General features: G+C 45.3%; 3 protein-coding genes and 1 pseudogene across 10 annotated transcripts in view; all 4 read left to right on the top strand.

Moving 5' to 3' along the window:
- The window catches only part of BCL6 (BCL6 transcription repressor), a 23,767-nt gene extending 3,032 nt beyond the window's left edge, over nucleotides 1-20,735 (top strand). For 2 of the 7 annotated variants that reach the window (XM_082460924.1, XM_082460925.1), the window contains exons 2-10: nucleotides 7,615-7,653; nucleotides 8,472-8,645; nucleotides 10,208-10,429; nucleotides 12,064-13,035; nucleotides 13,581-13,765; nucleotides 15,153-15,320; nucleotides 16,422-16,552; nucleotides 16,667-16,804; nucleotides 19,523-20,735. In XM_082460924.1, the coding sequence (XP_082317050.1) occupies nucleotides 8,485-8,645; nucleotides 10,208-10,429; nucleotides 12,064-13,035; nucleotides 13,581-13,765; nucleotides 15,153-15,320; nucleotides 16,422-16,552; nucleotides 16,667-16,804; nucleotides 19,523-19,666 (2,121 nt within the window). In that variant the 5' untranslated portion in view covers nucleotides 7,615-7,653; nucleotides 8,472-8,484 and the 3' untranslated portion in view covers nucleotides 19,667-20,735. Of the gene's footprint in view, nucleotides 6,456-7,614; nucleotides 7,654-8,471; nucleotides 8,646-8,764; nucleotides 8,977-10,207; nucleotides 10,430-12,063; nucleotides 13,036-13,580; nucleotides 13,766-15,152; nucleotides 15,321-16,421; nucleotides 16,553-16,666; nucleotides 16,805-19,522 lie in introns of those variants that run through there. The other 5 variants (XM_082460923.1, XM_082460922.1, XM_082460926.1 and 2 more) reach the window with 5 other exon arrangements.
- A 1,787-nt stretch (nucleotides 20,736-22,522) lies between these two features.
- LOC309660362 (ATP synthase subunit g, mitochondrial pseudogene) lies at nucleotides 22,523-22,974 on the top strand (annotated as a pseudogene). The gene has a single exon. The product of its transcript is annotated as an ATP synthase subunit g, mitochondrial pseudogene (transcript).
- A 17,679-nt stretch (nucleotides 22,975-40,653) lies between these two features.
- On the top strand, nucleotides 40,654-50,794 carry RTP2 (receptor transporter protein 2). The gene is made up of 2 exons (XM_082460921.1): nucleotides 40,654-42,415; nucleotides 45,265-50,794. Exons 1-2 carry the CDS (start codon nucleotides 42,252-42,254, stop codon nucleotides 45,770-45,772), a joined length of 672 nt encoding a protein of 223 aa, XP_082317047.1. The 5' UTR covers nucleotides 40,654-42,251; the 3' UTR covers nucleotides 45,773-50,794.
- An 11,144-nt stretch (nucleotides 50,795-61,938) lies between these two features.
- Nucleotides 61,939-63,560, top strand: SST (somatostatin). Its single transcript, XM_082461600.1, has 2 exons — nucleotides 61,939-62,190; nucleotides 63,034-63,560. Exons 1-2 carry the CDS (start codon nucleotides 62,053-62,055, stop codon nucleotides 63,244-63,246), a joined length of 351 nt encoding a protein of 116 aa, XP_082317726.1. The 5' UTR covers nucleotides 61,939-62,052; the 3' UTR covers nucleotides 63,247-63,560.
- Nucleotides 63,561-70,674: the final 7,114 nt, after the last annotated feature.

The following is a 70,674-nucleotide window of genomic DNA, read 5'->3' as shown; positions in this document are numbered from 1 at the left end:
GACGATAAGGCTAGTAGCTGTTTGTAAAAACCAGGCAACTTGAAGAAGGCAGCTAGAAGTGGGAATTCTCCAATTGGCCATTTCCTCTATGCTCAGTTTTGAAGGGTTCTACCCCTTGCTTTCTTGAAAAGCCTGTCCCATTTTTATTGTGGGTTTGGTTGACAGGAATGGGACTCTAAACTCTTAAGCTGTCGTTTGCTGAGCCTTAAAGAGTTCCAGTTATTGGTTGAGTAAATGGTAGCCATGGCTAGATGTCAAAATTCTTCCTTCCCTCTCTCCTTTGCCTGGTAGCCACACTCACAACCCACTTTGTTGTGAAAAATTTAGCGATTCAGAGGAGGTGGTGCGGCAGCGCCACCCCTCGGTGGGTGAAACTATCTATTTGCAAAAGTCAAATATTTGAAAAATGTTGTGAAATGACCTTATGAGGATTTTTTTTTTCTTTAGGAAGGGGAGATAAAACTAGCTTTTTAAACAAGGACTTTGTAGTTGATCTCTCAAAAGGAGGGAGAAAAGATAGGATGGTGTCATAATAGGCGAAGTAGTTCGAGTGTGTGTGTGTGTGTGTGTGTGTGTGTGTGTGTGTGCGCGCGCGCGCTCTCTCGGGGAGGGTTGCCTGGTTGGCTTTAAGTAGGCGAGTTCTCCTGGCGGAGGTAGCCCCCCTTCCCTCTTGGACTTGACCTCTCAGGGCACCCGAATAATGCTGTCTGTCTGATATTGAGACAAGGAGGAACGTTTTGGTGTAAAAAACCATAGCGACTGGAAGTCCTGTAGTTTTGCTGGCGGTGAAGATGGTGTATGTGGGGGTGGGTCGGGGAGGGAGGTTTGTGGATGGACTGGGGCAATGGTAGGCTGATCCGTAGCCGGGTTTGGAGTCCTCTGGGAGTCAAAGTAGTGTGGCGCGTGCCAGTTGCCTGCACTGCGCAACAAGTGGGAAAGCCGCCGCAGTGATCCGAGCGAGGGTGCTGTGTTGTGGGAAAGCTGGCCGGTTTCTCTTCGCCCCACTGGAAGCCAGGAACGGCTCCTCCCAGCCCTCCCCGCCTCCCACTCTGAGAAGAGAGCCCCACCAAAAGACCAACTCGTCCCCACTCCCCCATCCCCGGCTTAGCCGAGCGCTGTTAAGCCTGCCCTTGGCCTCCAGGACCCCTTTTCTACGTGGGAATCAGTTTATTCCCCACTTTTTTGCTGGTCGACCAGTGTTTGGCAGAAAGCTCTGGTAATGCCGTCGAGTGCCTTCTGCTTTTTGAAGACATGTGCACCTTTTCTTTCTCTTCCCAATACATTCAGCCTTTCGGGCTGGAAGAATCAAGGTATATATAATACATGAACGCAGCTCCAGATACCGCGTTTCTGTTGCTAGAGGCCTGAGCATCGGGAATAAGGAATTACATCTAGTAAATTCAGTGTTTTCCAGCTTTGCCCTATAGAGGCACCCCCCCCCCCCTCCCTTAAGAGACAACAGCAGCCAAAAGGTGGGGGGCAGTCGGGTGTGAAAGGCTGTGGTCGCGCGGCGATTTTCTCACGGACTGAGTCCGCCACCTAGTGGTAGGTCCTGGCTGAGTTCCCCGCCTAGGGCAGTGGACCGACCGCGTCACCTACGGGTCCCCAAGTATCCCAACCAGGTGCTAGGACTGACAGAGGGAGGGTACCCTCCAATGAGGATGACACCCAACCTCCAAAGTTTCGGTACGATGGATGAAAATTAGAAAGGCTGCGGATGCTTGCTCCATCCACAGCCACTCAGCGACTGGCATCTGCCTCCGCTAAGAGAACCAAGAAGTACCGGGTTCTGAAAACACGATTTCCCAGTCGCTGTGGCCTCTCCCCCGGAAAAGTCAATAGTGGAGGGATGCCACAGGGGCTCTAGGACATATATCGTTTTACAATTGAGGAAACAGGCCTGATGAGAGGGTTAATGGTGAGTTAGTGACCTAACCGGAACCAGATTTTAAGCTTCTGAATTCCAGGTTAGTGACTTAAAAGTCAAAGGCGAGTTTATCTCCGCCCCTTTGAGTTATCTAAGAGAAAGGAGCAGAAGTCAGAGGGAGCCATGATTTTAACCTCTTAGGTAACCATTGTTGGAAAGGGTTCCCCAGCTGTCTCCGAGGAATTTGTTTAGAAAGCATGGCCCAAGATTTTCAGTAACAGACATGAAAAGCCTACGGTAGTGCTCAGGGGTGGGGGGTCTCAGTTCTTGGGAGGGGGCTGTGTGTGTGTTAGGGCGTGATTAAAGCCCAGTCCCTAGACTTGCAGAGATGCACCTCGCTGCTCCCGAGGCTCGCATTTGGATCCTGAAATAGCTCTCTTCCCCTTCTTTCCAAACTTTGCTTAGTGGCTTGGCGAGAAATCAATTGTATGTGTGGGTCCTATGGACAGGCAGAGTGAAATCCACAACAGCTTCTCAGCAAAGTTTTCTTTCTCGGAGCTCAAAATTTAAGATGGCAAACGCGCGACCGTGTGCTGGCGACCCCTAGCGACCGCAGGCGCGCACACCCGCGGGAGAAGCCGTTGTTTCCACCGCCCTGGTCCGCCGGAATCGAGTTCCGCCTCTCCCGCTGCGGGAGCTGTTGGAGGCCGCGTCGGAGAAACGCGCCTCTGTTCGGGTTGGAAACGAATCTGGGGACGTGTTTGAAGAGCGGTCAAGTTTGACTCATCGCTTTCCAAGGACAGTTAGTGCCTTCCATCTTCATTAACGTGAATAAAGACCTTGGCTGACTTCTGTCCAGATCGGATTTTTAAAGGCATTGTTTGCCTGGGGAGATCATGCCTCTCCTCTCTCCCGCCAGACCTTTTGCAAAGGCCGAGCCCAGTCCAGCCAGGATGGCCAAAATATCTTTGCTCGTGGTCTGCTGGCATCGACTGCCGGCCCTTTCTGGAAGGCCGTCACGAGCTGGGCGCCTGGGGAGCGTCCCTTCTGCAGCTCCTCTTCAGATCTTGATGATAAAACACATCCCTCTATTTTATTGCATTTCCTAGAAGCTTGCAGGCTTGCAAGAGCGCTGTTGGCAGGAAGTGTGATAGAAATGAAAGTCAGGACATAATGTCCCTGAACACCTCCTCGGTCACCCAAAGCGGCTGCCGAGGCCACCGCGTTATCAAATTCACTTTCATCTACTGTCTTCCTACCCTCCCGCCCCCCAGCCAAGAGCGCGAGGAGTGTTTCTCCCCCAAAACAAAAACAACTCGGCGGTTTGACCCTACCCCGCCACCTCCAGATCACCATGGCTAGACCCGAGCAGCTCATTAGCTGAGACGCTGCGGAGAAAGGGAGCGCTCAGGAAGGAGCCCTGATGCTGGTTCCACTGCGGCAGCTCCAGCCTTATTAAAATCCCCCGTCCCTGCCCCTAAAGAGTGCTTTGCACTTCCAGATTCTCCTTTGGATTTCTCAACGAGTTATTGGAGTTATTAGATTACCAATAATCCAAAACCCGAACGGGATATTGAAGGGGGAAGCGCGGAAGGCATTCTCCAAATCGGGAGACTGTGTCTAAACTAGGTCAATGGGAAGGAGGGGCGGGGCGACAAGGAGTTGTCGGTTTTAAGCCTTGATGGAGGGCTCCCTCTAGTGTTAGGCAGCAGTAAAACATGATTAGGTTTGAGCTAGTCCCGGAACCACGGGACTCCTAATTTCCAATAAGTGCATTTACTTAATTTTAGCTTCCCTTCCTAGATTCTCATCCCATCCCATATTAAATTTCAGCCTTCGCTTTCACCTTTATCCCACCGGACGAAGGGATGAGAAAGTGGGATTTTATGAAGCCAAAGAGGCCCAGTCTTTACTGACCCCGCCTCCGCTGCTGATGCGATGCGCGGCGCACTGTGACGCTACCCGCTAGTTTTAGGAGTGGACTGCGGCCTTACAGGTTGCATCTTTCGCGCCCCCTACTCCCCACCTCCCGGCCCCCACAAGTGCCTCTCGGAGCCCGATACTGAGACCGATTAGGCGATGGCGCCCAGGGATTATAATTCCGAGGAAGGCCACGGGAAGGCCAGGCCACCTTGGAGCGCGCCCATGAACGCGATAGGGTTTGAGCCCAGGCCCCTGCCGAATCCCGACCTTTTCTCCATGGTTTCGGAGAAATCGGATTCGGGAATTCCGAAATCTGGCCAGGTTCGGCCTGACAGCTCCTATTCTAAAGATCTTAGGCGGAAACCGAGCCGAGCTGGGTTCGCCTTCTTGCCAACGTAGGCGGAAGGGGCTTTCGGTTTAGTTTTCCTCCAACTCGGCTGGGGCGCGCTGGATGGAGACCCTCAGTCCTCGGGACTCCGTCTTTTTGACCTTGAGGCCTCGCCTAACCACTCCCTTTAAAACAGGGGGAGGGGCGGGGGGCAAGCAAAATGAGAGAAAGAGAGAGAAAAAAAGACACACCAGGCAAACAAACACCGGAATTCGGCAACTTGAAGTCATGAAATAAGCCTGGGATTGGACTCGAAATCCTGGGTTCTAGACCAGCTGTGCCTGACTGTCCCTATTTATAAAATTGTTATGGGGAAGGGGTTGAACTAGTGAACTATAGGAGTCCAGGACCGGGAGCGGACGAGGTATTTAGGGGAAAGTGTGCCGTTTTCCTCGCAAGCCTCCTCCCCGGGCGCCCACCCCCTCCGCCAACCTCGCCGGGTGAATCCCCGGCGGCCCGCGCGGCGCAGGCTGCGATCCTGGCGGCCGTCCGGGCCGGCAGCTTCCTGGAAAGTTACTTCTCGTTGGAGCCGGCGATAGGCAGAGAGTGTTCTTTGAAATCCGCTGAGTTGAGATCGACTACGTTCCGGGAATGAGAGGGTTGTGCCATTCCCCTCACTGCCCCCTGCCTTGACGGCGTAACAGGAAAAAAAAAAAGAAAGAAAGAAAAAAGGCACACATAATGTTCGTTACCGAGGTGCACGAAAAGTTTTTTTTGAATGTAACCAAATTAAGGGCTGCCACCGGGGTACCGCCGGGCCTCCGCCGCGCCTGCGGGGGATTCGAGGTGGACGGGCCGCGGTGCGGGCAGCACGCCCGGGGGTGGGCGGTCCCTGGCAGACAGGTACGGTGTGATGGGGGTGGGCGAATCTGCGGATCTGCGCGGGCTTGCCCTGGCCGCAGGGCTCGAGTTTGTGCCCTTGTGTGTGAGCAAGAGACGGGGGCTGCCTCTGGAGGCGGGAGGAAAAGGCTGGGGTCTTTCATATTGGCTGGCTTCGCTCTCCTCACCTCTTGTCTCTCTCCCTCTCCTTTCTGCTGTCTTTTTTCTCTTTGACTTTTTTTTTTTTTGGAGGGGGAGTTCCCTCTTTTTTTCTTCTTCAAACCCTTTAAAGGATCTGCCTTCTCAAGGTGCCTCACTGAAAATACACAGGGAAAGCGCCAAAGGAGAGAACGTGTGTGGGGTGGAAAAGACCATGTTTAACTCTCACTTGGTGGTTTCCGCGACTGGGGCTGGCTGGGGTGGGGAGAGTCCACGTCTGGGCCCTTGCAGATGTCAGTTTCTCCTTGACAGCTCTGCTGTCTTGGTTGTTTCTGTGGAATGAGTCTTGTGTTTGGCATTGGTGGGATGGCCGAAGCTAGGAGACGGGGTTTGTCCCGGGCTTTGCTTGGAATTAGTTCTGAGATCTTGGGCAAGACATCCCCTGGAGCCTCAGTGTCGTCCCAGGAAATGGGGGCTGTTATTGTTATCAGCCACAATAATGGATGGGAAAGAGCTGAGTGGTCCCGAAAAACAAACCAGATGCTGTAGTGCTCCCACACCTGCAGCATCTAGAGGGCGGCAGCGTTGCCCACACCCACTGTAACCCACATACTCACTAGTTGTGGGGCTCCGAAGACAACGCTAGCTGAGAAAGGAGTGGACTTAATAAGGACAGGGGCCTTAGTGTATGCGCATTGTTTTTGGTCAAGCCAGGCTGAGAGGTTTACAGTGGAAAGTGCCCAGCCTAGGGCCTGGCTGACAGTGAACCCAGGGGAATTGTTTTGTTTGTTTGTTTCATTCCGCATCTGGAGTGAGTCATTGCCACTTGTCAAGGTGAAATGGCAAATCTGGGCTTCCTGTGGTTCCAAAAGTCTGTGACTGGAAATCCACAGGCAAGATGGTGTTTGAAGCTTGTTCCAGGGCAGCCTTAGGTATTCCAGAAGGGTTGAGGGATCTCTTCCATGGGGGAAGAGGGGAAGGTTTATAAATAAACCTCACATGTGTCTTCAGCATTTGTTTTCCAAGGAGACCATCGTCGGACTTTGGTTAGGACCCATTCAGTGTATCTCTCTTTGCCCATCTTGAGTTAGAATGGGGAGAGGAGGAAATAAATAGGTTCTTTTGTCTTTTTCTATCCTCTCCCTTCCCCCATTTCCTTCCCCTGTCCCCACTCACTCACATGCACACATTAACCTTGAAGCCGATGAGATTGAGTGACTGGCACTTGGGACCACAGAGAGATGTCAGAGTGTTTGGTTACAGACTCAAGGAAACCTCTCATTTTAGAGTGCTCATTTGGTAAGACTCAGCAGCCTGGAATGGGGGCAAAGTGCTTGTGTGAGGGAAGGAACTTAAAAATGAGATTCACCCACATCAGGGTGCTGTCTTGCATGTTCTACAGCACGTAGGCTGATTTGGAAAGGGAACAGGAATTTAAGCCAGAAGACCTAGGGCCAGGTCACTCACCATTTATGTGGCCCAATATGACCTCCCTGGCCTCGGGCCCCCTTTCCCGGAAGATAACTCTAAAGGGCTACACTTTAAAAGAAGTCGTGCATGGGGGGGGGGGGGGTGTGGTTTCAAATATTGTTTTGTTTTGAAGCCCACATGTGATCATAAATGAGAGTCTTTCACCTATGCTTTAAATTATTTTGTTTTAGAGAAACCAATTTGGAGAGGGTCCATATTTCCTAAGCGCTTCCTGGCCAGGTCTCAGTCAAACCACACAGTTAAATCTTTCACCAGCAGGGGGAAGCACAAACTTGGAAGTTTGTAGCCCTGTATCTGGTCTTAGACCCAAGAGGGATGGGAGGGGAAATTTCAAAAAAGGAGAGAAGAGTAGATATACCATCTCAGGTTGTATTCTGCAGATTCCTTATTCTGTCTTAAGTGTTTCAGCTAGTCAGGAAATACTGCCTAGCTGTTTGTCCGGAGCAAGCCACTTGAACCCAAGTCTCAGTTTTGTCATCAGTGAAATAGGGATAAAGATGTTGACCCTGTTGGCCTTGTGGAATCATTCTAGGCCTTGAAAGATAATATTTTAGCAGTTTTTGAAAAGCATCCAGAGTTTTTAGGCCCCTGAAGGATCATTCTCATTAGTAGTGAAAGAATCACTTTTATTAATTTTTTCTTTCCCATAAACTCAAGGGCCTTTGGATGGCATACATTTTTTACTCTGAGAGAGGAAATAAATGTGTCTATGTATATGTAATTAATGTATGAAATTGTATTCCCAGTACTCAGGGTAAAAACATTATTATCGCATGGCTTTGGATGCCCGTTGTTTCCGTAAGAGCCGAGCTGGAAAAAATGTTTGCTAGCTTGTGGTAAAACCGCACCAGCTGGCAGGCTGCAGCTATCAAAGTAAAACTAAATATGTGTGTCCTAAAATAAGACTATAGTGGACAATCTTACATTCATTAAATCAATTTCTGTTTGCTTTTTCTCTTCCCTGCAGGTTTTAAGCAAAATTTTGGACTGTGAATCAAGGCATTGGGTAAGTAAATTAAATTATATGCTTTACAATTTTGTGGACAAACTTTTTTTTAATTTGCCAATGCATGTGTCTCTGTGAGTGGTGCCACTTTTCATTAGATGAGATAAAAGAGAGCCAATTGCCTGTCCGTCACACCCAGCCCCCACCCCTTTGCCCCTGCATTCAACTGTCTTAACACTGTGTGCGATCACTCATCCCCTTACTCGTTTCTTGGTTCACATTAATTTAGCCACCTACGATACACCAGCAAGGCGCTAGGTGCTCAGGATACAGTCAGACAATCCTGAAGCCTAGCAGGGGAGAGACAGATGGTGGCTGGGATAATGAAATGAGATGCCGATGAGAATAGCTACGATTTTTGAGAATCTACTGTGGACCAGGCACGTATCTCTAAGTTTTACAACCGCATAGGAATTACTACTCCCATTTTGGGAAACTGAAGCCCAGAAACCGTAAAACAACTTGCTCCAAGTCACACAGCCTGCAAAAGGTATGGCCCATGCGCTAACCTTCAAAGCATGCTTTCTCTCCCCTGTCACACACTCACTGCCTCTCAATGCTGGCAGCGTGTTTGGTATGTGGACAAAACATTCAACAAATATTCATTCCCTTCCTCTTTCCCCAATAGGGTTTTCTGTTAACAAGTTGGTTAAAGATTATTAGCTCATTGTACAGACATGAAGAGTAATGCCCAGAGATGGGCCATGAATTGTTCAAAAGCAAACACAAGGGAGCAGGCTAAGCCGCCTGCTCTCACACTCCTGGTAAGAAAGAAACAGGTTCTGGAGGACTAACAGGATTCTGACCTTTTCTTTCAGGTGAAGAAAAAAAATGGCCTCGCCGGCTGACAGCTGTATCCAGTTCACCCGCCATGCCAGTGACGTTCTTCTCAACCTTAATCGCCTCCGGAGCCGCGACATCTTGACGGATGTTGTCATAGTGGTGAGCCGGGAGCAGTTCCGAGCCCATAAGACGGTCCTCATGGCCTGCAGGTGAGGGGTCTGGAAGCGGAAGGCGGACGCTGGATATAAGGGGAGCGATGGTGCCGGCTGCCAGTGTGGAGCGCGGAGGCCTCTGGCTGTGTTTGGGATCACATCTCATTTTTCTCCAGATCTCCAGCACATGGCCTGGCAGAGTGGGTTCCCAGGAAGCAAACGAATGAGCACACTTTCAGAAAAGAAAGAGTTTCCGTTCTGTGGGGATAGAGGGAGAAGAAATCATATACTGTGTCCAGAAGAGATGTGTTTTGGGCAAACATGGAGACTAACTTCAGTGAACCAGTGAAAAAAATGAAAAGTGAAAGCGAGTTTTAAAATATTTTAAGCAAGTTAATTTGAGATCTTTTGCTCTTTTTTTCTGTGACTGTATTTATTTATACCATGACTATATTTCTATGGGTGTTTCAGAGCATATGTAAGTTGGTGAAAGTGAGCTGGCTAATTCTTCATACTTGTCAAGTATTTCAAGTGTTCAGAGCAATTTATGTTACAGCACCTCCCTGGATCTCCATAGTGGCCTGTGTTATGGATGGCACGATTAGCTTCATTTCATAGATCATAAAATGAAGACATTCATAGGTGAACTGATGTAGAGCCAGGGATTTTGATTGCTAGTAGGGGACTTATTCAACATCTACAACAAGCATCTTTGTTTTAAATAGTGGAGAGGTTTATATAGAGAGAAAAATAATAGCTAACGCTAACCGAATGCTAACTACGTGCCAGGCATCAATCTGTCCCCTTTACATTCTCATTCTTGCCACAGGCCTGTAAGGGAGACACTCTTGTTTCTGCTTTGCAGAGAAGGAAACCAAGGTGCAGAGAACTGAAGTCTCTTACCCAAGGTTGCCTAGCTACCTACTGGGTGAAGTCTAGCTCACTTCTGGCAACACGCTCAGAAAGAGTAGAATCCAGATAACAGTCCAGAATTCTGGCCTCTCACTGAGTGCTCTTTCCTCTACCAGATATCATGGTACCTGGAGGCATGGCTTGACACTGACTTGGCTCTCCTAGGAGTATTGACCTTGTGATAGTCTATGGACTTTTAGAAAATCAGTAAACTGTAGATGTAGGCATCGTTTTATTTGTCATCAATACCTAATTTGCTTCTAAAAAAATACAATAAGATTTTAAAAATAAGGATAATTTGGTGGAACAAGAAAAGAAATGCTTATCCCAAAGATATAGACTCAAAATAGTTACTGCAAATAAGTGCTAAATTTAGTTCTGGTAAGCTGTGCAGTTAAGACCAAAAGAATACAGGTTCTGTGACTTTGTGAAAATCACTTGACCTCTTTGATCTTAGTTCCCCCGTTTGTAAAGGGAGAGAAGGATAGAATCTGCCTTGCAAGGCTGTGAGGAGCACGGGATAGCGTATGTAAAGTGTGTAATGACTCTCTGGAATTTAGTAAATTCTCCATAAATGGCAGCTATTATTAATTGCCATGGAAGCTCTGAAGCTAGGTCCAGGGGAGAGGGGCTGAGCGTCCGCGCTGACTGTAATTGATAACAGTTTCTATGTGTCTGTTATAGTGAGACATTTCTTTGTTTTACAGTGGCCTGTTCTACAGCATCTTCACAGACCAGCTGAAGTGCAACCTCAGTGTGATCAACCTGGATCCTGAGATCAACCCGGAGGGGTTCTGCATCCTCCTGGACTTCATGTACACGTCTCGGCTCAATCTGCGGGAGGGCAACATCATGGCCGTGATGGCCACAGCTATGTACCTGCAGATGGAGCATGTTGTGGACACTTGCCGGAAGTTCATCAAGGCCAGGTGAGCTGCCGCCCAGATGGAAGCCTTGGAGACGGAAGGGATCAGACAGGGTCAGAAATGCTTGATAATGCTTGCATGCAGAAAAGATAACCCACTATGATACGCCACAGCCTACCTTTCCACTGCTTTTGCACACTCCTGCTACCTAGGTATGCCACGTGCATCCCCACTTCTTGCTTCCTTCCATTCACTTGATAGACCCTTTCCTCCCACCCATCCTGCAAGACCACGCCTGGATGCCAGCTTCTTCATAGACGTTTGTGCAGTTATCACTTTGCTGTTTCCTCAGCTCTTCAGCTGTGTCTGAAAGCCTTTTGCCTGTCTTTTAGGCTTTGCCTCTGTTTTCACTATTTGCATACATGTTTTAGTTCTCCTTTAGGCTTCCACTGTAACTATTTACATATGCCCCTTAGTTCCGCCACCAGACTGTGGGCTGCTTTACTCATCTTTTATGTCACCCTGCTCCTACTAGAGAGAACATTTATTGAATGAAATTGGGTTCACTGGGTCTAGCCCCCTACCTGAGGGCTGGTAAGACATGACTGTCACGGAAAGATGAGGAACCTGAGAGCCAAAGAAGGGAAGAGCTTTGCTAAGTGGGACAGCGACTTGGGCCTTGACTTCTGTAGAACCATTTGATTCAGCTACTCCAGGGTAATTGCATCCCTTCTCAGACAGAAAGGTTTCCGGCCTCTCTTCGAACATCTCCAGGAGCCAGGAACTCAGTGTTCCCAGAGCCATGCCATGCAGTTCTCCCTTGGATAGTTCGAAAGCTCTTCTTTACGGCGAGTTGAAATCTGGCTCCCTTCACCTTCACTCCTTGGTTCTAGCTCTGTTAACTGCGGTCAGACTGAGCTGGCCTATTTTTCACCCACATAATGTCCCTTCAAGTATACGCAGCTTGAGCTCTTTGTCTCCTGTGGGTGATAATGGTGGCAAGATCATCATTATGAATGCTTTCTCTGGGTCAGGCCTTGCGCTTGGAGCGTTCAGTAACTTGCTCCAGGTCACAGAGCTGCTAAGTGGCACAGCGGAGACTGGAAACCAGGTCTGGCGGCTGCAGAGCCAGGGCTTCCTACGCTGGCACGTGCTGCCTGTTCTCCAAAGTAAACTTCCCCACGGCTCCAGGCAGTATGTAGAGCGAGTCCCTTCTTCACAGGGCACCAGTATGACAATGACCCTCCAAACACGTGGCATCAACATCGTATAAATTCTTCCCTCCCTGAAGCTCAGTTTCCAGGTGTGTAGAATGGAGACAGTAATTCCTGATCTACATCCCTTCTGTAAGGATGAAATAAGATAAGGACTCTGACAGCTTTATATTCTATAACATTTGAATAATTATAGATTCATGCATATTGTATACATATGGGACTTAAACATACAAAATCACGTCTAAACAGGCACTGATTGTGTGGGTAACTCACTTCCCTTCTCTGGGTTTTGTTTCCCCAGCTGTGGGCTAGATTGCTAGACTTTTAGCGGAACTGCCTTGTAACTGCAAGTGTTTCCCTACTCCAGGGCCACATCGCCCATGTCTGGCTGACTCAAGTGCAAATGTGGTTTCATAGACCAGTGTCACTTGGAAGGTTCTGATTTGGAGGCCGGGGTCTTCTCTCTTTTTGCTCCTGCAGTGAAGCAGAGATGGTCCCTGCCATTAAGCCTCCCCGTGAAGACTTCCTGAACAGCCGGATGCTGATGCCCCAAGACATCATGGCCTATCGGGGCCGGGAGGTGGTGGAGAACAGCCTGCCCCTGAGGGGCGCCCCTGGCTGTGAGAGCAGAGCCTTCGCCCCCAGCCTGTACAACGGCCTGTCCACGCCGCCAGCCTCGTACCCCGTGTATGGCCACCTTCCGGTCAGCAGCTTCCTCTTCTCCGACGAGGAGCTGCGGGACGCCCGGATGCCTGTGGCCAACCCCTTCCCCAAGGAGCGGACCCTCCCCTGCGACAGCGCCAGGCCAGTCCCCAGTGAGTACAGTCGGCCGGCCATGGAGCTGTCCCCCACTGTGGGCCACAACAACGTGTACTCACCCAAGGAGGCAGCCCTGGAGGAGGCACGGAGTGACATGCACTACAGTGTGGCCGAGGGCCCCAAGCCTGCCGCCCCCTCGGCCCGGAGCGCCCCATACTTCGCCTGTGACAAGGCCGGCAAAGAGGAAGAGAGGCCCTCGTCGGAGGATGAGATTGCCCTGCATTTCGAGCCGCCCAATGCACCCCTGAACCGGAAGGGTCTGGTTAGCCCGCAGAGCCCCCAGAAGTCCGACTGCCAGCCCAACTCGCCCACGGAGTCCTGCAGCAGCAAGAACGCCTGCATCCTCCAGACCTCCGGGTCCCCTCCGGCCAAAAGCCCCACTGACCCCAAAGCCTGCAACTGGAAGAAGTACAAGTTCATCGTGCTCAACAGCCTCAACCAGAATGCCAAACCAGAGGGGCCCGAGCAGGCCGAGCTGGGCCGCCTTTCCCCTCGAGCCTACACTGCCCCGCCAGCCTGCCAGCCGCCCATGGAGCCCGAGACCCTTGACCTCCAGTCCCCAACTAAGCTCAGCACCAATGGGGAGGACTCCACCATCCCACAGGCCAGCAGGCTCAATAACATCGTCAACAGGTGATTTCAGAGGCAGTCCGGACCTGGGGTCGGGGCTTACCTGGGCAGGGTTCTGGGGTCACTTCTGATGGATGCAGGGGGCTGTGTTCTGCTCTTGCCTGAAATGCTGAGCACATTGGAGCTATGGGCCAAGGCCTATTGATTGAACTGGCCTAAGTAAGGAAGGACCTTAAGCTTCGGTATATTTTCACAGAGAGAGAGAATTCCCCTCCATGGTAGATGAGCATTCCAAGAATCCCAAGCTCCTGCAATCTCTGTGGCAGGGGGGAGTCCTCTTACTTGCCTTGGACCGCGGGAGGCTGTGGACTGTGGCACTGCGGGGAGGAAACTGGGCCCGGGAGTGGAGTTCGGGCTCAGTGTGGCCCCCGTCCATGATCTCGATGTGTCTGCTATTTGGAGGGAGGCTTGGGGACAAATAACTCTGTGGCTCCAGATTCCAAGTGGCCTCTGGGTTGCCCTGAGCACAGGGAGGAGGGGATGCACAAAGGCCAGGCAGAGCGCCCTGCCCTGCTCCAGCTGCTGAGGCCCTTTCCTCCTCCCCACAGGTCCCTGACCGGCTCCCCACGCAGCAGCAGTGAGAGCCACTCTCCGCTCTACCTGCACGCCCCCAAGTGCACGTCCTGTGGCTCTCAGTCCCCGCAGCACGCAGAGATGTGCCTCCACGCCACTGGCCCCACGTTCCCCGAGGAGCTGGGAGAGACCCAGTCCGAGTACTCAGATTCCAGCTGTGGTGAGTTCCTCCCCCTCCCTCCCCTGGCCTCTGCCTCTGCTCCACAGGCCTTGTGTTTCCATTTTATTTACGCTGTTGTCATTGATTGGGAGAAGCCCCTGGTTGGAAGTCCGTTGGCATTTAAATCACCAACCCATAGTCCCACTCTTGACCTCGTAGGGAACTAGGCTGACCAAAGCAAGGGATGGGGAATTTGAGTTAATCTGGGGGACTACTGAAGGACCACACAGCCCTTTCAGCTTCCTTCCAGCAAAGTTGGCTGTGGGGCTGGCCATAACTAGCTCCCGGAGCCTTCTCAGGCCCTCTGGACCCAAACTGATTGGTGTGCATGTTGGTTCACCCTGCTAGGCTGTACATTCTAGAAGGAGAAGCATCCGGCCTTATTCATGCCAGCATTTCCCATCGGGCCTAGTGAGTCTAGCACAGAGTAGGCACTCAGTTTTTGTCAGCTGAATTCGATTAGTTGAACTGATTATTAACTGACGTTTCTGGCTAGTGTGTGACCGGCCTCCCCAGGTTTTACCTCTTCCTCCAGCTCTGTCTGTAGCAGGATAGCCCAGTGATACCTCTTCAGGGGTAAACACACCATGATGTGTCATTTCCAAATTGTTAAAACAAAAGAGAAAATTAGTTATTTACACTGAGAGGCTTGGCACAGGGTCATGGACCGATAGTTGGGAGAGCAGGGACTGTCCCCTCCTGGCCCCGTGGCCATTTGCCTTTGCTCTACACTCCAGTTCCTTCTCTCTGGGCCTCTGTTTCTACTTCCACCATCATCTTTGGTCTCCCTATCTCAGAACTGTTTGGGAGACATGAAGTCCAGATAGGTGCAAGGGTGACCATGGTCATTGTTAATTCCTCCTTCGATGACCTCAAAGTATCTTTGACTTTGATTCATATCTTACATTCCTATGATGCTTTATGTTATACAACGTGCTCCTGCGAGGTAGGCAGGACAGGGGTTTATTATCCTGATTTTGGAGATAGAGACACAGACAGAGGCTGTCTTACCCAAGGGCTTCTGGGTATGAATGTAAGTAGAACTATGACCTGATAAGGAAAGTCAGTCCTCAGAGCTCTCGAGAGAAGGAAGTGCCAAGCTTTCCTCAAGCTGGCGCAGGCCATGTGGGTACCTGTGGGTTTGAGTTTCCCTCCTATACCTTAATATTCAAATCTGTCTCCTTTCTCCTCCACGATCGAGACTCTAAACGCTAAGAAAAAGAGAATCCGCACAGGCCCTTTGCTCTGGGCTCCCGTGAACCCTGGGCAGACAGGGCACTGGGGGCTCAGTTTGGCCCTGGGGGTAGCTCCGGAGGAGGGAGGCCTCGGAGCCCTACCTCCCTTCCTTGTGGTTCTGACGCTGGTGCCCCCTCCCACCCTCCAACAGAGAATGGGGCCTTCTTCTGCAATGAGTGTGACTGCCGCTTTTCTGAGGAGGCCTCCCTCAAGAGGCATATGCTGCAGACCCACAGTGACAAACCCTACAAGTGTGACCGCTGCCAGGCCTCCTTTCGCTACAAGGGCAACCTCGCCAGCCACAAGACCGTCCACACGGGTATGGCCCTGTACACCCTGCCCCCACCCCCCGAGCTCACCAGGGTTCCCCAGGGGCAGGACGGGGAGAGCGTTCTCGAGAAAGCAGTGTAGGGCCTTGGCGCCCGGTGGGGTGAGGCAGGGAGCAGGTGCTGTCCTGGCCTGAGTGCGGGCCTAGCCCTGTCACGCCTTTGCTTAGTGACCCAGCCACTCCCTGCATCCTTTGTCTTTCCTCTGACATGCTCTGTCTTGCTTCTCCACCTTTGCTGGGGTCAGAAGTGTTAATCCCACTGTACAGGGGAAGAAACTTTGGCTGAGAGGGGCAAAGTCGATTCGGTTTTTATAAATCAGAAAAATGCTACAGGCCTCTTGATTCCCTCTGAGGGCTTGTTCCTTATCAACTCACATTCCTTTCCCAGGTAGCGCCTAATAACCTGATTGTTGTCCAAAGTTGACTCTCTCCTGGTATTTTAAATGGGTCTGTTATCCCAGAAACTTTCCATGAAGGAAGGCTTGGCCCTCCTATTGGTTTCCTCTGTCTGAGCAGCTACTCCAACTCAGGCCCCAGCCCTCTTGCAAATGGAATCCAGCTGTAGTTGCCACAAGTGGAAAAGCATGTTTGTTCTCAAAGAGAGAAACTAGAGCGGCCTGATTGTGTCTCTCTGGGGAGTGGGTTGATGACTGAATCAGTCTTACCCGAGGGAAGAGCTGGAAGAGCCTTCCCAGGTCATCTAAACTCACCCCTCGGGTTCCAGAGAGGGAAACTGAGGCCCAGAGAAGGAGAGTGACATGTCCACATCCCACAGTTATATAATCCCAATGAAAAGGCTGGTTCTTGGAACCTTGCTCCTTCCTCGTCCCACGCCCTGCATCGTTTCCCTCCCTCCACGTCACCACCTGCTTCTTGACCCTGGTCGTGGGCAGGCGAGGTGTGCTGGTGCGTGTGTAGAAGAGGGCTGGCAGGCGGGGGTGGCCAACCCCTGACGCCTCTCTCTGACATCTTCCAAGGGAAAGAAAGCCAAAGTGGCCCCAGGAAGGGCAGCTTGCTTTGAAATCCAGGGCCCGGGGACTGTGGAGACGTCTGCTGAGTGTGGCTTGCCTTTTCCCCTTCTCTCGGTGACAGGTGAGAAACCCTATCGCTGTAACATCTGCGGGGCCCAGTTCAACCGGCCAGCCAACCTGAAAACCCACACCCGAATTCACTCCGGAGAGAAGCCCTACAAGTGCGAAACGTGCGGAGCCAGATTTGTCCAGGTGAGTAGAGGGCGTGGGGAAGGACCCTAACCCCGGATGCCGCTGAGAGGCTGCGGGGTGTCTGTAGCCCACCCCGGCAGAGCCTCTCAGTTTGCTCTTTGCTCTTCTGCGCAGGTGGCCCACCTCCGTGCCCACGTGCTCATCCACACTGGCGAGAAGCCCTATCCCTGTGAAATCTGTGGCACCCGTTTCCGGCACCTTCAGACTCTGAAGAGCCACCTGCGAATCCACACGGGAGAGAAACCTTACCATGTACGTTAGCCTCTCGTGGCTGCTGGCTGGCCTGGGACGGGTGGGGAGGTGGAGGGCTGAGGCCGCAGGACTGTCTGCTCTAATCTCAGGCACGCAGTGGGATGACCACTGAACTCTAACGGTCCTAAGACCTGGATTTAGGCCTGATTTTCAAAGACAACCAGCTTGACCTTGGCCTGAGTCTTAGTTTGCTCATCTTTAAAGTGGAGGTGTTGGGCGAGGTGATCTGGGCCTTAGGAAGGAGGTCTAGATTGTGAAGACATAGATATCGGAGTCATTCATTCATTCCACAATTGCTTATTGAGTGCTTCCAACATGGCCCTAAACTGGGCTAGATGTCTACTTCAGGGGAGCTAAGGTGTTTGAGAAGGAGCAGTCAATAGAGTAGGAGGAGACCCAGAAGAATGTGGTGATACAAGGGAAAAAAACAGAGAAAAGGCAATTGCAGGTGACCAGCAGCAAAAGGCCATGATCAGGCCATAGGAATCACAGTGTTCTAGGGCAGGGTCTCAGCCAACTATGGCTTGTGGGCTAATTTTTGAAATTCCATGAGCTAAGAATGGTTTTTATACTTTCAAATGGCTAAAAAAAAAAATCAAAAGAATAATATTTTGTGACATACAAATTATATAAAATTTAAATTTCAACGTCCACAAATAAGGTTTTGTTGGCACACAGCCAGGCTCACTTGTTTACGTATGTCTCTGGCCTCTTTCACACTACAGTGCAGAGCTGAGTAGTTGTGTCAGAGAATATCAGGCCCACAAAGTGTAAAATACTTACTGTCTGGCTCTTTACAGAAACAGTTTGCCGATCTCTGCTGTAAAGGGGAAAGATCCTGGCCAGGTAGCTGAGATATCTGGGTTCTTATTCCAGCTTTGACAATGACCCTTTTTAGGGCTGTGGGCAAACCCTGACCCTCTCATTGGGCCACAGTTTTCTTTCTCTGTGAAATAGTTGAAGATGCTGTAGATGAGCAGTTTTCAAACTGTGCTCTTTTCAATCGTTGAGGTTCTGCAACCCCGCAGGGCAGGACTGGAATGAGACAGCAGCAGTCTCTTTCCCTTTCCAGTTTCCATTTAATTTGAAAAAAAGAGTCCCATGGTTTACAGGTGTGGAAACTACTGTTATAGATGAGGCTGGCTTTGCTGAGCTTATGGCATCGCTGTAGGTCGTGATGGGCACAAGGACGAATGAATGAATCGTTAACCCGTATCGCAAATGTTAACCTGCAAAAGTGGTTATTTTCATTCAGTTGTTTATCAATCCTTGAGTGAATATCTCCTTACTTGCTTTTGTTCTTGGGCAAATGAATCATCTTCTCAGTACCTTAATTTCCTCATCTGTAAAATTAGCCTGATAATAACACCTACCTCATGGAGTTGTATTAAATTAAAGGATTCCCTGAAGCGTTCAGAACAGTGCTTGGCCCATAGTGAGAGTCCAATACATATTTGCTGTTTCAATTATTCTCTGGATGTTTAGATGCACAGGAATGTCAGAGTTAAGAGTGACCTTCAAGTATATTGACTCGGTCCCTTACAGAAGGAAAAGCCAAGGCTCAGAGAGAAATGCCGCACTCAGGACGCACAGCAGTGGGTGCCATAGATATGAGGGGCCCTTGTCTCCCAAGACCGGGGCTCTTTCTACTCACTGCCTGCCCATTTAATTTGTTTATTTTTCTAAATTTATTTCCATTTTCATTTTAAAACATATTCTCTATATGAACATATTTTATTACACTTTTATTAGGGGATAGTTTTAGATCTATAGAAAAGTTGCAAAAATAGTATGGAGAGTTCCCATATGCACCCAGTTTCCCCTGTTGCTAACGTCTTATTACTAGGGTACATTCATCACAACTAATGAACCCATTCTGGTATGTTATTTTTAACTGAAGTCTATACTTTATTTGGGTTTTCTTAGTTTTTACCCAAAATGTTTTTCTGTTCCAGGATTGCATCAGGTTACCCCATTACATTTAGTCATCCATTTTACTTTTAAAGAACTTTCCCACTAAAACCATTATCATCCATTCATTGAATCAAAGCAAGAAACAGCTGTACTTGCTAATGCCTTGTTAGCTGATCCGAGGTATACACACTAACTTAAAGGAATATAACTGCATTTTAAAAGCATCTCCTAGATTCCAGAATTTTCATGAATTCAGACGGTTCTAATCCATTTATCCAAATATGTTCAGATTTATTGCATAATTGTCTGAGGTATATTCTATTAGGAACTGGGAAGATTACAAGGTTTAGTAAGAAGTGATCACCACCATCAAAGGATTCCCTACCTGAGAAGGATGCTAATGCATGGGATGGCATTACATGGCAAGGCTAGAAATCTTACAGAAGTCAAAGGAAAGAGGGATTATTTTCATCCTTGAGGGATTCAGGAAAGCCTTAAAAATTTGGGGAGTCTGCATCGGAACTGCATTTTTGGTTTAGACTTGAACTTGTGGAGCTGAAGCAGGGAAATGCATCTCAAGCAGGGTAAAAGCATGACCAACACTTTGGAAAGCAAGGAAGGGACATTTGTACACAACTTACTTGTCCCTTAGCAGAAGCCAGAATTCATGTGGGTTCTCAAACTGGCCTTCCAGAGGGAAGAGCTGCCCCATCCCTTGAAGGGAGAATCTCCTTCTCAAGGTCCTTGAGTAATCACATGTTTCTTGAGTTGATGACTAACAGTTTGCCTCTGGTTCTCTTCCAGTGTGAGAAATGTAACCTGCATTTCCGTCACAAAAGCCAGCTGCGTCTTCACTTGCGCCAGAAGCACGGTGCCATTACCAACACCAAGGTGCAATACCGTGTGTCCGCCACTGACCTGCCCCCGGAGCTCCCCAAAGCCTGCTGAAGCATGGAGTGTTGATGCTTTCCATTCGAGCCCCTTCTCAGAATCTACCCAAAGGATACTGTAACACTTTACCATGTTCATCCCATGATGTAGTGCCTCTTTCATCCACTAGTGCAAATCATAGCTGGGGGAGTGGGGGGGGTGGGGGAGGGGCGGGGGGAGGGGGAGCCAAGGCCGCTCCCCTCCCCCACTGCCGTAAAACATTAAGAAAATAATACTGCTTCTTCTCCTATGTGTAAGGCGAACCATGTCAGCAAAAAGCAAAATCATTTTATATATCAAAGCTGGGGGAGTATGCAAAAGTTCTGACTTGACTTAGTCTGCAAAATGAGGAATGTATATGTTTTGTGGGATCAGATGTTTCTTTTGTATGTAAATGTGCATTCTTTTAAAAGAAGAGACTTCGGTATGTTATCAAAGAGAGGGCTTTAATTTTTTTAACCAAAGGTGAAGGAATATATGGCAGAGTTGTAAATATATAAATATATATATATATAAAATAAATATATATAAACCTAAAAAAGATATATTAAAAATATAAAACTGCGTTAAAGGCTCGATTTTGTATCTGCAGGCAGACACGGATCTGAGAATCTTTATTGAGAAAGAGCACTTAAGAGAATATTTTAAGTATTGCATCTGTATAAGTAAGAAAATATTTTGTCTAAAATGCCTCAGTGTATTTGTATTTTTTTGCAAGTGAAGGTTTACAATTTACAAAGTGTGTATTAAAAAAAAAAAGAACAAAAAAAGCTGCGGAAGGAAAAATGTGTAGTTTTGTTCTAGTTTTCGGTTTGTATATACCTGTACAACGTGTCCTACGGTGCCTTTTTTTCATGGAAGTTTTCAACGGGGAACGACCGCACCATCCCTTTTGGAAGTGTAGGCAGACACAGGGACTTGGAGTTATCACTAACTAAGCTCTCTTTGGGAATGTTTGTCTCATCCCATTCTGCGTCATGCTTGTGTTATAACTACTCCGGAGACAGGGTTTGGCTGTGTCTAAACTGCATTACTGAGTTGTAAAATATAGCTGTACAAATACAAGAATAAAATGTTGAAAAGTCAATTCGGTTTGTTCTGGGATTTTTTTCCTTGTGCCGGAATTGAGACTTGGATATCCGAGTCTGTTTCCCCAGCTCTTCACCTGGTGGGAGGTGCTCACGGAGGGCAGCCGCTGCTGGCCGCGGGGCTCGGAAAGGCAGAGGCCGGGGCTTGCTCCTGCTGGCTGGGCGGGGACCTACACCTTTGGCCCCTGGCAACAGGCTGGACCAAAGACTTCAGATTCTGGTCATGAAGCGCTCAGGTGGGGGGTTTTGGATGGACCTCTCGCCTCTATCTCTGGCCGGTTCCCTCCTCTTTCTGTTTTTTTTTTTTTTTTTTGGTTGTTGTTTTAACCAGCTTCATTCACTTTATTTCTCACTCAGAGCTCTAGGCTGAGCTTTAGATGAATGACCTCGGTTATAGCCCTTCTGCCACCAATGTATGTGTCCTTTCCTCCCCTGGGCCTTGGAGATTTTGCCCTTTTTGTGAAGTGAGAAGGCTCAGCACCTCCTGGCTTCATAAACAATTTCTCTCTGCTGGGGTCCAAGGACAGTACGGAGGCATCTGCCTCAACTCACGCATTCCTCAGCCTTGGTGTCTTTGGAGACTTTCTGCTGTCTGCTGTGTGATGGACAGACATCTACAGTCTCAGAAACTTTATGCATTGATACGAGCCAAGCCAGTCTCCATCCCTGCAGAAGTGTTCTTTGTCCCAAGAACTCTGTGTTGGAAGTCAGCCACCTCCTCCTGTGTGACCTGGGACAACCATGACCTCTCTGGGTCCCCTTCCCAACCACCCCTGAGGGGATTGGATTAACTAGATTGTTTATGATTCCATAATTCAGACATAAGTTCACCCTAGCTTACTTTGACACCCCGTTTCATTTTACCTCAGAAAACCTCAAGAGCCAAGTTTGATTGATGAGAACTAAGAATGGTGAGGACAAATGTGGTCCTGGCCACCGGGGCAGAGGAGAAAGTCCTCACTCCTCTGTCCCCATGCCTGGGTAGCAGTGGGGTGGGGACATGAAGCAGAGCCTTTGCTGCGCCCTCGGGCCTCTGGCTGGACAGTGGTGTCCCTTGGCAGTGCCTCTGCAGCAGGCTCCGAGCACGTGCTGGGAAGCCTGCAGGAGCTGACCACCCAAAGCCCCAGAGAGAGCCTCAGAAAGTCACACCGCCCTCTGCCAGCCACATGGCCTTGCAACTCAGGTTTCCTTTGAAAATGACTTTAAAGGACTTGCCAGCTCGAGGCCTCAGCTCACCCTGCTCTTTGAAAAGGGAGAAAATGATCCCTCTGATCCCACAGAAACTTGGCAGAAGAACTTACAAAACAGACAGCTTCAGGAATGACAATTCACAGGCCCGAGGGAGGCTGGCCCCAGGGCCGATTTGCTCCCCAAGGGCCTCTGAGATTGTTTACGTATCATTACTGTTTAATAGAGGGGCTGGGGCAGACAGTGTGGGTGGCATTCAAGTTCAAACAAAAGGAAAGATCAAAGAGTAACTGCAGCCAATTGACAATCAATAATAAGTAAAAGGCAAACATCTCTAAGCAGATAAGCTAGGGCAAAGGGAATATAAAATTTTTATTACAAAAGCGTGACATGAACACAACTTTTCACAAATGCATAACTTACAAAACAGGGTGCATGATGTTTTTCTCTATGTTGTGGGGTTTCTAGAGGAAAGGTTTCTAAGGACCAGAGTGGTGGTTGGAGGGTGGACCTGGAGAGGGGGGTTGGTTAGAATCAATTTAGGAGCTGGAAGGGATGGGGGATGGTAAGGATTACCTAGCTCAAATCTGTCCTCAACCCATGAAGGGACTGAGATAAGAAACTAGGGTGGGGGCTTTCCGTCCTAGAACCATGGCCCAGTTTGTCCTTAACCTCGCGGAGAAGGCCCCGGCGCTGGTCAGCGCTGCTGTGACTTACTCGAGGCCTCGATTGGCCACATTTTGGCACCATGCCAAGGTTGAGCTGGCTCCTCCAACCCCTGCTGAGATCCCTACAGCTATTCAGAGCTTGAAAAAAATTATCAATAGTGCTCAAACTGGTAGCTTCAAACAGCTCACAGTTAAGGAAACTCTACTGAATGGTTTGGTGGCCACTGAGGTGTGGATGTGGTTTTATGTTGGCGAGATCATAGGCAAGCGTGGCATCATTGGCTATAATGTTTGAAGACCAATCTTTCCTTTGTTATTTGGGTGTTCTTGGACCATGTGTGAGCAGACTGCTATTTGAATAAAATAAGACAATGTGTCAAAATCAGTGTTTCTCTGTCAAGCACTACATGGAAGGTCACAATTTCTCTTGATATTAAGTTGGGTTGTCCTTTGCTTTAATACATTAATACAGCTGTAAATGCATGTCTTTGCTTAGCCTGCAATTGGAAAGGATAGATATGAATATACCAACCTGGTGCATGTATATATGAGGATAGCATTTTACTTTGAAGGCTTGAAATAAATGATATTTAAGCTTAATTTTAGAAAAGTTGGGGAAAGGCTTTGAGAAAACAAGAACTTGTTCCAGTAGGAGAAAAATAATACCATGTGCCAAACGTGGTATATACTAGTTAAATCACCTAGTATAAAGAATACAATTTGGACTGTTTTTCTTTGCTAAAATCAGAGAAAGACCCCTTTGGCAACAGCTGTGTCTGTAAATGTAGGGGTACTTTTTGTCAACTTGAATATTGCTTCCCCAAAAGAGACCAGCCGGGTGATATTCTGTGTGTCTTTGTAACATCTTTAACACTAGGACAGAGAATGAAAGAAATGACCTATTAATCTGTCTTTTTTTTTTTTTAAGGACCTATCTTTACAAAAATAAAATATCCTATAGATACTTAACAGGATTATAGTTTAGTATCATCCATGGGTCAAAATAGTATATTATGTCCTGAAATAAATACAAGTGATTGGTATCAAAAAAAAAAAAAAAAAAGAAACTAGGGTGCACTGAGGCAGAGAGTGGAGGGCAGTCTCCTGCCCCTGACCCCACCCTGAGGGAAGGAAGCACAGTCACAAATGTTCCCATTTTAGAAATAAGAAAACTGAGGCAGGGACTTGTCCAAGGTCACACAGCTAAGAAGTGGCCAACTAATCTGAGTTCACACAACTGCTTGTTGGTAGAACTTCAATCATTTCCTTTTCTTGGGAAAAATGAGCTATTTCCTTTGGAACCTGGGTTCCCATTCCTCTGTCTGTCACTCACAGTAGTATATTTATTAAATGTGGTAATAACATCTTGCATTTGTGAGGTGCTTATGATTTTCAAAACACCTTGGTATCAATGATCACATTCAATCTCACAACCACTCCTCAGAGTAGAGGTGACAGAGGGATGGAAACCTCAGAAACTCCGCAACAGCAGCAGTGCCAGGAGTTACAGTGGAACCAGGGGCCCATAATAACACATGAAACTACACCTGTACACAGAATTTTCTGAAAGAAACTGCCTTGTCCCCAGCGCTGGAGGAAGAGTCAGACCTTGGGCAGCCACATTTCATACCATGTGACCTCCCTCCCTGACCCCTGATTTGTCTAAGGATGGACACTGGATCCCACAGGCAGGCCTGTAGCCTATTACAGCAGGTAAAGTGCTGCCTGAGAGGGGGCGCTGATGAGCTGGGCCATGAGATCCTGTGTCCTGGGGATTTGTAGTGAAACATGAAGATGACCAGCCAGTCCAGTGTTTCTCGAATTTCGGTCCTTTGTGATCCACCTTCATGATTTTGCTGTAACATCATACCTTGAATATTTATGCACTATTTTTCTTTAAATCGACTCATTTTTAAGATATGGTTCTCCCCATATAAATAAACATAGAGTTAGTTTTCAAAATAAAAATGTTCACTCATATGCCTTCTAGAAATTGTCTCGTATTCTACCAGAGACATGCTTTGCAAAACACTAAGAGAAATGGGATAAGGAAGAGAAGGAGAACGATGCAGAGAGAAGCTGACCCTCTGGAGAGAAGCTGGGTTTCATTAATGGCACCACAGTGAGGTCCCTGGAGAAGGCTTGCAACTAGAATGCCCTTCCAGTACCACGTTCTAGGAAGCTTGCCATTGATTGGGGGATTCTGGTTTCAGAATTCTAGAAGATTCCATCCCTTTTATAACCGCTTCATAATAAGGTCTCTGCCTCTACTCCTATATCACCCACCGTACTTGGTCTGGTCTGTGTGAGTCCCTGTTTCCTGGAACTGAAAGAGCACAATTTACACAGGTATCCAGTTGAGGTGTCAGCCATCAGGAAGGCCCTTCAGCACTCTTAGATTGGGTTCAGGCTGAGGCATGCTGTGATCCCTCCCAGGGAAGACACAAAGAGTGGTCTATCCAACATACTGCAACCACATGGAAAGACCGTGTTCCTCCTAGCAGTGGCAGGAGGCTTCTAAAAGGCACGCAGCAGCCCAGCCCTTGGTGGGTGCACGGGACATAGTATCCAGGGCCACGCACCTGCATTGAAGGAGGAGAAAGCCTCAGTGTCACTAAGGAAGTGGCTTCTAGAAAGGCAGGCACTGAAGCAGGAGGGTCTTGGAGTCTAGGAAGGGCACTCAGTGGGGCTTGGAGCCCTTGGAAAGCTATCTTACCCCTAAGTCCCTGGGGTCTTGCCCTTTTATTAAATGATTCTGACTCATGTAACCCCAAGGGACTGGCTTAGTACATTTAAGAGATGAGTTTCCTGGGTCTCTCCTCCCTTTTGTACTTCGAACAGGCAGGTTGGTTAAATATCAAGCATGCTTAGAATCAGAATCACGGAATAGCATGACTGAAGGGGCCTTAGTGATTATGATCCCAGTCTACAGGTGCAGAAGCCATGGGAAAGGCGACATGCCTAAGGTCACACCCAGAATTTTTATCAAAGAGATCCTGACTCCCAGGTGGTTTGTAACATGGTCCTAGCCTCCAGGGAGTGTGCGGTCACTCTGGGAAGACAAAACATGGACAAATATGGGATGACGTTCCTGAGGATTCGGGGGCTTTGAGCAGGGGGACCTCGGATGGCAAACTGCTCTTTCAGGGCAGCACAGGGGTAGCTGGCCTGCGGAGCTGGGGGCTGGGCGGAAGCACTCCCAGGGCTGGCAAGCATCTCCCTCCTTTCTGTGGGACTGCAGTGCCTCCTTCTGTCTGAAAAGGGCTCTCCTCAATGTCACCAATAGCCATCTCTGGAGGTGGTTAAGTGTGCAAGGGCTGCCTTAACAAAGTACCACAAACTGAGCGGCTAGGACAACAGAAATGTGTTGTCCCACCGTTCTGGAGGTTAGGAGTCTGAGATAAAGGTGTCGGCAGGGTTGGTTTCTTTTGAGGGCTGTGACGTAGCATCTTATTCCAGTCCTCTCCTTTAGCTTCCAGTGGTTTCCTGGCCATCCTTGGGACTCCTTCGCTTGCAGAAGTGTCACCTTGATCTCTGTCTTCATCTTTACCCGGTGTTCTCCCTATGTGTGTGACTCTGTGTCCACATTTCCCTTTTTATATGGATACCAATCAAATGGGAGTAGGCCCACCCTAATAACCTCATCTTAACTAATTATATCTGCACGACCCTATTTCCAGATCAGGTCACATTCTGAGGTCCTGGGGGTTAGGATTTCAACATAAGAATTGTGGGGGGGAGGGACATATTTCAGCCCAGGACAAGAATTGTCTGTGGGAGGGGGTTGGTGAGATGCTCTCAGGAGTGGCACCACCCTCACCTCTGCTTTGAGCCTTCTCCCGGCTGTCTAAGGTGAAGGGAACTGAGATTTGGAGGGACTTCTTGACTCCGGGCACTGGGCTTTGTACCGTGGTCTCAGTCATGTCACAAAAAACCACTGGTGGCGGGGGGCTTACTTGACCTCTTCAAGACGAAGAGGCCAGGTCACTTGGCTGAGGGCGGGCAGAGCCTCTTCTGTTTTCCCTCTAACCAACTGTGTCTCTCTTATCAATGCGAGGTGGTGGTGGTGGTGGGGGTCTCACCTCAGAGGAGCGCTAGGGGACCAACTAACTGTGCTCAGTGAGCAACCACACTTCCGTTATGGAGAAGGAAGAAAAATCTAGATCCATGTAGGTCTCTATGGAATAGGGATCACCAAGAATGTGTATACAGACCATTACAGGTTTGATAAAAGCCCCGTTACATGAACAGGAGGCTATTATAGTTAATGGTATTTTGAAACGTCCTGGAGTGTTCGCACTGACCCTGGTGGTGACCTAATCCGGCTCTCTGCCATAGACAGCGTGTAATCGTACTGCTGCCTGCCCCCCAGCGACACTCATGCAGCCAGAGAGGAGAATCTCCACTCTAATCCAGCCCCTTCGTCATATATAAAAGGAAGCCAAGTGACATTAAGCAAAGCTTCTAGAAGGACTCGGACACGGCTCTCCCAATACCCAAGTCAGTGTTCTTTCCACTAAAATCACTGCCATGATTTTCTATTTCCACAGACCTGAGCACAGCCCCTAAATGATTGCCTGCTTCATATATCTTGCTGTATCAAATCACTTCTTCAGTGTGACCCTTGGAGAGTGAAACTTGGGCCAAGAATTATAAATAGGAGGAACTCAGCGGCATAGAATGAAGAATTTTCGCAGAGTCGTCTAAGGATGGAATAGGCTCTGGGCAGGCTCCTGGGCGCATCCCTGAGATGATTAAGCAGAAGCTGCATGACGAGTTGCAGTGATGTTGACTTGTGGGGAGAGTTGGTCTAAATGACTCTAAGGTGCCTTTCAAGCTTGAGAGTTTTCTAAGGTCCTATTCCATTTAGAAATTGGTTTTGATCATGGGAAGAGTCAGGAGTACGGGTCTGCTATGAATCTCAAGAGAGAAGGGCATGATCACATGTGTCTGGGGTCATTTTGTGTAGGTGGGACAGCTCCTGTACCCCTGAACTTATTCCAGGGGCGGCTTGTGTCCATCTCATTTTTCTCGGGGGTTCACACACATCATTTGCTGAGAGTGGGACTTCACCTCATCTCCCTCTATTCCTACCTGGTGCTCCCTATCTTCCAGGCTCATAGATAAATGCATCATTTCCCAAACATACCAGGCTTCAGTGTCTTTGTATACACCACGCCTTCTGCTTAGCATGTCATTTTTCTCCTTCTACTCTCCCCCACCCTGGGAACTCTTTAAAGACCATCCATCCATGAATTTCCTCAGCCTGGAACACTGCGAGCATCTGTATAGGTTTGCTGAATGGTGGACTGAGAGAGTGAGTGTGTGATTAAGGGTTCCAGTTGGGTTTATAGCTCTTCTGGCACCCAGATTGTTTGAGGACGTTCTATTAGTGCAGTCTAGCAAACAGCCACAAGGTGGCAGGGTAGACCAAGTCATTAAGGCCGCAGGTGCCACTGGTTCCCGGAAAGTGGGAAGGTGCAAATGGGGTCAGGGCTATTTCTTCTAATCGACCTCTTATGCCTTTGTGCCTGTTTCCTTCCTATAGCTCTCCTTCACCTCAGCAAAACCATCCAGCAGAATTGGCTGGTGGTCTGTGGGATGTGATTTGAGGTCCTCTGGCCCCCAAGTCTCTCCTTCGGAGACCTACTTGAGTGTGTAAATTTCCACTCAGAAAGGAATTCCTTTGAGTTTCGTGTTTGCAGTTCTCCTTGGAAAGGAGGGGGTCATTTACCAATTCTCAGGCAAAAGAGACCGATCCCTAGTAGAACCCTGGCAGGAGGGGCTAAGGAGATGACAGGAATAAGAATAATTAAGTTTAGAAATCACCAGGAGCTTTCATTTCCAAGAGCTCTCTTAATCCTCTGTCATCTTGCCAATTAAGAAAGAAAGAATCCCATTTGGCAGATGAAGAATCTGAGGATAGAAAGAACATGTGATGAGGAAGCGGTGGCCTGGAAAGGGAACCTTTGCCTTCTGACTGCGTTTGGGGGCTCAGCTCACGCAGGCAATACCTTTGTGTGCCGGCGGATGAGTTAAAAATTAATTCTGCATCATTGTGCTATCTTCATGCACCCTAGTGCATAGCTTTTCCGACTGCACAACACAGGCTAAGAAGAGAGTTCAGGATCTCAGAACTGGAATTCTCTTTGGGTTAAAATCACAAACTTAATGTAAACAGAGAAGCCACTAGGCATGGAGCTCACGCCCTATGTCAGAGCGTTGCCCTGAACTCTGAGTGCCTGGTACCAGGTGTGGACTGACTGCTTTGTCGCTCACTTTCAATGCCAAGGGCCTGGTGGTGGGGGGACCTAAGCTGTGCTCCCCTGGTCATCCTCAGTGACCCTGGGAAGTTGTAGGTGGAGGACATCAGCCAATCCCTGCTGACCTGGGCTCCACGCAGTGAGATCCAGGGCAAACTGCTCTGGCTGACTCAAGGTCATTGGCCTTGGTCAGGAAGCTTCTCCCTGGCCCTCAATTTCTGGCTCTAAATGAAAAGACTGTCTTTTCAGTCAGTCTCCCAGGCCCCTTCTGGAAACCATGACTCTGGCTTTTCCAGCCTGTGTAGCTGGGAGACAGAGATGGGTGACTGCTCTCACTGGGGGTGTCCTGGGAAAAGAATTCAGGCATCCAGACCACGGAGTTCTAATTGCTGGAGGCCGGCCCTTTCTCATCTGTTGTTCCCAGTGTTTCCTGCAGCCAGTAGACCAACATTCACACACCCAAGCTCTGGGGCTTCCCTGCTCATGCCTCCTGATATTTTCACAGTTCAAGAGGGGCTTACAAACCTTTCAACTCTAACCTACTTAACAGTTCACAAGGGTCTCAGAGTTTCTATATATTTAACAATTTGTAACTTTGCTGAAGCACAATCTTCCTTTTAAAAATAACATTTATTGCTGTGTATTTAATTCTGAAATTAATACATGTTTTGAATGCAGAAAAACTTGAAAAACAGCTATGACAAAATAATAATACTAAATAACATTTATTGAATATTCACAATGTTCTAGGATCTTTTTAAAAGAAACTTTTTACTTTTAAGTAATTGTAGATTCACAGGAAGTCACAAAAGTAGTACATAGAAGTTCGTGTACCCTTCTCCCAGCTTCCCCCAGTGGTAACATATTATTTAACTATAGCACAATATCAAAGCCAGGAAGGTGATGCAGTTGGTATAACCCACAGATCTTACTCAGATTTCACCAGTTTTACATGTACTCGTGTGTGCGTGTGTGTGTGTATGTGTATGTGTGTACAGCCCTATGCAATTTTATCTCCTGTATAGATTTATGGCCACCACAACCAAGATACACAACTGTCCCATCACCACAAAAATCCCTCATGCTACCCCTTCATAGTTATCCTCTTCCTCCCTTCATCCCAGTCTCCATCTGTATAATTTTGTCATTTTGAGAATGTTCTATAAATGGAATAGACTAATAGCAATATAATATAGTGAAATAATAATAATAAATAACATTTATTGAGCATTCACTATGTGCCAAGAATTGCTTTTAGCTCTGTACAGTTATGAGCTCATTGATCCTCTCAATAACCAATTGGAGTGGTCTCTATTACTATCCCTACTTTACAAACATGAAGACAGATAATCACCCAATTTTACGCAGCCATTAACTGGCAGAGTTGGGATTAAAATCCAGATCTGGTGCTAGAGTCTGAGGTTTTAATTTTAATATTATACTGTCTCTCTAAATATATTTAATACAAATTTTTAAAAACTAAATACAGAAAAGTATAATAAAGAAAGGACAACAGTAGCCTCAGAAAATGTCAAAGATTTGGTATCATATAGACGTTCTCTCAAAACAATGCAATTAAGCTAAAAATCAATAAAAAAAAGAGAACTGGAAAAATTCCATTTGTCTGTAAACTAAAAAACAAACCAAAAAAAAAAACCCTTAAAACAATTCACCGGTCAAAGAAGAAGAAGCAGGAGTTTATTCTAACAAGAGAGCTACAGGTTCATGGATAGAATGTCATGGCAGTGAAGGTACGATTGTTTATGGCCACAAAGGCAACACTGTGCTGCCCCAGATGGAATCCAGAAGGGCAGGGACTGTGTTTTGTTCATCCCAGTAGCCTCAGAGCCTCACTCTGCACTAATAGGAGTCAATAACTGTTTACTAATGGATTAAAAAGTATACCTCACGGTGGATAATACCTAGATTCCCTTAAATCTGTAAGACAAAGCTGGAGGAAGCTATGGGTCTCCAGAAGCAAAAGCACACCAAAACAGGGACAAAGGTACATAGAAACAGTAAAGTTAGGGGATGGACATCTGTATTAGGCTTGGTGAGACCACTTTGCTTTTCACGGTGCCTCTAGACACCAAAATCTCAGCAGCGAACAGGGCTGGGGTGGTGAGGACTTTTGACATTTGGAAATAGAAAATCAATGCTCAGGAATGAAAGTGATTGATCCTAGGTTATTACAAATTTGAGATAACTATATGCAGGTCTCCGGCTCTCCACAGAGAGCTTTATGCTAAAAGTAGACCCTTCACACAGCCAGAGACTATTTTTACCTGAACTTCCAAGAATCCCCAAGTTGAAAACTCAGAAATGTTTACAAAAGCTTTCTGGCTCTTACTGGAATTACAGTCAGGGAGAACCGTGGGTTGCCAAAGCATGACCTCACATCACAAATTAACCAGTTTTTCACCTTTTAATAAAGTTTTCTCCTTCTTTTGATAGTCGTTTTTCACACAGAGGCAGTATTGTAATGACGTCACAAGGTACTGCACGTGCAAGGCACAAGGAGATGTTGCAGCCGAGGTGCTGATGCTGGCACCGGATGGGTCGAACACAGGCTCACGAACAAGGCCCCGTATCTCATGAATCATTATGTACCGAACTGGAAACATATCAGTGCTGTACGACACTTAAAAATGTTATGATTCTATTTTTAATCAAACACATTCTGTTATCAAAAATTCTAAATTTTTACCAATAATCACTGGACAGAAAAATGAAGGGCAGGGAGAGGTGAGGTGAAGAGAATGTTGAACTTTCATTTATTCTTTAATATATTGTTGTATTGCTTAACATTTTACAATGAGTTTATTACTTTTAAAACTGGGCCTAGGGAAAAGCTTACTGGATAAAATGCACATAGTTGGTGAGCCAGACTGTTTGGGTCCAAATCTTGGAACTGTCACTTATTAACTATGTGACTGCCAGTAAATTACTTAGCCTTCTGATGCCTCAGTTTCCTCATATGTGAAATGGGGATAATAAATATAGTATTGACCTCATAGGGTTCTTGTGTGCTTAAATAAATTAACATATGTAAAATACTAAGAAAAACTCATGATGTAAAGTAAGCACTCTGTCACTATTAACTTTTATTATAATTGAGGTTTATCAGGATTTTCCTCCCAACTAGATTTTAAGGTGAAGAAATAATCTATTGTTTCCTTGGCCAGTTCCTGATGTCTCAAGAACTGGTTTGTGGTTTCTGTTTCTTGCATCATATAAAGTCTCTCAGAAGAATGACCTGGATTCCCATGTGGAAACTGCAGCTACCCATGAGTTTGGTGTTGTACTCTGACTGGTTTCCATCAATAGGTCCCCTTGGACATTGAAACCATTCTGGACTGGACCTTAGAGTCCCCTCACCCTCTTGGACTTTGCTTAATTGTGCAGGGAGCAAAGCAAATTAAGTAATTGTAATGCCTTTTGCACCTGCAGCGTCTACTTTATTATCACAGAATTTACTCTCGAGCATAAGTTATTTTCAAACTCTCTCTGTCCCATGCTTACTGGCATAAATTCACATTAAGATTTTCCTGTCCTCCTATATCATCTTTTAAAAACTAGGTAGGAGATGCCTCTCGCCTTCTGAGATGGCCCACACTCTGTCTGTGGAGTGCGTTTCTCTCTAAATAAATCCACTTCTTACCTATCACTTTGTCTCTCACTGAATTCTTTCCGCCATGAGATATGAAGAACCTGAGCTTCATTAAGTTCTGAGACCACACGTCCTAACACTGTACACAAAAATAAACTCAAAATGGATTAAAGACCTAAATGTAAGCCTGGACACTATAAAACTCTTAGAGGAAAACATAGGCAGAACACTCTCTGGCATAAATCGCAGCAAGATCTTTTTCCATCCACCTCCTAGAGAAATGAAAATAAAAACAAAAATAAACAAATGGGACCAATTAAACTTAAAAGCTTTTGCACAGCAAAGGAAACCATAAACAAAATGAAAAGACAACTCTCAGAATGGGAGAAAATATTTGTAAACGAAGCAGCCGACAAGAGATTAATCTCTCAGATATACAAACAGCACATGCAGCTCAATTTCAAAAAATCAAACAACCCAATCAAAAAATGGGCAGAAGATCTAATTAGACATTTCTCCAAAGAAGACATACAGATGGTTAAAAAGCACATTAAAAGATGCTCAACATCACTAATTATTAGAGAAATGCAAATCAAAACTACAACAAGGTATCACCTCACACTGGTCAGAATGGCCATCATCAAAAAATCTACAAACAATAAATGCTGAAGAGGGTGTGGAGAAAAGGGAACCCTCCTACACTGTTGGTGGGAATGTAAACTGGTACAGCCACTATGGAGAACAGTACTGAGGTTCATTAAAAAACTAAAAATAAAGCTACCATATGATCCAGCAATCCCACTCCTGGGCATATATCTGGAGAAAACCATAATTTGAAAAGATACATGCACCCCAATGTTCACTGCAACACTATTTACAATAGCCAGGACATGGAAGCAGCCTAGATGTCCATCGGCAGAGAAATGGATAAAGATGTGGTACATATATACAATGACATATTATTCAGCTGTAAAGAAGAATAAAATGATGCCATTTGCAGCAACATGGATGGACCTAGAGATTGTCATACTGAGTGAAATAAGTCAGACAGAGAAAGACAAATGTCATATGATATCGCTTATATGTGGAATCTAAAATATATCTACAAATGAACTTATCTACAAAACAGAAGTAGAGTTACAGATGTAGAAGATAAACTTAAGGTTACCAGGGGGTAAGGGCAGGGGGAGGGATAAATTGGAAGATTGGGATTGACACATACACACCACTATATACAAAATAGATAACTAATAAGGACCTATTGTATAGCACAGGGAACTCTACTCAGTACTCTGTAATGGCCTATATGGTAAAAGAATCTAAAAAAGAGTGGAGATATATATATATATATATATATATAACAGATTCACTTTGCTGTACACCTGAAATTAACACAACATTGTAAATCAACTGTACCCCCAATAAAATTAAAATATTAAAAATAAAATAAAATAAAAAACTATAAAAAATAAAATAAAAACAAAGATTGTCTCAAAAAAAAAAAAAAACTATGTAGGAGATATTAGGCAACTTGATGGATATGTATGTCTTCGGGGTGTCTGTGTTCATTTGACAAATACTGATGTACTAATGCAAACATAAGCATCAGTGTATCTATTTCTTATTCACATGGATCTCCATTGTTGGAAAACAATCCATAGAAGCTTTATTGACAATATAAACTGATTAAAACGTTTAATGTTCAAATTCTGAGTATTAATTGCTTTCCAGTATAAACATTGTAAACTATTTATTTCTCTATTTTCTCATGACACTGAATCCAGTAGGTCTCAACTGGCAGAGCAAAACTCTCTAGAGTTTTTTTGTATGACAGAGTGAAAGTTCTCCCCATCCCTCCTGCAGAGGGGTGTGGATTTGCAAGAAGTTAGACAGATCAGAGCCCAGGGCTACAGTGTCATGGGAGCAGCACTGCGGAGCACCAGCCGTTCCTGGGGAAAGGGGGAGAGAGCAATGCCCTTTACTGGCCCACTATTGACGTGCAAATCTGATCAGGTAGTTCAGGCTTAAAATGATTCCCGTGATTCCACGTTCCCTCTAAGACAAAGTCTTAATGCTTTGCATGACATTGAAAAATCCTTTGTAATCCAGGTCCCACATATCTCTCGGTGGAGTTTCAAGAACGATTCTAGATTATTTCATCCTCGAAGTCTTTGCCAATGGTTTCCTCTACTTTGAATACATTTATCCCCCTTCTTTGTTTAGCTGTCAGTTGCTCATTCTTCAAGGGTTTGCATCACCCCTTCTGGAAGTCTCTTCTAAATATGTGTGGTGCACATATTTATCCAAATATATTGTGTGCTCAGAGGAAAAACTTGTAGTGTTGCAAAGGAGGAAAGACAAATGTAAAGACTTTACTATTAGGAAAAGATGAGAAAGGATTTAATGAACTTGAGGCTGAGTCGGATACGTGTAAAAAACGGTGTTTTAAGAACCGTGTCTTGGATTTCCCTGATGGTGCAGTGGTTAAGGATCCGCCTGCCAATGCAGGGAACCCGAGTTCGATCCCTAGTCTGGGAAGATCCCACATGCCTCGGAGCAACTAAGCCCATGCGCCACAACTACTAAGCCTGCACTCTAGAGCCTGTGAGCCACAACAACTGAAGCCTGGGAGCCTAGAGCCCGTGCTCTGCAACAAGAGAAGCCACCGCAATGAGAAGCCGGCGCACCACAACGAAGAGTAGCCCCTGCTCACCGCAACTAGAGAAAGCCTGAGCGCAGCAACGAAGACCCAACACAGACAAAAATAAATAAATAAAATTTTAAAAATTGATTTGAAGTAAAGATCTTTAAAAAAAAGAACACCTGTCTTGCATTCTCTTTGGCCTATAACATTGAGGTCAATGGCAGTTTGCCCCAAGTTTAAAACCAAGAGTTCTGGGTGCTGCATCAGAAAGATTCTTAATAATAATACTAGAAATTTTATGTCCATTATATACATAGTGGCTGACGAGTCTGATATGTCTGAGTGAAATAAAAATTCTATTTAAAAATTAGATATCCTCTTTGAGGGTAGTTTTTGGTAGATTCAGGGCTTTCCCCCTTTCTGATAACTGGCATTGTGTTAAGCTTACAGTGCCTGGAAGAATAATCTTCCAGACCTGTGCATCGTAAACCTAATTCTAAGAAGCTACAGGTGTTAGAGCGCCCCTTCAATCCCACCATTTGAGGGCTGTTTCCTGCCCATGTGGGCAGATCACGTAATTATGTGTCCCCCATGGCACTTCGTTTCCATCCTAGCACGTCATGGATGTTAAAAGAATCTTTGTTGCTGTGAAGTGAATGGAATTCACAACACCTATTGTACTTCTATAATATGCAAATCCATATGCTATGGGATCTGTAGGGACATATTTTTATGGTTCCTGTGTTATTAAAATTTACATTCAATCTAAATTGTAAAGGTTATATACAGTAAAGTCTCACCACTATTCAGTCATTAAACAAATTTTACTGAGCACCTACTATGTAAGGTTTTGTTAGTCATTGGAGAAAACAAAGAATAATCGGACTTGTGGAGGAAATGCAGTGATAGTATGGCAGGTGCTGTGGAAGAAGAACATGGAATATTTACTAAGAGCTGACTATTTGCCAGGCACTGTCTCATTATTTCCTTATTTGAGTTTCCTTTGCTCATCTGCCCAAGCTTTTCTCAGAGTAGGGGGATGATGGTTTTTCTAGTCCTCTTTCAGTTTTAAAATCTATGACCATCTTAATGAAAATATTCAGAAGGGCCATTGTTAGATGCTGGTACTTTGGGGCCATCTGAGCAATGGGAAAGGGGATCTCTCCCAGACAGGGGGTGGTATCCACTTTGCTGTAAATTGTGAAATATATCCTATATACAGAAGAGTACGTAAGACATAACGCATAAAATTTAAAGAATAATTATACACTGAAAACTTACATAACAAACACCTAGGTCAGAAAGACTTTGCCAGCCCCCTGAAAACTCTTTCATTCACAGTATGTAATAATCCCCTAACACAAGCACCCCTCTCTCTTCCCACGGAGAAAACTTATAGTTACTTTAATAACTATATATACTTTTATTCATATATTTAAATATTTTAACATATATACATTTAATACATCAATTCATTAAATCACAGATTAATTACTTCTACTCACATCAACATGATAGAAGTGGAGAGAAAGAAGTAAGATGAAATTTTATCATGTTGATGTGAGTAGAAGTAACTAATTTTTATTGCTCTGTAGTGTTCCAGTGTGTGTGTGTCCATCCTTTGGTTGATGGACATTTGTAAAGGGAAATGGAAAAGAATAAAATGGACTGGGAAGGAATAGAATTGAACGTAGAGGAATGGAATAGGGTAGAGAGAAGTGGAATGAAATGCATTGGAATGTGATTTGGATCCTTCCAAACATGATGTATGAACATTATCATAGGTGTAATCTAGTGAAAATGTGAAAGAGTTTCTCTAGGATACGCACCCAGGAGTATAATGGCTAGATCATAGGGTTCTTGAATATTCAGCCTTGCAAGGCAATGACAAATTCCCCAAAAGGGTTATATAAATTTCCACCAACCGCACATTGCAGTTCATGTTACTTGTTAACATCACCAGCCCTTAGCTTGTTCACGCATTTTCATTTTTGCCTGTCAGGTGGGTGTCTAATAATATTCTGTTGAGATTGTCATTTGATTTTGTTTTTTAATTCAGTCAGACAATCTTTGCCTTATAACTGGACATTCAGTTTATGTATACTTAATGTATTTGCTAATCTATTTGCCATTATCTGATTTTTTTTGTTATCTATGCCTCACTGTATTTTGTTTAAAGATCCTTCTTCTTTTTCTTCTTCTACTGTTTTTTTTGGCCGTGCTGTGCGGCATGCAGGATGTTAGTTCCCGGACCAGGGATTGAACCTGTGTCCCCTGCAGTGGAAGCACGGAGTCCTAACCACTGGGACCACCAGGGAATTCATGTCTCACTGTATTTTGATTATCTCTCTCTTCTTTCTTGTTTTCTTTTGGATTCTATGTTTTCTAATAATTATATTATTTTCTCTCTATTAGCATGAAAGTTTAGATATATTCTGTTCCTATTCATTTAGTAATTATCCCCATATCATTATAAGTGTTTATCCAATTCTGAAGCTAAACAATACGTTTTCCTCCTAATGGTCAAGGCAATTATCCTTGCAGTCTTCTGGGAGTGGCTGGGGCTGATGCTTCCCATTCATTGCTGCACTGGAGGTGTTGCCCTTCCTGGTTCCAGCCCTTTGGGCAGAGGGTCTCTTATTATGCTCCCTGCCTTAGGTGGACCCTAGACTGTGTCTCCTGTTGCCCTGGGTCCTCTGAAGGGATAAATACAGCAGCTCTATTTCATCTGATTTGACAAGTGCCTTCAGAGTAAAAGCAGCTTTAGCGCTCTGCTCGTCTTTCTGGGTTCCTGCCTTCATGTAGATTTTGCCCTAATGGTGCAAAAGGATCTTTTTATATAATTAATGCTTTTATAAACAATATTTTAAGCAGCATTTTTTAGCTGTGGTCAGCAGAAAGGCTGGTCTTTATAATCCTGTCCTCCAAGAACTGGAACTAGACAGAGTAGCACCCTCACTGCCTACCTCAGGTATGATTGCCTCTGAACAGTCTTGGTGGTGGTTAGAATCTGTGGTGTTTAAGTGCATGCTTTTATTTTGTTAATTACCATTTTTACAAATATGTCTTTCTGTCCAACTATGCAAGGGAATTTAGTAAAGCCATTTTTCTAGGGCTTTGGGGCTGGATTCTCAAGGGTCTGGAGTACGGTTCAACAACTTATACTGACCGCAGTTCCCCATGGTCTGCTAAGTACGTATTCTCCTAGGGAAACATCGCAGTGGCCTTGAAATGCAGATCCTTCTGGAGAACTCAGGACATGTGGTCTCCATCCTCTACAGGTCTCCCTTTCACTGAGGTTACAGAGAAGGTCTAAGAGAAGTTAGAGATTAGAATTCAGGATTTCTGACTACACTGCACCATAAAATCTGTTTAGCTCCATTGTTCCAGGAGGGTGCCCATCATTCGGGTGGATGATGTGATGGATTCTATTGTTGTCCAAAGTGCTCGGTACCACTCCCTAAGGTGCCCCCCTCCCTCCTTTGGCAAAATATATTTCCCTGCCCAATTGCAGCCTTGGCTACATGACTTGATTTGGCCAATGTAATGTGAGGAGAAGTGAAAAATGTCATTTCAGAATGGGAGCTTTAAGAGCCAGCATAAGCTTTCCCAAGCTTCCTTTTTGCTCTGCCATGACTGTCCCAGAGAGGAGTCATGGTTCTTTGTGTGCGTTGAGCTCATCAGAAACTGACAGGTTCTCAGTATAGTTAGGGGACTCTGACGGAGGCCCTCTACTTATTGGACAGAAGTCAGCACTGGCTGCACCTGCTGAAAGTATCTCCAGATCTTCTGAATCCGACTGTCTCTTTTCAGCAGAGAGTTCTGTAGTCTTCCTTCCTGAACAATTAACTCACTTATTCAAACCCCATCCTCTTTTTTTTTCCTTGTGTAGAGTGCCCCCTGCTTCCACCTCCCTCTTTTTATTTATGTTCTTCCCATAGATAGTGTGACAATTCTTCACCGAATCTCTGCCTAACATAAAAAGGCCCTGAAAAAGGTATGGCCACCCTTAATACAGACTTTGGGCTGCCTAGGAAGCACGGCCCATAGAATTTGGACTTTTGAAAACCAGCAGGAATAGAATCTTGCCTGCCTGCTGTTGTCCTGTCTGCTGCCAACTGATAACAGAGCGGCATGAAATCTTCCCCAGAGGGTGTTTCACTACACACACTGTTTGAGAGCTGTGGACTGGTCTGACCATGTGAATGCCCTGACACTCAGAGGTCACCTCTCGCCCAGAGTGGAGCTTGGACCATGCTGTCTCTGAGCCCTGCGTCTTGGGGATGGAGAGGCCATCCTAACCGCTACTGAAAAGATTCCCCCTGGGACCTTTGCTTTGCCCTGTAGCATCTTCCTAGGTTCCTTGAATTGTGGAGAAAGAGGAGAAGACAGGATTCAGCTTGCATTTCCCCTGGATTTGTTTCTAAGTAAAGAAATATCCTGAACCACTATCTCAGTTTTACCCAACCTTCATTTTTTTTTTTTTTTTCTTTTTTTGCACCAAGATGCCTGTGGGACAACATATTCCCATCAGTAACAATGGCTGTCAATGGCAGGGGGTCTTCCCAGAACCAGAATGGGTGGAGGGGTTATATCCCCCTCAAGACCATGTATTGAAATCTCTGGGGTAAGGGTACATAGAGTTTTCAAAAGCCCCCAGGGATATCTGTTCACCTCCCTCACTCTTCATTACTTTTATTTTTAGGTTCCCCATTGACATTCTTTATTATTCTAAGAAGTAACATATAAATCATGAATATTTTACAAAAGTATTTATTAACCCACTTTCCAAATTGGAGAGGGGGAATTGTTCTTTCATCCCCCACCCCTTTGCCAATTTTGTTTGCAGAATACAGGCGCATAGTATTTAATTTTATAAAGGAATACAAATTCCTTTATTTTTGGAAGTATTATCTAGATTAAAAAGTATGGCAGCAATGCATAGTGAAACTGCCAGTGTGTGATGTGGCCACAGCTACATACATTTATACATTAGTGAGCTCTTACACTGGGATTCCTGGAGCAACCCATGTGCAGAAAAGTGAGGTTGTAATTGTGCTCACTGATTGTATAGCAAGCGTTTCTTCTTGAGAGAAAACAGGGCGGTGGTACAGAAAGATGCCATATTGGTCTCTGCTGAGATGGCTCCCACTCAAATTAAGTCTGATTCTAGACCTAAGGGGGTTGCATCATTTGAGTAAAAGCAAGCAGGTAAACCCTGACAATTCCACCCTCTATCTTTTTGTTTTTTTCTTCATTGTCATTTGTTCTGGGAACAATGACACAATGTCTCCCAGAGATTCCCTCCGGACTGGGCCATAAGCTCCTCAGTTGGTTCGGTTCCCGGGAGCTCATGCGAACCCCCATCTCTCCTGGCTGGTAGCTGACTGCTGAGAGGGAGTGAGCAAGGAGTGAGCAGCCCGGTCCTGAGGCCAGTAATTTCCTTGGCCAACTAATTTCCCATTTGTGGGCCTGAGCTGTCTTAATTCAGTGTCAAGAGGTTTCAGGTAAGAGATGAGGAGTACCATGAGGAAATCAGATTTTTAAAAATAAATAGCCTCCATTTACAATGCTTGGTGTCAGTTTATTTATCTCTTGTAAAAATAAAATACAGTGTGTGTGTGTGGGAAAAAAATAAATAAATAAATAAAGCAAAGCTGTGTCTGAGTGCTATAAATAAATAAATAAATAAATGGCCTTTCTAGTGCTCTCAGTCAAGGGCTCTAAGACAGAGTTTTGTCCTTTCTGAGGTCTTCTGCACACAGCTAGTGGAGGACACTTCCCCCTTCCAAGAAAGGTTCCAATGGTGTTTCTCCTGGCCCCTCCCTAGGCGAACACCACTCGGAGGCAAGTACCAAGTCTGGAGCTCAACACTGAAAGCTTTCCTTCTGCTTCCCAGCAGCCCGTTTTAATGCTGCATGCTCTTCACTCTGTGGTCCGATTTCCAGGTTGAAGAACCATAAGATGATTACAGCCAGGAGAGCCCTTAGATGTTACCTAACATGGCCTCCCCTGTGTGGGTGAGAAGACTGAGCGCCACTGTGGGAAATGATTGGATCCGAGGATGGCACAGACCTCGGGGCAGAGCTGGGAGCAGCTGCCAAATCACCTGGCCTTTTCCCTGCAGAGGCTGCCTCTCGCCAGGGACTGTGCCTTCAGCTGGATTATGCAAATTTGGGGCCAAGTTCCCTTTTAGTCCCTAAAGGATTTAAACTGGGCATCAGGGAGCTGTGGGCACCCTATCGCCCGCCTCTTTCAGCAGCACTGGAGGAGGCAGCGGCCGTCAGCACAGCACCAGCTTGCTTCCCCAGCAGCTGCCTGGGACCAGGAACCAAATAGGAGCTCTAACGGTTCTAGGACTTTATGAATCTACATCGTTATTACTGTCCTTCTCACAGCACATGAAGTTATAGTCTATCTCGCCAACTGGTCTGTGAGCTCCCCAAGCAAGGGAACCGCATGTTACTTCTCTCTCAATCCTTATGTGTCAGGAGCGCGATAGTACTGCAGTAAATGAACATATGAGTTTAGGTTTGGAAGGCCTGAATCTGAATCATGGATGAACCACTTAGAGGTGTGTAAACCTCAGCTTCCTGATCTGGATGAAGGAGAGAATGATCCCCGCCTTGGCCAGCTCACAGGTCAAGCAGCTAGTGCTTGGCACACAGTAAATGATGGTCCCAGCACATCAGGGGGCGTGGGAACTGTAGGCTCTGCATTTCCCCATCCCTTGTTTCTCCTTGGTCCCCTAGGGTGTCACAGTCACCACAGCACATGAAGTGGAGAATGCCTGGAAGAACAGTAGGGGTGAAGCAAATTGTCCTTGCCTCCTGGAGACTCCTGGAGGCCTGGGTCAGCGTGCCCTGCTTGCTGCGCTTATGTCACTGCCCAGCCCTGCTTCCCCCAGCCTAGCTCGGGGCCCTGGAACGCTCCTTTGGGACTTCCCTCCTCCCCAGCCCCGGCTCCAGCTGCCATGGTAACAGGTTCCAGGGTGACAAAGGAAGTTGCTCAGTCCTGTTTCCTTCTGGTCCTGTCAAGGAGGATTTTCAGACCTCACGGACTGCACTACTCTCCACCTACCTGGCCATCTTCTGTGTTCTCACTCAGGTTGAGCTCAAACTTCCAGCCCTGCCAGCAGGACCATGTGTACCAGCCTGACCACTTGCGAGTGGAAGAAAGTCTTCTATGAGAAGATGGAGGTGGCCAAGCCGGCCGACAGCTGGGAGTTCATCATAGACCCCAACCTCAAGCCCAGTGAGCTGGCCCCCGGCTGGAAGCAGTACCTGGAGCAGCACGCCTCGGGCAGGTAAGAGGAAGGCTGTGGCGGGCTGTGGAGAGCCCTGCGGCACAGCCCTGGGGGCTCCTTCCAAGGGGAGGCAGAGATACGTGGAGCCCCATCCTGGGGTCAACTCAGGCTAGAGGGCAGAGAAGGAGCTGCCAGGTGAGTCGAACTGGCCTTGGTTCTAATCCCAGCTGTACCACTGACTCCTGGATGCTCCTGGCAAATTGTATTCTGTCTTTGGGTCTGGGTTTTCCAGGGTAAATAAAGAGATGTAATTCTTCAATGCCTTTGCAATCTCTGACATTTTACATGTTTTCATATTTTCATAATTTGTTAAAGATTGGTAGGAACTGAGCGGAGGAGGCCATGAGGTCCACTGGGGAAAGCCTTAGCTCTGGTCCTAGGTCCGTTCAGTCAACTCAGTGCAATTAGATTTGAATACAAAAAACACTTATTGTCCACCTGCCATGTTCTAGAAACTGGCTCTGCAGCTAACTAACTGTGAACCTGGGCAAGTCCTTTTCCCTGCGTGGTCTCAGTTTTCACTTTTGCAAAACCAGAGAGTTGGCCTTGGGTGATCAATCAAGTCCCTTCCAGTTCTTTTACATATGGGTCTGTGACAAAAAGCTTTGGGCAGGAGTTTGGTAGGTCCTTAGGGCCCAGCATCACATACATTATAGGAGCTGCATGTCTCTCATAAAGCAAGGAGTCCTTGAGGTCAAGACGTCCATCTGAAGCCCACATGCCTCTCCCTCTTCTAGAGCATGGCTTGGGGTTGGGGCCTGAGAATTCCCTGCCCAAGATGCCTCAAGCTCATCTCCAGGATCTGTATGGGCCTCTTCCCTGGGTCCATTGAATCAAGGACAGACAGTAGCCCTAGGCCCCTGCGGAGGGCAACAGGGGGCTGTGTCCTGGGGGTGTGGACACACAGACTGGGCTGTTCACACATGCTTGCATGCTAAGCTCCTTGTGGTGCTGGGGGTGGGAACAGAAGGAGGCAGGCCGTGGGTGAGGAGCTTACACTTGTACTCTTGCCCCAAGAGCTGCAAATATTAGAGTGAACTTGCCTTTGGGACAAAAGTCAAGAGAGGCAGAGGTTGGTTGGTTCATTTCAATTCAAATCCATTCAAGAGACATCTTTTGGGCACCTGTTACAGGCTGGGTCTCGGCTCTGTCTCTGACTAGCTGTGTGTGCAGAGGGCTCTCTTTCTCTCAGTGAAATAAAAGTTTGACTAGATGATCCTAAGTTCCCCTCCTACTAGGTCTGATGCTTTGAGATTTAAGATCTGAGGTGTGGCTTGAGGGAGGGGAAACACCTCTGGATTGGCTTGATTTAAAAAGGTGCAGAAGGAGGGGACTGAAGACGTGAAGCTCCGGGCTGGCTGGTGGGAGGGGCGCAAAGGGCTGGAAACTCAGGTGCAGGGGTCCAGGGGTTTGGGGCTGAGCTCCATAGGCTTGTGGCCCCTCTTGCCTCAGAGACCAGCTGGTCCTATTCCTGGCTGGTGATCTGTGGCTCCCAGCTGGCCTCAGGCAGGGCTGGACTGGCATCACCCTTGTGCATATCTGTGCAGCGGCTCACCCTACCTGTAAGCATTGTAACCCTGGTGCCCTGCAGCTCTGGCCTAGCACAGGGAGGCAGGATGGAGGGGGACACTCCCCTTCTGGCTCAGGCCCAATCAGGATGCTCTGGCCTGCCAATCCTGCCTTGGGCTGCACTGGGTACTGTGCTGCGCTTACGTTGTCTGTGGGTCCCAGGGCTCAGGGCCAGGCTTGGCTTCATCTCCACCCCGCTGCGCTGCGTGGTGCTTGGCATACAGTAGGTGCTGGGTGGTGTCTGTTGGACTGAAGTGAGTTCCTCATCAGAGGTCCTTCAGGGCCATCAACAGGGATCCCATAGAGGGTCAGCAGTGAGGGCAGACTCAACCCAGTGGACCCTGGACTGCCTGTAAAGCCTTGGTAACAGGGGCCTGGAAGAGCTTTATCTCAGGGATGGAAGGAACTGCCACTGGACGTAATGAGTTCTCTGCCACTGAAGGGGTGCCAGCACTGGGTGGGCCTGAGATGAAGCCTAGGTCATATGCGTCCCAGGCCACTTCCCTCCGTGTTTCCTGAGGCTGGAACTCGAAGGGGCCCAGGTTAAACAAAGTGGCCTGTGTGTACGGAAATGTACGTGTGTGTATGTGTGTGGAGGGGGATGCAGACCAGGATACACCTTTCCAGTCTCTTCTGTGGGCCTGAAGTGGGGTCTAGGGATGATTTGTCAAGGGACAGGAGAGTGTTCTTTGCGAAGGTGCAGGGACCAAACTGTGTAGTCCTCCCCCTGCTGGTGCGCCACCCACCCCCCCGTGCATCCGGTGGATTCTTGGTGATCTGTGCTTGGGACCGCTAGAGGCATCTCTTTGCCCCAGAACAGACAGGATGCACGCGTGAGATGTGTGGTCATCCCCCTTATCAGACTGAGGTCTGACAGAAGGATGCTTATTGGACACGATTATCCTGCATTGCACAGACGAGAAATAAGGCCCAGATTGGGGGGAGTGACCCCGTGCAGCATCCAGACCCAAGCCCTGAGAGCATTAGGCTTGGGGGGACCAAGGCCACGGGAGGGCCTGCAGGAGGCAGGCTGGAGAGCACTGCTGGAAGCCAGATGGCTCCAGCGTCTGGCTCCTGAGGATGCTGCTGCGGGCCGAGGGGAGCTCACCAGGAGGAGGCGGAGACGCCGGCTCAGGCACTAATGTACCCAGGGGGCGGTAAACACTCCGCCTCAACTTCCACGTATAGGCACGCAGGGCTCCTCCTTTCCAGGCTCCTCCAGGCCGGCTGTGGCTGGGAGGGAGGCCCACCTTCTCCATCCCTGCCTCCTTTCCCCGCAGGTTCCACTGCTCCTGGTGCTGGCACACCTGGCAGTCGCCCCATGTGGTCATCCTCTTCCACATGCACCTGGACCGCGCCCAGCGGGCGGGCTCGGTGCGCATGCGCGTCTTCAAGCAGCTGTGCTACGAGTGCGGCGCAGCGCGGCCGGACGAGTGGAGCATGCTGGAGGAGAACATCGAGAGCCTGGTGGACAACCTCATCACCAGCCTGCGCGAGCAGTGCTACGGGGAGCGCGGCGGCCAGTACCGCATCCACGTGGCCAGCCGCCAAGACAACCGGCGGCACCGCGGCGAGTTCTGCGAGGCCTGCCAGGAGGGCATCGTGCACTGGAAGCCCAGCGAGAAGCTGCTGGAGGAGGACGCGACCTTCTCCGGTGCCTCCAAGCCACGGGCCCAGGAGGGATCGGGCTACAGCTTCTTCTTCCTTCGCTGGGGCCTCTTCTGGGCCTCACTCTGCCTGCTCATTGTCTACCTGCAGTTCTCCTTCCGAAGCTCCACCTTCCTTTAGTGGAGCTGGTTGAGGGTGGGAGGAGGGTGCGTGGGGGTGAGAGTGGGGATGCGGTTCTGGTCCTGATTCTGCTACAGATTCAATATATAACGCTGGACAGCCCAGTTACCTCTTTGGACCTCAGTTTATTACTCTGCAGAATGTGAGTTGCTCTAGGAGATATTTAATGATCCTTCCATTAAAATTTACAGTGATGGGGGCACAGGGAGAAGGGTCTAAGGTGGATTTAGAACTCTCCAGGTTTGGTGTTAGTAGTTATCTCACAGTGAGGTATCTCTTCCCTCCACCTCCTCCACCTCCATCTCTACACCTCCTTTTGCTTCATTTCCGTATCCCATACCCCGTTAGGACCCCGTTAGGACCCCATTAGGACCCCTGATTCTCAAGCTCATCTTCAGCTGCTTCTGAGCGTCCTACCATGGTTCCCCTTGGGGCGGGCAGTGGCCCCCCCAAAGCAGCTTCAATCAATACTCAGTGCGTCCTGACTCGTCCCTCTCCTTGAGAGCCAGTTCCCACCATTCTGAAAAGCTTCATTTTTTACCCTGGCATTAGAATCTGTTTGTCTGGAATTATTTAGAGCTGCACTGTCCAATATGTTAGCCATTAGCCATGTGTGGCTAAATTTAAATTAATTAAAATAAAATGAAAAATTCAGTTCCTCAGTGGTACCAGGCATATATCAAGTATCATATATCAAGCCATATATCTAGTAGTGGCTACTGGTAACCATATTGTACTGTGCAGATATAGAATATATTCACAGAAATTTCTATTGAATAGCACTGGTCTAGAACTTGAAATTCCCACTTCAATGTATTTTGTCTCATAAAATAAGAGGTGGGTACAGGTTTAAAGGCGCAGCCTGAAGCCTTCTGGGGGCAGGGACAGGTGGGGTGGGGTATAGATACACAAATAAATATGTAACCTCTGTGCTCTGTCAGTTGATTAGAATCTATGAGTCCCAGTGTTGCCTAAATTTATTTCCTGGGAAGGAAGAGCTGTAGAAATTCACCATAAGAGGATGGCTGTGTGTGTGTGTGTGTGTGTGTGTGTGTGTGCGCGTGTGTGTCTTGGTTTGGGGCCTGGAGAATATATTCCTGTGCTCTGCAGAAATGTGTGAGCTGTGGCACCACTACTTACACATGATGCAGTATCAGGTGTGATATTGCCCTCCTAGATGAAAATACCTTGTAGAAGATTCTATAGCTGTCCTAGATCCTGGAGATGCTGAGGGAAAGGGCAGATGAGGCAGATCTGGGATCCTCCAGGTGACAGTGGGGCTGTGTGTCCATTCAGAGGGTGTGATGACCAAGGGGAAGCATGCACAGTGGAGACAGCACCTGTCTCCCAGCCCCTCCCCCTTGCCCAGTCCGCGAGACTGCCCCATGAGGGGGAACGTATTTGCTGTGCCTATTCCCTCAGGCATAGCTGAGACTTGGGCAATTTGATTCATGGACTGACATCAGATGACCCTGTGCTTATTATTATCTGGAATAGGAAAAGAAACTGTCCCATTCACACCCCTAATTGTTCTCTGACATTCACACCTTTCTATAGCTCATCTTTAGAGTTTCTACCCCAAATGAGACCTGAAAACTGAAGATGAAGTTCAAGGTGGTGCGTTTGTCTGGTGGTGTGTTTGTCTGGATGTGTTTCCAGAGATGGACTGCTTTGGACACTGTGTCCCGCCTGTCCGCTTATGTGCAGGCTGGCTTTCCTCTTCTCTGGCTTTGGCAGGGAGCTTCTGGTGACTTGTCCGGATTCCTCTAGGGACCGAGAGCTAGGCAATCTGGAAGAATCTACCTTTCTTCGACTGGGTGCAGTAGAGGTACAGGAAGAGCATCAGGCTGGTGTGTTTGCGAACCGGTGGGCATGTGGGGTTGTGTTCACCTCTGCCAGCTACACAGGATACTCAGCTGGGCCTGTGTAGAGCATGTGCCTCACAGAGTGTTGTTCAACTGCAGACATATGGTGGCTTCTGGGAAGAGGAGTGTCAGCAGGCCAGGTATCATGAGGTTTCCAGAGGTCTCCAACTGCTCCCAGCTTGGTGAAGCAGCACCAGCAGCACCTCTTACTGAAATTGTGGGGTATAAGGTTAGGGGTAGACTGCTCAGATTGTGTCAGGGGGAGAGTCAGGCCTCAGGTGGGTCAGCAAAGGTGAGGCCTCTGCGGTGGGCCTGGGGGTTGACGGATGAAGAGCCACTGAAAATAGAGTGGGGGTGAGGGGGGTAGAGTAGGTGAAGCGAGATGAGATCTGAGAAAAATTCCGGAAGATGAACATCTTCTCCTTCCGCAGCCATTTCTTTTCAGTATATAAATAAATATACCTGTGTCCTCTTCATATTTAACTCCAATGACCCCCTCACTGTCTTCACTTCCCTTTTGACTATTGCCAGGTATTTTTTAATTCCTTCAAAGCCCAGTTTCTCAAAGAGTAGATTATATTTATCTCTACTTCTTATTTACTCCTTAATTCGTGGAAATCTCATTTCCATGTCCCTAAAACTGTCACCCCGCACCCCATTGCCAAATCATCTCTATCTCACCTGGTCTCGCTGCTGCCTTTTGCACTTCCTCCTTGAAGATTCCGGGTCAGGGAGGGAGCACTCGCTCCTCGGTCTCCCACGTCTGTTTCCTCTCTGCTGTGATGATATTCTTTCTCTCAGCATCCCTTACGTGCTGGTGTTCTCTGAGATTCTCTCACCTTGCTGGTTTGCTCTCTGTTACATACACCCGCCATGACTTAGGTTTCTACTGCCTATGAACTCCCAGTCCTGATAGCTCCTCTAAGTATTTCTACTGAACTCCAGACCCACAGACCAAGTGACCTGTCCGCTGGGAGATCCCTCAGCCTGACCAAAGCTTTTCTCATCATTTTGCCATCCAGTTTGCTCCTCTTACTTCAGAAATCTGGGAGGTATCTCCTGACCTCTCTCACCACCCTACCCCATCCCGCAAGAATCGGTCACCATGCCCTGTTGAATGCTCTCCCCAAATACCTCTGAGGTTGATCTTCTTTCTTTCCTTCCCATTTACTGCTGCCCAAACTCATCATTTGTGTCCCTTGCCTCTGCAGCCTCCTTCATTATTATCATGCCTGTAGCCTCCCCTGCTACAGCCCACCCTCCACACTACCACTATCCTGGGGTGATTTTCTAATAATCGGATATGATCGGCTTTCTCCCCTGCTTGTGCTCTTTCCTGCTAGTGGATAAAACTTAGTCTCATTAGCCGGGCACACCTCATTTCCAGATACTAACAATACATACCGTTTATTGAGAAGGACTCAAGAAACACTTTGCCAGAGGGCAGAGGCACCCACTAACATCTGGATGACAGCTGGACTTCAGGCCAGCATCTGAAGACAGGGAGGGAAACTGGACTTCTAGAAACCTGGAAACAGAAATGTCTGAAAGATGTGCAAAAATTGTCTGCCAGCATGGCTGACAAGGTGTTTAGGAGAGAACTTTTGCTGATACTTGGTGTGAGATTAACCCTGCGGGTGTGGACGTTTGTCACTGTGATGTGGAGTGAATATTTGTTCCTCGTCTCTCATGAGGCCTAGGTGACCTGTCAAGAGAGGCCCTTTCTTACTACTCTTATTCTTTTGTTTCTGTGCATATCCTGTAACTGCATCTGTGTTATAGGTATTACAAGAAGGCAGTGCCCTATAACCCTTGTGTGTGTCTTTGTGCTGATTTTATACCGCTGAGTAAGCGTATATGGCTTTTGCTGGTTGCTGGTTGGCAGCTGCTTGCAGAGTACCTGAAGAAGAGGACGGTGATGCAGGGAAAGGAGTTTGTGCTGAGACTCAGGATATCTGGGTACCAGTCCAACAATATAGTGGAGTGAGTCAATATAAACCCATTATCAATTCAGGAAAAACTGCATGGAGTATATCCTATGGTTATACAGCGGTTATCCTTCCATTTTCATCCAAATGTCAATATCTATCTACTCTGGTCTATTTTATTCCTGGTCTGTCCTAAGTTCTAGGATTACAAAGATAATTAGACATAGTCCCTGACTTGGAGGGCTCACAATGTATGCTGGTCAGTGCTAGGAAAGGGAACAACTTTGTCATAGCTGGAGATGAGGGGTCAGAGATGGTTTCTTAGACCAGTCATGCAGGGGTATGTTTTGTAGAAACGGTCAGGGGGTCAAGGATGGGGCTGATAGGGAGCCAAGGGCATCCCGGGCTGAGAGAAGAAAAAAGAAGACCCAGAGACAGAGCCTATTTCATGCTCAGGAAGAGTAAACAACCAAGTACCAGAAGAGAGCAGGACGGAGCCCAAGAGGAATCTGGCAGCACCGGCGAAAGAGGGCAGAAAAGCAAGGTGGGCTAGACTTAGGTAAAGACAGCTCTTTTGGCTCAACTAAGGAGTGAGGAGGGAGCATGAGAGACATTTTATTATCATTTTTAGAACTTGTCTTTAAAAGCAAAAAAAAAAGGTAGTGCTGAACAGCAATCCTACCCTTGTGTCTTCTACAAACATTTGAATGCCTACATATTTTATACTAGGCACTATGTATGTATTAAAGGAAGCATTCAGTTTCCCCCTCTTTCTGGTCTTTCTCCATCCATCTTTCTTTCACACTCAAGGGGCTAGAATAGTCTCAGTTCTCATCTTTAGGTATAGCAATGAATGAGCTCTTCAGGCGTGCTGTGGGTAAGGAGAATTTGGGCTGCAAGTCCCAAAACTAACAACTGTGGTCAAACACCACAGAAAGATTTGTTTATTCAATGCTGAAAATCCAGTCAATTAACTAATTGAATAATTAGTGAAAGTAGACAATTTGTTTCTGGTCTTAATTGTTCAAGTATGCTGAATTCGGTTGAGAACAATTAGAGTACTGCTGATTTTCCGTTTTGCTTTTTTATTCCTTTTTGTTTGTTTCTACAATAAAAGTGAATTACTTTCTTATGATTTAAATATGTGTATATCCACATTCATTATATACATATCGTAGTTCTTTAAACAAGAATAAATGTCCCTAATAAAATAAAATATATAAAACTTTTGATTATGTATGCTTATGTGTGTGTGTGTGTTCATATATCAAAGTGTTTATATAAAAGATGAGAAAGAGAAAAGCATCCTTGAGAGCCGGCCTGGCACTCCCAGCTAGGCTATGGTGCTCTCCTGTTGAACATAACTCCACTGAGCAGCAACCTCAGACCAGACCACTCTGGGATGATACTAGATCAAGGCAAGCATAAGACCACTCTGTAGTCACATCTGAATATAGATAAGAACACAAACATGGTCCAAACCACAAAAACGACTTACAACCCCCTATTCTGGCCACTATGAGGGGCTACTACCTTACCAGTCACAGCTTTAGCTTGCTTCCTCTCTGTCATCTCACCTTCTAGATAAGAATCATTAAGATTTCCAATCATAAAATAGTCTCCACTTTCTGACAGCCTCCAATCCAGAGCAAAGTCACTCACAACCTTCCCTCACCTGACACATGCCCCAGTGCTAGAGTGTGCCTGTTCTAAACCCTCTTACTGAGATTCTTCATGGTTCCCAAGGGCATCCTCCCTCTTTGCAATGAGTCAAAAAATCCAACTTTGTTCAGTGACACGTGTGTTTAAATTTAAAATGGGTGTTTCTAAATCTTAGGATAAAAATGAAATAAAATATATTTGCAGTTTATTTAGAAATTAGGGAGGAAAGCATCACATATAAAAATTATATCTGTTTTAATGCTTCTTAGTTCTTTAAAAACTTATTTCACAGTATTGTTAGACTTTTAAAAATTGTTTTCCCATAGAAAGTTATACAACAAATGTCTATTCTAATACTGGTTATCTTTGCATCTTTAGAAAATACATTTTCATTCACATTCTTATATCTATTTCAAGAACGTTTCACAAGTTATTTATTCTTTTGGTAGATGGGGAAGAATTTCACATACCCTCTTTCCTGTCAACTTGGATTTCCAGTTTTGTTAGAATAATCTAGTATTTTATAACTAAATTAATAAAATACTTGATAGCTCATACATTCTCTTTGAAGAATTATATTAGACAAATGAGTTATGCTTCATAATATTAGTTGAAGAATCAACTCTTAAATCATATAGGTTTACTTCTCCTCACCATCTTTATACCAACTGACTCCACTTTTGAGTTCTTTATTTTGATTTATTCTCTTCCTTTCTTACTTTTGTGAGTAATATTTTCAGAGAGAGAGAGAGAGTATGTGACTGGTCTGCCTATCTAAGAATGGCCTTTTTTTGCTCTTATCCCCCCTAAGTAGATTGGCCAAGTATTACTTTTTATCATAACAATCTTTTTTTTTCTCTCAAAACTTGGTAGACATTATTTCAATGTCTTCTGGAATTTATTGAGGTAGAAAAAAATCCGTTATCAGCCTAATGTTTCTTTCCTTTTACATTGCCTAATGTAATATATAAAAAAATTGATGCAATAACCTCACAAGTCTTGTAGAGAATATAAGCTGAAGAGTTTCTAAAGTTTTGCTTGTTTGTTGTTTTTTTTTGTTTGTTTCTTGTGGTAACTTTGTCCATAGGAGAGAGAGAGGCATTTACTCTGATTCTTTAGACTGTTTCCATGTATCTCCCCATCAGCCTGAAGTAAAACCCTATTCTCTCCCTACTTTGCATTTGATTATGCCAATGAGGAATTTGCAAAGTTTGGAAGGTTTGCAAAATAGGTCGGTGCACAGGCTGAGTTCACCATCTTGAACCTCAAATTACTAGTTGCTAATTTGTATTTTAAAAATCTACTCCTGTAAACTAATTTGAATATTCACTAGAACAAGATAGTTATAAGTAAATAACTGATATAGATTTAGATGCATATTAGGTGATCTTTAAATAATTATTTTTTAATAATAAGTATTCTTGTCTTTGGATTTGAGGCCCATGCAGATAATTCAGGATGATCTCATCTTGAAAGACTGAACTGATTATATCTGCAAAGACCTTTTTTTTTTTTTTTTTTCAGATAAGGTCACATTCCCAGGTTCTCAACACTGGCGATGACCTGGGGGCAAGGGAGCCCTCACATGTGAGACCTTCTTGGAAGCACCTTGCAAAGGGAGTGAGATTTCACTGCCATGTGGGTTCAAAAAGGTGATTAGGTCAGTGACTCTGAGACTAGCTATAAATGTGACACTGATTATGAGTACAGGTTCATAAGGTTGGAGGGTATTCAGGTTAAATATGAGGATGGTTTGTATTAGAAATGAGGTTTTCCAACTTTGCTTCCCCTTCAAGCTCTTTGTTTCTATGAAACTTTGTTGCAGAATCCTGTTCAAAAAAATAGTATTCCTGCCACACACCCCTCCCCCCTCACCCCCCACCTCACCTCTGCAGGCCCTGTGGCCTGTGTGCAGGGAGCCCAGGACCTAATTTGGGAAGCCTGGGAAGCCCTTATAACACAGGTTATAAAGTGTCTGAAGTTCCTGCTAGTGCTAATTGTTTGATACTATGGCTCAGATAGTAATCTGTATAATTTCCTAGATTGCGACTTCTTTTCAAAGCCAAGGATTGAGTTTTGGTCATTTCTGAATCCCCAACACAGTGTCTGGCACAACGTGCTCAATAATCAAATGTGTGAAGGAAAAGGTTTTTGTCTGAGTACTTCTTTACAGCCCTAGCACCAAGCACAGCTCTCTCTGCATAGTGGGTGCTTTAAAAAAGTTGGTGAAGGAAATACATGAAGGAATGAATACAATCCCGCCCTAAAATTTTAGATGAACTTGTCTTCTACCAGTTGAGCCAGCAGAGGGCAGGAGAGCTCAGTTTAACAACAGCTTCCTCTGGGTGAGCTGAGGCAGCCACGCTTAGCCGTGGCCTTGAAAAGCAGATCCAGTTGTTTCATGGGATTAGGAAATGCACAACCAGAAAAGGATGGAGACACAAAGCATGAAGGCTCAACACATTAATCCCCAAAGCTTTCTCTCTAGGATCATACTCTTGTCAGGGAATAACGTTTTGCTTCAGGCTGATGGGGAGACACATAGATAACAGGGCAGGAACTGCCAATCTTACAACATGATTTCAACCACTTGGGTGGAAGGGATTCAAGAAACTTCACAGAAATAACATAAAACTAAGAGAATCAGAGGATCTGACTCTAATACTAGTTATGTGGGTTTGAGAGAGACCCTTCCTTTCTCTTGAATTCAATTTTCCAACGTGTAAACACAGGGGAAGCACTAGATGCTTTTGAAGGTCCTGGTCTGTGGTTGGGTCCACTTCCGGCCGCAGTCCTGCCTCTGTCCTCAACAATTGGTACTGTATCAGGAAAGCCAATGAAGCAGGTGCTTTGGCCCTGACGGGGCCAAGCCAAGTCCATTGTGCTTGGGGGTCCCCAAGTCAAAGGTGGGAAAGAAGAGAACGGTAAAAGGGAGAAGGAACTGAGCAGAGTGAGATGAGAGAAGAACAGTTGTGGGCGGTGCTTTGTGACTCCATCATTTTCTACAAAGGTGGAGCCCATTCTAGTAGCAGACTATAATTCAGTTCTTAAAATATATAGACCTATATAAGTCAGAATCTTTGCAGTTGGGTCCCAGGCATCTATGTTTTTAAAATGTTTCCCAGGCAATCCTGGTGTGAAGCCAGAGTTAAGATCCACCAGTCTAGGTTACGATGATAGTTTGAGTGTGGGAAATTGGAGCTGTAAAAGGGATACTTCACTCCATGGGGCACTTCTGTGTTTATATAGCCCCTATCATGCCACTTCAAGGTGGGGGGGGGGCGGGTCTCAGGAGCACGCTGAAGAGGAATTTCGCCATCTGTTGTGTACTATTCCAGGAACAGGGCCTTAGGTCTCTGGCCTCATTCCTCAATCCCCGTTGGTCAAGACAGCTCTTCTCCTGCCAACTGCACCGGGAAGGCTCGTGCAAGACCTGAGACTTAACACCTTGTTTTTAGGAGGAAAATAGGTAAAGAGAACTGGGAGACGGTCTCTGGGTGGCACAGTCGGGCAGAGCACAGCTCGATTTCATTTCACTGGGGAGCTCTGAGCAGAAGCCATAGATCAGCAAGTGGGATGCTTCTGGAGAGTCCAATGGACCCACAAAGAGAAAGGAATCTGAGAGGATAATTAGGGGCAAAGTCTCCTTGCTTCTCTCTGGTGAGAGAGGAAATGTTGGAGTGGCAGACAGGGATCTGACATCAGCCCAGCTCTGCACTAACTTTGTAACCTGAAGCCTCCATTCCCTTGTTTGGTTGATATTAACACACGATCAAACATGAAACTATGCAGAGGTGAGTCAGCAGTGCTACTCTCTTCTATTGTGTGCCAGGGACATACGTGTTCCTCATTGGTTGGTGGATGTGTCCTCCCTAGGCCTTCCAGTGAAGTCCCTTATCTTTCCAATGACTATATTAGCATATTCATATGATAGCTTCAGTTAGTTTTTAGCAGATAGGAACAATTACACAGAACAGTGTTTAGGGTTTTTTCCTTTGCTGAAGCTCAGAGATTACTAAGGGATCAATGGATATGTGCTCCTGAAAGTATCAGCTACCTAGGGTTGGGGGTCAAGTGATACAGTCCTCAGTTACCTGAGGTTCACCTGAGGTTCGTTCTACTTACAGAATCCACGGAGACCTCACGTATAAGAAGAAGAATGTGTCTTCCACTAAATCAACATTTTTCAGCAACGACTCTATGCTTCACATTTTTATGGCCTCTGAGGAAAATACAAATATGACAGAAACAAGATTTCTGCTCTCAGTGAAACTCTAGGCTCATAGATGAGACATACAGACTCTCAAGGAACAGGAATGCGAAGTGATCTAGAATGGTCTCTACTAGAGGCACAAAAGACACACCCTTGGACACAGGAGGGGGCCATAGTAATTCTAAATGAGAAGCTCTTGACGTAAAGTAAGCTGTATGATGTTAACAGGCAGAGATGGGTCCAAGGTATTCCAGGTGGAGGGAACAGCACGCACACAGAAGTGGATGCAGGAAACTGCATGGTGTGTACAGGGAAGAGCAGGTGGTGGTGGGGAATGGGAAGGTGGAGAGGTTAGGAGTGACACAGAGCGAGACTGTACAGGACAGTTAGGGTCTGAGGAAACGTGACCGCAGGGCTGATGTGTTTGCATTTGAAATAGCTGGCACTGGGGAGTCACTGAGAGCTTCTGAGCCGGAAAGTGATGGGATAGAGACCAGAGAGGAGACTACTGCAGGAGACCAGGCCTGAGCTCTCATCACTCACCCACCCATGGAAAAAGTTCAGCCCTGGGCTTCATTCAGTGACCCCTTCACCCTTCATTGTCTCAAGCGATCACTTTAGGCCAGGCTTTGTGGAAGTTGGTGAAAGCCAATTTGGCGGGAAAGTCTGGCTTCTCTACCATCAGCAACTCCAGGGGCATGAGCTGGCACTCTTCCAGCTGAAATCCAGCTCAGCAGAAGCCCTGAGAGAATTGCAAGCTCTCATTCTCATGCTCCGTGGTGGTAGGGTTGCTCTAGAAGGAAAGGTCCTTAGTGTATCCTCACCTAAGCACCCTTGCCCTTGGGCAAGAGGGGTCTGCGTGCTCCCTATAGCCTGCCCCCATCCCCAGGAACACATCCCAATAAATCTGCCTCTTCTCCAAGTGATCTCCCAACTTTACTTAGGTCAAAACTGTCCTTTAGGCAGCTATAAGCAAGAAGACAATTCAGCATATATATTCACACTAAAGTGTTAATAACTATCAAGTTTTAACGTGCTACGTCTCCAAGAAAATGTAGAGAAGAGACTATTTTCTAATAGTCTAATAGTCATAGACTAATTCTAAGGGTTGAATTTCAGCACCAGTCTGCTGCATTTCTGTGAGAGATCTTCCTGGATCTTCAGATAATACCCTACAGTGTCCTCAGAGGAAGGGCAGTCTGACTATTTGGGTCAGAGTATCATTGAGGACACTCCAGCTTCCAGAAGTTGGCTCATTGAATATCACCCCTTGGCGCTGGCTGGCGGCCTCCCTCTGGGCAGCAACAACAAAAACAGGACTTTATCTTTTTATCATGTTTTATGGATAAGCAAGCACTTTCACTTACACTGTCTGATCTGGTTCTTAAATCATAATTATAGCAAAAGCAAGGATTATCAGGCCCATTTTAAGCAAGAGAAAACTGAGGACTTAAGTCTAGGGCCTCAGACATCCAGGCCAGGGCTTTTTACACTATACCATGTTGCTTTTCCCCACTGCCTATAATTCTCACTTTATTCTGGCTTGGAAGCAAAATGGTTTTTCACTTACAAAAGGTCCAAGAGAAGTTTTTGTCAGAAATCCACTTCCTGCACTCTCAGAAATTTGTGGAACTTGAAAGCATTTTAGGGAATGTCTAGATCACTTGTTACCAATTGTTCTTCTCATTTCCTTAACTTGAGATCCAAACAAACCATTAGCATGTCTTGTCAACTGTACTTCAAAATAAACTTCAAACCTAACCAGTCCTCAGCTCCTTCATAGCTGTCACTCTTGCCCAAATACCACCTTTTCTTGCCTGAACTAGTCTGGGGAATAAGGTCCCCCAAACAAGCACAAACCACCTTCCCTTCCATGGAAACAGGCCTTGGGGGTTGGCTACAGTAGTCTCGGGTTGGAGGTATGAAATGCCTTTATGCCAAGCCAACCAGCTTGGGTATTTAAAGGAGACTGTGTCCCTTTCATCCTGGCTCCTCTTTTCTCTTAAATGGTTCTTAGACTCCTAAGTTATCTTCCTGACTCTGCTGCTCTCTTACAGTTCATTCTACACTTTAGCAGAAGGCATTGATTTAAAAAAATCAAATCAGGTCAATCCCTTGCTCAAAATCCTCCAGTGGTTTTCTTACCATGGTCTTCAAGGCTCTATGTGATCTGGCCCCTGTCTGCCTTGCTGGTCTCATCTCCCAGCCCTCTCTGATTCACCCACTCTGTTCGAGTTCCCTTGCCTTGTTTCTGATGTTTGAATGTACCAAGCATGCTTCTACCTCAGGGCCTTTGAACAGATTGTCTTTCCACCTGACAAGGAAATATCTTTATTCAGACATTTGCATGGCTAGCTCCCTCGCCTCATTCAGGTCTCTGCTCAAATGGTTCCTCCTCAGGAGGGTTTTCCCCTAGTCATCATGCTTTATACCTTGTGTTAATTCTTAGCAACTTGAACATAATTAATTAATTGATGTGTTTATTGTTTGTCTTTCTCACTAGGACTTTGTCTATCTAGTTCACTACTATATTATGAACCTCTCAAGCAGTGCAGATTCTCAGTACTTATTTGTAGAAAGAATTTGAGTGAATCAATTTTACAGATGGAGAGACTGAGGTCCAGGTGGGGAGGGCAGGTCAGCACCAGAAGCAAGATGCAAGAGCAAATTTTCCTTCTAATAGGCCTGTGAAATACCCGCTGCATCCGGCTTCCTCCCTCATATTACATAAAAGCCAGGTTCTTTTCCAATATAAAGTTCTCAATTTGAGAAACAGCATTTTAACATCACAGTGTGCTCTAGTTTGCCCCTTTATTTTCTCAAACTCAAGCTTGTTGATGATCAGGGCTGGAGAGAACCACAAAGGTTGCCTATCAAGCCTTCTATTTTGCAGTTGAAGAAACTAAGGCCCAGAGAGGAAGCCCCCAGCTGGACTGTGGCAGAACCAGAACTAGAGCCCAGGTCTCTGGACTCCAAATACAGTTACTTTCTGCTTCCCTGCACTGCTTAATATTGAACACCTGATTACTCATAGATTTTATTGTCTCTTACTAAAATGAGTTTTTCCTCCTCATATTGGCAGGTAGTCACACCCAAATGTACATTTCACAGGGAGGTGGGTAATCATATCCCAGTTGGAGAGTAGCACATGAAAGAGGCCTAGATGCCCCCTCGAAGCCCTTGCATCCTGGCTGCAGACTGCTCAGCCAGGAGGTGTCTCTGGCATCCCTGAGTCAGGGGAGGAGGAAAGTTGCTAAACTGATCAACAGCTCCCTCAACCTTGCCACTTCCTGCCTGCGTGCCCTTGTGCGGGGCAGAGGCAGCTGTGCTCTCCGGGACTCAATTTCCTCCTCTGTGAGATGGGGCTAGCATGCCCTGTCATAATGGGTGAGAAAATACTTTGTGAACCACAGAGGGCTGCACAAGGATGGGGTGTATCATTCTTAGTGACCAAGGTCTGGGAAATAAGGTCCCCAGTACAACCACAGACAGCACCCCCCTGCCCCCCTCCAGCCTTTGGGACTTGGGAGCAAGACCCTGGGGGTCGGCTGCAAAGGGCTCAGGTTGGGGAAGTGTTTCAAGTGTCTTTGTGCTAAATCAAACTTTATGCAAAACTTGGCCATGGGGAGGGGGCTTAAGGAAGAATTTGTGTCCCCTTTTGTTGTTCTTTCTTTCTTAAGTGGCTCCTAGACTCCTAACAATTTGAGGATTATAAAACTAAACAAAACAAAAAGCCTGGAAGTCATCTCATCCACAGCTTCAGCACTTCAGCAAAGGTATGAGGGAAGCCACCCAGACTTACTATTCCCAAGTAACTTAAACAGCTAAAGATCATGAGTATTTTTTTTTAATACCAAATCATTCCATTTACATAAAGTTCAAAAACAGTCACAACTAACTTATAATGAGAGACATCAGAAGAGTACTTGTCTCTTGGGGAGCAATGGACTGAAACGGGGCACACAGAAACTTTGAAGGTGATGAAATATTCTATATCTTCATTCCCACGTTGGTTTCATAGGATTATAGGGGTGTCAAAGCTCACTGAACTGTACACTTAAGACCTTTGCATTTTACTGGATATAAATTAGACTGAAATAGACTGACTGAACTGAAATGTTTTCCTTTTAAGTTCTGATATTGCATTGTATGTTGCATTTTCTTTGTTCCTGAAAAATACGGAACGCTTCAAGAATTTGCGTGTCATCCTTGCTCAGGGGCCATGCTAATCTTCTCTGTATTGTTCCAATTTTAGTATATGTGCTGCTGAAGCGAGCACCATGAGTGTTTTTTATGAGAAACAGCTGAGAAGGAAAGAGGAAGAAATGGAAGGAGGGGCTTAAGAGAGGAAGAGACTAGAGGCAGAGACTGGGATAGATATTGGGTAGGCAGAATGGGAAGGGAGGGAGACGTGCAGAGAAGGCAGAAGGAAGCCAGATAGAACCAGACCAAAGTCAGAAAATGACTGGGGAGAGGGAAGTACAACAGAGAGGAATGAGGATAGGGAGTGGGGAAAGAAAGTAAAAGGGGGATTGAATAAGGAAGATTTGGAGAGAGAAATTCAGAGAAAGGTTTGGGAAAGGAGAAAGAGGAAAAAGGAGGATAAAGATGTGGAAGGAGAGGGGCAGGAGTCTGGGGAGGGAAGTAGAAGAGAGCATAGAGCAAGATGGAGGGAATGTTATTTGTTCTTTGGCTGGCTCCTGTTTTAGGAAAATTCTTCTCTACTCAATGGGGCTGCCAAGGGCAAGTCTTGAGTGGAAGAGATGTGAGATCATCTGAGGGTGCCTTGGGACAGTTGGGTTGACATAACTAGACTCTGAACCCCCAGCTATAGGCCTAGGAGGGTTCCAGGATATATAGAGAAAATAACATGCATTGTGTTCTGCAGTCTGAGATCCATTGCTCTCCCGGACTGTTCCAACACATGTGAGTGACTTTTTAATGTCTTACTTGTGCTAAGCCTTGTCTGGGCTCAACAAACCCTGGAAGCTTTAGCACTCCTTGCTGTGCCTTCTCTTATTGCTTTAGCTTACAGACACAAAAAGAAAAGGTGACAATTATTCAAACCATTCAGGACACCTCCCAACCCCTCCTGCCTCTCAACACTGCGGTCTTGGTCTAAGTATTGAGAATACATATGTGATGCCTGGCTGGTGACAGGATTAGTCAAGTTCTCTGCTTCACTTGGTTTCTGGAGATACAGGATTTTTTTCAGCTCTTATGAACCTGAAGCTTATAAAATGTCAGCCCTGGAAGAGCCTGCAGGGATCATCTGGTCCATGCCAGGATATTAGCTGGCCGTTCCTTGATAAGGAATTATTCTGGGGGAAAAAAAGAAAAGAAAAACTACCAGAACTCTGATCAGGACAGCAAACATCTAACTAGACCACAACCAGAATTCCAGAACAGCATTTCTCAAACTTCATTTTTATTTGTGTGGGGAGCAGGGGAGCACCATTGATGCTTTTCTCGCTCAGAGACTTACAATAATGGTCACTTACATTCAGGGGGTTCCTGGACTTCTGTATGTCCAGACTGGGAGTCCCTGACCTAAAACTGCTACTACTAGCCAGAAATCCATTAGAAAACTCAGAGTTGAGTGAAAAGAATCCTAGCCTTGGAATGTGGAGGTCTGGTCCTTGCTCCAGCTGTGTACTATGTGAGCCAGAGAATTTCACTGCCTATTTCTAGGCTCAGTGACTCAAACTCTGAGGTTTAGTAGATGTTTTCTGAGATTTCTTTCTAGCTCCAAGTTTCTAGGACCAAAATGAAGTCAATCTCACTTTTTTTTCCTTCAGCATTTTTTGTCACAGTGGAATGGCAAGCAGACTAGAAGTGTCTCTGCTGCTGAGAAAGAGGGATGGAGGGTGAGTTTAAGGTACTCTTCCATTATAAGGAAAAGTGAAGTTCTTTTCGAGCCCCATTACATCTTAATCTACAAGACTCTTTACAGAGTTAATGGAGAAAGGTGACTTAGTCCTTCTAAAATCCACATTCCATTTTCAAATCTGTTCTTAGAGGAATGCTGATGACATTCACTGTCACAAAGAATGCTTGTAACCATCTCCACTTGTCACACTCATATACTTTTGCATTTGGTTCTCCTAAAATGTTTGAGCATGATGATGGATAGCATTGTCTGGGTACATTTATGTGTGTGCGGCTGAGTGTGATAGTGCATTTGCTTCTCCAGGGGCTGAGTGTTTGAGTGTGTGTAATTAAGTGTGCACATGTGTGAGTGAAATTATGGAGTGTGTATGTGCATAGCACTGAGTGAATATAAAAAGATTGTGTAGATGGTGTGACGTGTGGAATCGTGTGGGCCTGTGCCTGTGCAGGTTTTAATTTTTTTTAATAAGCCACTTTTGATTGTGTAGCCTCCTCTCACCTCTGTGATTGATTTCACGAGGGTAATGGTGCGTAAAAGCGCTGGTGAGATCTGGGGGCGCCTCCTAGTCTGACGTCAGAGAGAGAGTTTAAAAAGGGGGAGACGGAGGAGAGCATACAAGCCGCTTTAGGAGTCGCGAGGTTCAGAGCCGTTGCTGCTGCCTGCGATCAGCTCCTAGAGTTTGACCAACCGCACTCTAGCTCGGCTTCTCCGGCGCCGCCGAGATGCTGTCCTGCCGTCTCCAGTGCGCGCTGGCCGCGCTCTCCATCGTTCTGGCTCTGGGCGGTGTCACCGGCGCGCCCTCAGATCCCCGACTCCGTCAGTTTCTGCAGAAATCCCTGGCTGCTGCCGCTGGGAAGCAGGTAAGGAGACTCCCTCGACGTCTTCTTTCCCCTCTCCAGAACCTCCCAACCTTCCCTAGCCTTGCCTCTGATCCCTTGGGTGAATTTAAGAGGTGCTCCCAAAGAGTGCCGGTGCTTTTCTGGGTCCCTTAGCTACCAAAGCTCACAGGAAAACTTTCAAAGTCCAGAATCCCTTTTTACCTCTTTGTTTCCCCTGATCAGCGCAGTAGGTCACTGTTCAGGTGAGTTCTTTAGCATTCAAGAAAATTCCAAGACCTTGGTAACTGAGCTCGAAGGGATGATGGCATTTATCCCCGGTGCTGACCGCGGGAGGTGCTGACCCAGGTGCTGAAAGCACGGACCTCTGAAGCTGCTACTGTCCTAAGCACCACCTCCCTCCCATGCAGCGGGATTGGGGGCTAACTGGCGCTCTACAGCCAGAACACAACATGTTTACGATTGTGAAAGGTCTCGTTCTCCACAGCTGACTTAGTAAAAATGGTAAGAACTATTCTAGTTTGCCGCTCATGATATGGAAATTGAGTTAAAGAAACTGTTGGCTCATGTTGAAAAACTAACGATCTATTTGTTTCTATGTGTGTATTTTAAACCTACAGAAGCAGAAAACTTGCAGACATTTGAGTTTTTAAAGCTTCTTTGGGTACTTGGTGATTATAACAACAGCCCTTGTTTTTATATCCTTAACCAATTTTAAGTGTGACAGAAAGTGCACAGCTGTGAAAATTAGGGTTTGGGTGTGGTTAAATCTGTTTTTCAAGCAGGCTTTTCCATTTCTTCTTCTCCACCATCCTCATTCTTATCCTCTCTCTCTCTCTCTTTCACTCTTCCTTCCACCCCATACAGGAATTGGCCAAGTACTTCTTGGCAGAACTGCTCTCTGAACCCAACCAGACAGAGAACGATGCCCTGGAGCCTGAAGATTTGTCCCAGGCTGCTGAGCAGGATGAAATGAGGCTGGAGCTGCAGAGATCCGCGAACTCAAACCCGGCCATGGCACCCCGAGAACGCAAAGCTGGCTGCAAGAACTTCTTCTGGAAGACTTTCACATCCTGTTAACTTTATTAATTATTGTTGTCTGTATAAGACCTCTGATTCCTCTCCTCCAAACCCCATCTCTCCTCCCTAATCCCCCCAATCCTCAGTAAGACCCTTGCATTAGGAATTGAAGACTGTAAATACAAAATAAAATTATGGTGAAATTATGAAAAAAAGGATTTTGGTTTCTTATTGAGTTAAACCTTTCTGTTCAATACTATATGATTAACTTCATTTGTGATTTCAGTCAAGTTCTTTGAGATATGCACTCCAAATCTCACAGACATACTGTTTAAAATTCCCTGTGGTAATAAAAGTTATGTTTTAAATGGTAACCCAGATAGTTTGGGTTATTTTAAACATAAACAATCTCAATTAACTCTATGAATTCTAGTTTTAATCCAGCGGCAGTTATTGGAAGGGGCTGCCACAAACATCAATTACATTTTAAATACCCTTAAAATTATATGTTGAAATGAGTATTCGTATTAATGGGTAGGCAGGCTGAAATGTCCAACTAACCACCAGGCTGATATGTAAAATAAGTGATATATAAAAAATAGAAGGGAAAAATCACTTAGAAGTTGGAGGAAAGAAGCTGGCTTAAATAGCTAAAATAAAGTTCTGAGCTTTTAAAATGTGTTTATAGTTTGTGAACATTTATCTAGAGAAGAACATTGCTTTAATATCTTCTTTGACAATCCTCTCTGTAACTGAACAAGGTTAAATGACTGCTTCTGTTTTAAAAGTAAGCTCCTAAATTTTTTTCCTCAGGGGGAAATACCAATTTAATTATAAGATTCCAACATGAGAGTTATGGGTTGCAAGAAACATGTGTGTTGGGTCACCTCAGTGAGTGCAACACTATTGAAGGTATCGGAGTACAATATCATAATTGCAGAATAACGGAAGGAGATATCTCAAGCCTTCTTTTGATTTTATCAAAGTGAGAGTCAAATAAAAATGCAAACAATAATAAAAATAGTCAGTACCTGCTGGCTGTTATTATTAGTACTATAATAACATACTAAGTGGTATTGCTCAAGACAGAGATAAAAACATTGCTAATTTAATTCACAGAGACCTTAAAAAGGTGTCCCTTTGGGGATGTGTGTTTTAACTATCAACTGTATTTCTGAATAACTACTAGAATAAGAAACCAAATATAAACACAGAAACTCAGTGTAAATCCCCATTGTATGAACTTTCTGATGGGAGCATATAAACATCTAAGAGGAATTTTTATTTTACAGAAAATATTTATGTTAGATAATACACATTTTTAATATGAATGTGCTTAGTGGAAGTTAATTCCTGAACAGCTGATCAAACAAGAGAAAATCTAAGCCACTTTACTAAGCTCTGTGAAAACAGAACATCCTTTGAGGTACTGGTGCATCTTTTATTTACAAGGCATTTAGGAGGGAATTAATGTGTCCACTTAGGGGATCTGTCTCTGTTAAATGCCTTATGTACTTCTGGTTACCAACCAACTCAATGGAGTAATAGAATCACATTATTATGATTAAAGCACAGGAGAGAACACAACTTAATAGTTTTCCAAGCAGTGCATAGATTGTATGAATGCCAGGGGATTTTAAGTTTTTAGTATCATCTTTAGTTGTCAGTTCCCAACAGTAGTATGGAAATAATTGGCAAGAATTATATAGTCATGTGCCTATATACATATATATATATATATATATATTCTTCATTTAAAGATTAAGTTGAATGGAACATTTAATCACAGTTAGTTACATTTCAGCCTCATTTTTGCCACCTTCAAAAGTAGAAGGCTGGAGTTAGAGTCTGTCATACAGAGTGAAGTAAGTCAGAAAGAGAAAAACAAATACAGTATGCTAACACATATATATGGAATCTAAGGGGGAAAAAAAAAAGGTCATGAAGAACCTAGTGGCAAGACGGGAATAAAGACACAGACCTACTAGAGAATGGACTTGAGGATATGGGGAGGGGGAAGGGTAAACTGTGACAAAGTGAGAGAGTGGCATGGACATATATGCACTACCAAACGTAAAATGGATAGCTAGTGGGAAGCAGCCGCATAGCACAGGGAGATCAGCTCTGTGCTTTGTGACCACCTAGAGGGGTGGGATAGGGAGGGTGGGAGGGAGGGAGACGCAAGAGGGAAGATATATGGGAACATATGTATATGTATAACTGATTTACTTTGTTATAAAGCAGACACTAACACACCATTGTAAAGCAATTGTACTCCAATAAAGATGTTAAAAAAAATAAAATAAAACTAAAAGGTAAAAAAAAAAAAAAAGTAGAAGGCTGTACTGGCAAGGGTACCCATATCCCTTCCAGATGTGACTGCCGTTTTGTGCTTCAACATTGACAAAAGTGTTAAAGGAGTACTGATTTTGGTCATTTTAATTAAGATATGGAGCAGAGTTTTTTAAAAGATATATATAGAAGGTTTCACTTTTTACTTCCCATTTAGTTCATTTGTGTTCCTCTTTTTGTTTGTTTTTATTTGTTTATTTATTTATTTTTGAATTTTATTTTATTTTATTTTATTTTTTATACAGCAGGTTCTTATTAGTTATCTATTTCATACATAGTAGTGTATATATGTCAATTCCAATCTCCCAATTCATCCCACCCCCTTCCCCCCTTGGTATCCATACATTTGTTCTCTACATCTGTGTCTCTATTTCTGCTTTGCAAATAAGTTCATCTGTACCATTTTTCTAGATTCCGCATATAAGTGATATTATACACTATTTGTTTCGCTATTTGTTTTTCTTAAGTTTGATTCACTGCAAGAGTCTAGTATTCTAGCCTGTTTACCACCTAGCCACAACGAACTTTGCAGATTATATTTTCCTTCTTCTTTAATACAACCACAGGCTTCAGCAGTCCTGAACTACCTGTTCTTTCTTTTAATTGGATAGCTTGGGCAAGGTACTCTTCTTTCCTGGGCCTTGGTTTCCCCATCTGAAAATAGGCATACTAATAAAACCAATCCCTTAGAATTACAAGGATTCACCAAGATCATGTGTTTAGAGTTCTTAGTACATGGTAAACAGTTGGTAAGTTAGATGTTATAACTGGTGTTATTTTTTTTCTCACATGTGCTGTGCTTTCTAGACTCTCTTTCTTTGCTTTTGCTCTTTGTTGTCATTTCCACAGGTCCAAGTCTAAGCCAGCCTTCAAGATTTGTTTTATAAGCTTCTTGTTCCATAAAATTCTTGCTTTGAGCCCTCAACTGGGATATCTCCCTTCTCTATTAATCTGTATCTCTTCCAAGAGGTTTACTTATCATTTCCTGCCATTTATAATAGTTGTATGAGTGTATGTAAGAGGGTGAGTATTTGTGTATGAACTTCCAATGAATAAATATATGTCAGATTCACATATAAGGTGCAATCAGTACCTCAAGCAACGCACATAGCAGGTTCTCAGTGTTCACTGAAGAATGAATGAATGATCCACATGTTTGCAGTCTCAAGCGAAACAAATCTCTATTACTAGGCAACAACATTTTTTTTCTTAAGAATAGCACAGGAAAATGGCAATAGTGGCTATTCTATGTGAAGCTGGCGTGATGCAAGAAAGACATAGCACATGGTTATAATTTTAATAACCATTGAAGCGTGTGATTAGCAGACCCACTCATTTTGGAAGCTGCAATCAGTCCAGTTTTCTTTAACCATTTTACAAAGTTCCTCAGTGGGGTCTGCTTAACTGTCCACCAACTGTGAACTCACAGTTGTAGAGAATCAGATTCACTAACACTTTAACCACATTTGTTTATTTTAAGATCATACAGATTCACTCTTGGCCCTAATGCAAGACCAGTTTTTTGGCCTTGGCTCAAACTATTCTCAACATACAAACAATTCTGTTTTGTAGTGACACAAAATACACCTTTAATTCTGAATATTAGACATGAAAGAGGGCTCCGAGATCATCTCATCCTCACCACTCATTTTACTGGAAGCTGACATATGGAGAGGTTACCTGCACTACAAGATAGTCAGTAAGTTGATGTAGAGTCTGGACAAAGCCAAAGTTCCCCCTCTTCTACCTCAGCGTTATTTTGATGATCTTACTACACTGCCCCCTCATGGAATCTGACCTTCTGGATAATTGGTGTGTTTCATTAGTCTGAAGTGCATGCCAATTTTTTCCCTGGAACTTCTTCACCTTCCACCAAACAACTGGTCTGCATCTGAGGGAGAATAAGACAGTTGATACAAAATAGCTTCCTGTGGTAATAGAAAAGACATTAGGAAGAAATGGTAGAGATACTGATGAAGAGGAAAAGCAACTCAAGGGAGACAGTCTTTGACAGTCTTAGACCAAGAAGCAAGGAATTAGCCTGTCTTGGAGTGGAGACGGAGGGACTTCCCCAGCAAGTGGATGAACTCACACCAAGGAGACAGGATTGTGCCTGTGGGGCTGGTCTTCAGAGAAGTCATGGTACACATCCACAGGCCCCGGGAGGAAACACCTCAATGACCACCTCTGCTTCTTCAGTAAGTGAGAATGAGTGCCTTAATTTCAGGTGTTCACTTTCTTATTACCTAGAATGTGCCTCAGTGTTGAGGACTTGCTGGACACTGGAAACAAAATTTGTATGGTAGGGTCTTTGCTTTCAGGGAACCCAGTCTAGGAGGTAAGACATATTCCTTTAAAATGAGCAAATGCTACAATGGAGGTTTGTCTAGAGTGTTAGGGATAAAAAGAGGTGCCAGTAGCTCCCTTGCTTTTTTCTCTAAATTATTCTCCTTATTAGTTTTTAAATTATGGTTTGAAAGTCTAAGTGATTTTACCCTTGATGGGATGAATAAATTATAGGTATATAATGATATAATATACACTTTTACAACTTAATCTAGGTTAGCTTGAAAAGTGTTTATATTCCTCTTTTGTATATGAAGAGGCTGAGAATGAGAGAGATTAAATAACTCACCCAAGATGTCACCAGCTGGTGAGTGGTGGAGCTGGAAACAGGTTGTCTGATTTCCAATCCAGTGCTCTTCCCACTGTATTTTAGGGGAAAGAGGTGAATTAAAGGGAAACTTAACTTGCTGGGCAAATTAAGAGCAGATCAGCTTCGGATCATCTTAATTTTGCTCTTCTATACATAATACAAAAGGGTATTACTACTCTTGCTGTCAGAGGAGAAATGGATTTAGGCTCTGGGATTGGGGTTTCATTCTGTTACTACATTAGGAGCATTATTTCCAAGGAACTCTTTTTAATCTGTCTTTCCACACGTTTCATATCATAGTTTTAGTTTTGCTAAAGGAAGGAATAAACAAACAAACAAACAAATAAATAAAATTAACAACCTTTAAGCACATCTTTTCCCACTCAATCTCACACACACAGGTTTTAGTACAACCCGGGCTGTGGGCATTTTTCGCATGACGTAGTTACAAATCTATCAGTCCGGATTTAGTCTACAGGTCATGGCATCTGCCTCCCTTATGCCTGGGTAGTGGTCATATATTCCTCCCTCTGGCCTTGTAGGTATATATCCTGTGAAAAGCTGGCTTGAGGCTGGGATTTGAAGACCTGAGAATTTTCATTGAAACTTATAAATGAGATGAACTTTTACAAAGTAGGCTTTTATACCACTGAAGTTGATACACCCGTCAAGGTCTCAGATAAATATTTTAGGTCATGTAAGTGGCCACCTCATTCCTATTAGCTTCACATGTCTCTGGAATATGGTCCATTAAGATGGTGAAATTGTTATCTAGAGATTAAACAGCTCATTAAAATAAATAATATTTCAAAGAAATTCAGGCTTTTAAAGTAGGGTTCAAATAGTTAAGAAAGATAATGTGTTCCCAATTAATGGCTATTTAATTCTATCTTTCCTGTATAAAAAAATATATAAAAGTACATTTTCCATTCCAATGCTACATTAGGGTCAAATGGCACATCTTATGAAAGAAACATTAAGCTACCCTAGAATTGCTGTCCCTGGGTAATGATTTATTTGACTACCAAAGGCACATCATGAAAGTCAAGATTACAAATTTAACTAGGACATAGCTCTTTCTTCTTCATTTTCCCATCTATATTCTCCCACTCACTCCCCAAACACAAGGATGAAAGGCAATGATTTTACCAGACTTAATCTTCTTCGTCCTCCTTTTTATTTGTTATTATACATGGGTTAGCATGATATATTCATGACTAAGAGCCCTCAAGTTCTATGGCCTTCAAGAAGTCTGGAAACTCCTAGCTCTCACACTCTTTTTCCCACGTGATTTATGAAAACACTTATTCATTGATCACCTATTGTGGATCACTGCAGTGGACAGATTTCTGATGTTGTTGCTGCTGCCCTTCTCCTTCTTTCTCCTCTTCCTCTTCCCAGTTCTTCTCTAATATTCACTCCTCTCTTTGAGAGCAGCATCCTGAATTACCTTTTGTGATCCACCCCACTGTGCATGCTCAACCGTGTGGTTGGAATGGGAATGACTCCACCTGCAGTCCAGGATGGATACCAGAATGGATTAAGCCACTCAGAATATATCAACCCTGTTCATAAGGATTGGTTCATGGTTTGGGCACATGACCAATCACAGTGAAACTTAAGACTTTTATGGGCTCATCTGGGACATTTCTATCTCGCTGATTGTGGATGAGGAAGCATGAACATTTTTGTCGACTGTATTGAGACTGCCAGTGTAGTCTGAAGGCTTCTGCTGTAGAAGGCAGAGCAATGAGATGTAAGAAAACTGGGTCTTTGGTGGCCTCATTGAAATACAATATTAAGCTTATCACAAGCAACAACGCGATTTTTATCTCTGTACACTTCATATGTATTATCTAATTCTCTATATTTTATGAGTAGTTTGGTTTCCTTTATTTTAACCAGAAACTTTCTTATACACACACTTAGTGGTACCTTGTATTGTTAGTAGTGTATGTGTGTGTGTGTGTGTGTGTGTGTACATGTACATATGCATGTATGATACTATGGGTATGTCTTTGTTTATATATCTCTAGCTATTATATATTTATGCTTGTCATAACTTCCCAATTAAGATGAAAGTTTTGAGAGGAAAAAGATTAGACTGTACTAGATTTTATATCTTTTTGAAACCCCATTATTTGACAGGCCTATTCTAGCTTCTTTACAAACACTGTTGATAATAAAGAACAGGAGAATTGCTGACATTTATTTAATACTTTCCAATTTATTAATGTGCTCTACAACTGTTATCTCATGGAATTGTCACCCATTTTATAATTTATAAATTAGGCATCAGGACAGGAATTTATACCTCTATTTTTAACAAATGTAGAAACTGATGTTCAAGGCATGTAAGTAACTTGCCCAAAGTCACAAATAGTTTATGTGGCAGAGCTCAAAATTAAGACCAGCTCTTCTGAAGAATCAAGTCAAGCTGCCCATCCATTTCAGTTGTAGGGACACCGCGATCGATTAGA

The sequence above is a fragment of the Balaenoptera physalus genome (assembly GCF_965194825.1).
Source record: "Balaenoptera physalus genome assembly, chromosome: 4".
NCBI classification, from domain to species: domain Eukaryota; kingdom Metazoa; phylum Chordata; class Mammalia; order Artiodactyla; family Balaenopteridae; genus Balaenoptera; species Balaenoptera physalus.
The sequence above is the reverse complement of the archived record's forward strand: the minus strand, read 5'-3'. Positions and strand labels throughout refer to the sequence as shown.

Bases quoted from the DNA above. Each gene is read 5' to 3' on its own strand.
- RTP2 (XM_082460921.1), top strand. From the start codon at position 42,252: ATGTGTACCAGCCTGACCACTTGCGAGTGGAAGAAAGTCTTCTATGAG. The intron at 42,416-45,264 runs GTAAGAGGAAGG...CTTTCCCCGCAG, and splicing joins GAGCAGCACGCCTCGGGCAG to GTTCCACTGCTCCTGGTGCT.
- SST (XM_082461600.1), top strand. From the start codon at position 62,053: ATGCTGTCCTGCCGTCTCCAGTGCGCGCTGGCCGCGCTCTCCATCGTT. The intron at 62,191-63,033 runs GTAAGGAGACTC...CACCCCATACAG, and splicing joins CTGCTGCCGCTGGGAAGCAG to GAATTGGCCAAGTACTTCTT.